Source organism: Teleopsis dalmanni, chromosome 2 (genome assembly GCF_002237135.1).
Source record: "Teleopsis dalmanni isolate 2A chromosome 2, ASM223713v2, whole genome shotgun sequence".
Classification (NCBI taxonomy): domain Eukaryota; kingdom Metazoa; phylum Arthropoda; class Insecta; order Diptera; family Diopsidae; genus Teleopsis; species Teleopsis dalmanni.
The window spans coordinates 77,044,932-77,104,990 of NC_051847.1; the positions used below are offsets into that span (position 1 = coordinate 77,044,932).

Below are 60,059 nucleotides of genomic sequence, written 5' to 3' on the forward strand. Positions count from 1 at the left end.
ATATCACCTTCATAAACTACAATTATCTGCTAACTCGGAATGCAGATTATGCCTCGAAGATGAGGAAACGACCATGCATATTCTTTGGGACTGTCCAGCTTTAATAACGTACAGAAGAAACCTGTTTCATAAAGAATTTCTGTCACCAGAGCAGATTAAGAACTCTTCTCTAGATTTAGTTCTAGACTTTATTCAAAAAGCTTTAAGGGTCTTTGTTTAATCAATAGTGAAACTGGTACAATAGGACTCTTTTGGTCGCAGTACCGGCTGTTGGACAATTTTCACGTCTACTTTTTTTTTTTTTTTGAATTAAAAAAAAAATTTTTGGTAACATTCCAAGGTATGACATTTTCAGCCAGTAAAAAAATGTTGTCAACCTGTTTACTTAATTTTTACTTACTTGTACGCATCCAGTAGCTCTCTCCAGCCAGCTAGTTCAGTGGTTTGCTGACGCTAATAGGTAATAGTGAGCGCCAACATATCGTTGATCACCAGGTCCTTCCACTCAAAGATACGGACATCTTCTACCGCGCTTTCTACGTGCAAGTACTGAATCAAACACCTTTCTAGTTGGATCATTTTTCTTCCATTCGCACGACATGAACTAGCCAGCGGAGATGTTAAATTTTTAAAAGCTAAACTATATCAATGTCGCGGTATAGGTCATATAGCTCATCGTCCTCTCTAAATCAATAGTCGTCGCTAAAGCATAAGGGACCATATACCTTCTAAAGAATTTTTCTCTTGAGTGCTCTTAATGCGTTCTCATCATTTTCATTTAACTTACAAGGAAAACTAATTATTAAAACAACAATCATACATACTTACATCGTATAATAGTTATAATAATATTAAAAATTTAGTCAAGATAATATAGTAGTGTTCTGAACATAAACACATTTATAGGACATGTTGTCGTAGTAGTAGCCCGCAGTGATTTATATGGCAAAAGAAAGAAATTCTAATCACGAATACATAAATTCGGAAGGTTTTGATAAAGGGAGTATGAAGGATGAGGATGAGGTTTGGAAATCATATTGGATTATAAATGTAAAGGATTTTAATTGAAGCTTACACGTGTCAAGTTGAAAAAATCTAACCGTTTTAATGGGTTTATAGAATAATTTATTAACTCGGAAGGCATTGGACGTTTTAATTCCTTTTAGAATGTTGTTTCTTTGAGTAAAGGGAGTGTATAGAAGTAGTTGGTCTACTTCATTATTTGTATGCGAACATGATCCCATAGTATGTTTTGCACTGTATTTACTTAATACTTCTCCCATACTATCGTCCATTGTTGAATCTTTACGTAAGTCGCAGTTGGAAATATACTATATTCTACATATTATTTTATAATTTTTTTGTCAACATATATTCCAAGCGAAAAATGATCCTCAACACTGAGAAAAATTCAATTCGAAGTGTACCTATTAGAGGATCTTTATTTCTGTAGCAAGTTTTCAGTGGTAGTTAAACGATTCAAATTGTACAACGACAAAGCTTAAACTAAATACAAGAGTGCTAGTTCTGTTTAACAAACATATGTCAGGACAGATCTGCCAAAACAGAATATCGAAATGGATAATCGTTTATTATAATAGTAAAATAATGGTTAGCTTAGGTATTACGCGCTTCAACGGAACCGCTCAAGACTAGAGAGTTAAAATTTATGATTTGAGAGTTCGTTTATGATTTGATAAAACCCAGAACTTTTGAGGAGAATGTCATGTAACTGACTACGTCACTTAGTATGCTTAAGTAAGGTCTTAGTATGCTTAATCTACATTCTTAACCTACATTGAAACTAATACCAGAACACATATAGTATATCACAACAATAAAGCTAATTATAAAGAAGCACAAATTATATCTTTAAGATAGTTTGTAATAACATGTTTCGTATATTAATTATATAGTAGATCTCTAAGTAAATATCTACTAATAAGCTACTATTAATAGTAGGTAACAAACTATAAGCTATATTATTGTAATAATTCAATTAATAAGCTGCTTCGCATAATCTTAATGAATAGTTTAAACGTTCGTTAATATTTTAAACGATGAGTAAAGATATTAATAAGAAATGTGCTTATATAGTAATATTGATTGAAGGCTTACGTGATGAAACACCAAAAAAGACGCCGTTAAAATTATTATATGTATGCTGTTACGCAAATCTATTATTTAACTAATATCTATGTCCACAGAGTTAAACTATATATACAATATTAGAGGTGATATATGATACCCAACAAACTTTACAATGTCTTATATTGATGGTAATACTGGATCTTGCGTGAACTTATGACTAAGGATTTTACGTATAGTCTATGGTGTTCCTGCATTTAGTAACTGACTTTTAAGGAAATATAATGTATCTAATTTGATTAAATTAGTAATCAGAATTGTAAGGTCCAGTTCCAGATTAACGTTCTTTCTACTTAACTCATCTGTCAGTTTATTTGGAAACTCTTATATTTTAGTAAGATAGCCAAAGTTTGCTCTGCACTGTTAAGGTTAATCACTTGTATAATAAAAGATAAAGTATTCATAGCTGTTTGATTGAAAATATGAATACATTTATATTAAATGTAGGGTTACCTTTCTTAATATTTGAAGTTTCTTTGATATATAATAGTTTTACTTGATCAGTGACCATAAGTAGTTTTGATATGCTGAAATCGCATGAATAAATAATTGCCCTAACTTCAAAGCACTTTTTTGAACCATATGCAATAGGCAGCCAAAATTGGTAGATTCTAGGCCTAACCTTTCAATCCAATCGTTTGTGAAATGTTACCTATCCATGACGATGTCCATATTACCTTTGTTAGTGCGTTTACAATACATAATAGATTAAGAATAAATAGACATATGTAACCACATAGTTATTGATTTCATTAGGAAGAGGTTTAAGATGCGTGTGCTGTTTAACTATTATACTTTATTTATATTTGTTAATAAATTTATTTGTACTTCACAATATAAGTAATTAAGTAATAAAAAAGTAATTATTAATTGTGCAAAAACCACACTTCTTCTTGTATATAGTTATTAATATTTAATTAATTAATAGGTGTTTTGATAATAACCGAGCTTATAAAATTAAAATTTCAAATTATAACATTAATTAATTGTTATTACGATCAATTTGCAATAAGTTTTTGATTATTTTGTTTATTTAATTTTTATAAAAACTTACTCTTGTTAATTCGTGTTAAATATTTTAGTTTTTTTTTACAAATTATCTGTAATTTAAATATTTTGTATAAAAATTAAAATAAAATTATAATATTTAACGCAAATAATTGTAATGTTTATAAATTTTTTGTTTTAATTTTATGTGTTAAATAAAAGACCTAAGCACGGTAATAATAAAATAATTTATTGTAAATTTGTCGTAATAACAATTAATTTAATTAATTAATGCTATAATTTAATATATTGAATTAATAACAATATTTAATATTTAATATTTAAATAATTAATTATTTAAATGCAAAATAAAAAACTTTTTGTGATTTAATTAATTAATGCCATAATTTAATACTTTTATTGTATGACAATTTTTAATTTTTATTTTTTTAAATGTAAAATTTAAAAAAAATTATTGTGATTAAACAAGGTGACTACACTCTAGACAAATATTTTCTGCAAATTAAATTTTTGTTGTTAGATGGCGCTTTTTCGAAATCTATGCAAACGCAACTAACTTAATATGCTTACGTTGGCTATGAATCGCTTAAGAGAAGAGAGTATTTATCATTTAACACTTGGAAGTCGGGTTAGTCGCATATCCGTGTGCATTTATATATTTAAAATATATTAAATTTAAAAGTATTTAAAATTGTTTTAAAATTAGTTTTTAAATAAATAATAGTTTTTAAACAAATATATATAAACTGTATTCATATATAAAAAAGTGCATAAATTTACAATTTAATGTATGAACGAAGAGAAATGAGGCCGCCGCATTGTGCAAAGTAGAAAAGAATTATAAAAAAAGCTACGACTACAAATGCGGTGGACGTGGTGGTGCTAGAAAACACGTTTTTCTTTTATGAACAAGTTTTTAACTAAATCTAATTAACAATTCTGAATTTTATTAATAATTTCTTTATAAATTAAGTGTACCATTCAAATAAAGTGCGAACGAATTTTAAATGTTATATGGAAGTCAATTGCATATATTAGTAATTTTCTTTCCTGCAACTCCACATATGTACATACATACATGTGTGCATATTTTTGATAACAGGAAGAGAGTGAAAGGATGATGCTGCGGGTGGTGCGAAGTCGATGCTATTATTTTATACCCGGTTTTTAGCAGCAATATGTTTCATATTTTGACAAATATTTTAACATATATATATATATATATATATATACACGATATATAAGTTAAAATGCATTAATTGAATTTTTTAAAATTTTTAAATAAAATTTGTACTATTTTTATTAATTGTTCAGAGGCTGAATGAAAATTTTTTTTAGTTCATTTAATATTCGTGAATTGGACGTTGACATTTCCCTTCCCACATTGTTGTTGTTGCATGTGGGATGAACTGAGCACTCGAACGTATGTGTTCAAGTGTTCCTGAATAAACCAAAATGGTTTCTTATTCCATTCAATTCAATTCTTTTTATTAAAATGTATAAAATTTAATAACCATATGTACATATAACTATATTTATAAAGTAATAATATATATGTTTATGTATATCTTAATAAATTATTTCTAGACAAATAATTTATGCATTCATCCATGCTTGTAAGTTTAAAAACGCAACTGCTTAAATTTATTTCACATGCCATGAACTCCAAAAAAAAAGAAGACTTTTAGTCTCAAACTATTTCATTAAAAATAAAAAATTCCACTTTCAAATATGCCAAGAAGATAAAAAATAACACAAAAAAAATTTAAAATTTTATTAACTAAAAAAAAAGGTGTTTGAACTCGGGTTTTTCTGGATAACTTAAAAATTTACATTATTAGTTGGCTCAGCAATATATAATAATTAATTAAATATTCCAAACGTGCTGCCTTAATATGCATAAAACTGGCAACCAACAACAATTTAACGTTTAAATTTAAATTTTATTATCACAGTGAAATTAGTACATCAGCTCTTACGAATCTATTTTAAAGTGGACCAATCAAACGTAAAAAAAATCCTACATAAAACCATTCAAGAGGTTTGTTATGCATATCGAAGTCACGTTGGTGCAGTTATTCGCCCTGCATTTTGCTTTGGTAAATCTTCTATTTCCAAAGGTGAAGTGCTCGCTCCTAATCGTCTTAAAAAGCTTAGTGCCATATGGATTTCTGCTCTCAATTCTGTTATCAGGTCTACAAGCCAACTAGTGTTTATTAATTGTTTTCTCTTTCTTTATTTTCGCCCTATTTAAAATATATGTATTTACTTGAAATATGTAATGACAAAATTTGAACAATTTGCTACTTAATCGCATTTCCTTAAAACATTTTAAAAATATTAAATAATAATGTATTCATGTTTAAAACTAAATATTTATAAATATAACATAAATTTCTATGGTTTAGTTATGCAAACAGTCAGTGTACAGCTTAGCTAAAACTGTATAGAAATCATATCAATTGTAAAGCAAATTCCTTTGGTCTAGTCATGCAAATAGTTAGTGCTCAACTTAACCTATTTACTAAAGCTTACTTAATTGAAAATATCGTACTACATATAAATTGTCATACTAAATAAAATTCATATCAACTGTAAAGTAGAGTAGATTCAGCTAATTGAGCAATAGTTGAATCTAACTAACTAAAGTAATTACATCTTGAATTGAAAATATTACACAATATACGAATTCCTCTATTAAATTGATTCCACTTTTAATTGTGATATAAACTTCTTTAACTACTTATGCATACAGTCAGTGCTTAACTTGGCTAATTTACTAAAGTAATTTTGTCGTTAATTGAAAACGTCATACTGTGTCTGAATTATTGTCCTATTCATTGAATTCATATCAGTTGTCATGTGAATCACTTTAGACTCTTCATCCAAACCTGTTGCTATAGGCTACATCAAATGCAAACTTGAATTAACAGCCCTCAACACAGCAAGCGCAGTCTCTTCATCCAAATCCGCTGCTAAAGGTGACGTCGAATGCAAATGTGAATTAACAGCCCTCAACACATATGCAATATCCTGTTTGAGTTCACGATTGCATAACAATATAGTTCTCAACATACCTCTGCCTAATGCCTCCCGGAGAAAACAACGATATCCGCGTGCAGCAAGTACTCTGTATGCTCAATTGAGCTCAGGATATACCCATATGCTTAACAATTACTTGTCACGCATAAATGCATCAATTTCCAACGTGTACCCTAAATACAGCCTTATCACCCATAATGTCGCCCATCTCATCTCATATTCTAATGCATAAGCCAACTTGAGTTCGTATACGTATTTATTTTTGTTATTATTGTGTTTGTTTTATGGTAGTAGATTGAGCGAATGTTATTTGAATTGTTGAGTTAAAATATCGCTGAAATATATTCACTATACTAAAAATGATCATTGTTGGATAGCATGAAATATAAAATTATTTGTGAGTATGTCATTTGTTAATTTATTTTCTCCTTGACTTTACTAATGCTATGTTCAGACAGCCAAATTTCCTTAATTTCTTAAAAATGAAATTAAGTTAATTTCGTAAGTGTTTATACTGTCACAAATTAAGGAAATCATATGTTTTTTGTTTACAAATCGAATGTTAAGAATTACATGCTCCAAACACCATTTTTATCTGGGAAATTTTTAATATTGATTATTATTACCATAAAGGGTGGCATGCAGTAGATTTATTAGCTTTAGTGGATTTCATGTAGGTGAATTATTATTATTATTCACTCTATTTTAAATTAATAACAGTTGCAGTTTTTTTTCTCTATGTTCAAATTTAAAAATCTCCCGGTTTTATTAAAGTCAACTGTCACTGATATTTATTTAAAAAAAAGGTAACTTTTTCGTTATCTCAACTTATCTTTTGCTGAAAATTTATTTTACGCATAGTTGTATTTGAAATGTCCCTTAATTTCACCCTCGTTTCAACGAAATTAAAGCAATTTTCCTTAATTTCGTTCTAACCTTAAAACTTAATTTCACAGAAACGAAGTTGTAATTAAGATTTTTGCAAAATTAAGGTGTGTCTGACTATATAAAAGATTTGTATATTTTTCTTAACATTAAACATCTTCAGAATTTTTAAACAATAATTTTTGTTTTTAATGCAGTTAGCTAGCACTTTCTTCTAATTTTCATTATCCCGTATTTTTAGTGCACATTTAGATGACACTTTTAGTTTTAATTATATTTCATTGAAACATAAAAATATCTACTAGTTAGCATCCTTTAAAATGAGTACAGTCAATGTGCAATGTAAGTACTTAAGTGTATGATGTTAAGGGGTTTCATTTGAATTACAATCTAGCAGCCTACTTTGTTTGTGGCTGTATTAGGTCTAGAGTTTGTGCTAGGGATTCTTAAAACGCAGACTCGTATTTCTCATTATCAGTAAATTTGTGTATTTATTAAAGATGCACTGATTATTAGCATAAAGTGTGAATATGTTTAAAATATGTTGCTTTTTAATATAGTGCAGTTAGCTAGCACTTTTTTCTAATTTCTTTTACTACAGATTTTAAATTTTTATTATTTTTTATTCATCTTAAATGGTATGTATTTAATTAAAACATTAAAATATCTACAAATAAATGACAACAGTGATTTTGGAATGAAGTTACCTATTGTTGTGTCTATTCTGATAATTTTGTTCTATAAATATACCAATGATAATAATAATTTTCTGTTCTATAAATATTCCGAAGAAAATTAAGCTCTTATCTTAGAGACTCTTAATAAAGAATTTAGAAGTCGATGCAGGTTTATGTAATGTACATTTAGAAGTATATTGTTTAATATTTTGTAACAATAGAACAGGTCTGGGATCTAAGCGAGTCCCATGATTTCTTTGTGATGGACGGTCATATTAAGAATACTAATGGCGTTTTCGATTGGTAAGTCTGGAATAATTTTTACATTCCAGATTCATTTTTAGTGCAATTTTAATCTTAGATTGGTAAATCTGGGGAAAAATGTATACCATACGAAAATAATTTATAACACTATAGCATTTTTATCAGAGAAGCAATATTACACTGAAATTAATAATTGTTTCCTCTATATGTTTTGTTCTTCGTAAGTCTTTTTTAATTCTTGTAATATGTTATTAAATCAATTAAAGCTAATGTTTTACATTAAAATTATTTGGGCCTAATTTTTAATAATACAATATAGAAGACAATCAGATCGCTTAAAAACTAATATCAGTTTTTTATATTTATAATTTTGTAATAAATATTTTATCATAAATTATTTGTTTGTCATAATCTTCGTATTATATAAATTAATACACAATTAATAAAAAAAACTTTCAATGCACTTAATTTAATATAAGCCCATTTTTGACTTCGGTGTCAATACATAAAAAATTGTGGGGAATACTCGTAGCACACATATCGTCCAAGGCCTACTGACTTTACGTCAAAAAAAAAAACAAATGAGAGAAACAATTTTTGAATCGATTTCAGTCCAGTGTCAACTGCAAGTAATGTGGGATAGTGTGCTTCTAAAGCATTAAATGTCATGAAAATAGAGTAACAATTATTAATTATTAATAAAACAAGTCATCAGAATTATTGACATTTTTATTTTATTTATCTCATTCCTTTTGTTTTATGATAAATGTATCCAGATGTATGTATACCCAGCTTTTTTACTTAATTCATAGCTACAGAATATACATATATTGACGATAAAATTATTTACTCAGTATTAAATAATTAAATTTTTTTTAAACATTTAGTAGTTTTGCTTTTAATTACAATAAATTATTTATTTTAAAAATACATATTTAACAGTCTTCAGTCTATGTATTATAAAACAGTAGATTAAGCTTATCATGGTATTTGTTGTGTTTTATGATAAATATTGAAGATCACGATCGCAGTTAATTCTATTCCAATCACTGTGTAACACGTTTTTCTGGAAACAAAAATAAATTATTCTATATAAGTTAGAAAATTGTTTTGTTTACGTGTTGAGGGTTGTAATTCTCAAATAATACAAATTTTGACTTTATAAAGTTTTATACAATTACTACTTCTAATGCAGTTTTATTTCATATTATTTACCCTTTGTATTGTCCACTGTATAAGCTCCTCTTGACATTGTAGTGTAATGGTACGTGTATGTGAGTACACAGAGTTCCTGGAATCAGATGATGTTGTAATACAGGGCTGTCCAGACCAGATGCGATCACGGGTCAATGCAAATCATTGTACAGATTGGAGGGCCGCAGAAACAGATACATACGTTCATAGTTGTTCTCGACAAAAATAAAAATCGGTTATAATGTTAAATTTGGTTTAATTAATTTATTAATTGAACTTCTTTTGTTTGGTATATCATAAAAATAAAACAATGTAGTTTTACCAGTCACCAAAAGAAAGTTTGAGTCATGCCGCGGGCCGCGCTTTGGACAGCCCTGTTGTAATATATTATATAAATACGAGTACAGATATTCTATATGCGTACATGTCAAATAGATTTGTTATCTATTTATTTATAATAGTTACTTATAAAATAATTTTTAGTACTAGCTATTAGTCCTTTTAGCTTTGTTTGTGATTCAATTCTATTTATAGGTAAATAACCTAAAAATATAGCACACAGTGCTATAGTGAACTTTAGAGCGCCTTATTTTACTTTTAATAATTTATGTAAAATTTAACTTTTCATTGAAAACGCAAAATTTCAAACCGATTTCTTGAAATAGGAATTAATTTGTTTAGAATTAAATTCTGTTTTTATAATAACTATATTACATTAATGTGTTCTAGAAACCAGTTGCACTGCATACTACCAATTTTTTCTAATAAAAATGGAAAGAATTTTTCCCTAGGGTAACAAAATATACTTAACCTATGTCTCCAGTCTTATTTTCCAATAACAATTCCATGTTTTTAAGTAAATGTAATCTCAGTTACATTTTTGATGTCTAAAACATGGTTTGAATTGATTGCTTCAGAGTACCAATAGTACAGAAAGATATGTTATGTTTCTGCCAATGTTCTGAATTCTACAAACCATTAACACAACTAATTACCACAACATTTAATATTATTCTTGTTAAACGTAAAATTTATATGGTAATCTAATTGTGAGAAGTACAAAATTTAATATGAAATATACCCTGGGTACCAATACGATATTTGTATTACTCGAAACGTTTCGTAGTGGTGTGTATTTTCATGGAAATCTGTTACATATATTTTTGTGTCAAAAGATGTTTAGGATAGTGTCAATAGACATTTATTCTGTTAACTTTGGTATGTAGCTGTTAATAAGTTATTTAGTTTAGGTTTTGTTTTTCAAGGACTCCAAAGCATAAAAAGGTTAAGTCACTGCGGGACTTTAACCCGCTAAAACATGTCCTTATCTACGGACGAAGAAGTGCCTGTTGGAATTACTGCAAAGTATTAACTCAAAAGGCATCCTAAGCATCAGCTCAAATCGTTATAGCACAGTTCAAACTAATTGTTTCTTTAAATTTAAAATAAAATAATTTATGTTTATTATACTAAACTGTCGCTTTAATGTTTTTTCCTATCATGATATAACCGAGCATTTAACAAACTTTAAAAATTTATGTATACAAATAAATAAAGTAAATGAGAATTATAAAGTAGACAAGTATTTGCAATGGGTATAATATTTATTATAATTCTTATTTACTTGTACTTTTATTGTCTATATAAAAGTAATTATTCATGTCGGAACTGCAATTTGAATAATACACTAGTATTTGAACGTTGAGTTTATATTACAAACGTTTAGGATTTGATTTATTACACAGTATGTCTTGCGTTTTCATGTGTGGTTTTTGCATGATATATATTTTTTTAAACGATGGTTAGGCTGATATTAATCGCTATATATGATGTTAGCTTTTCAATATTGATTCAGTAATTTAAGTAATTCTAAATAAATTATGGCTATAAAAATTTATTTCTAGTAAGTTAGATGCCAGAGTTTGTAGTCCTTATAACAGTACCATAACTTTTCAATTAAAAAAAAAAAGACGATTTCGTAGTGATAGAACCAAGTCTACAAGTGTTATGTGTTTGATATATATAATATTGTACCTAATATGATCGGCATCGTTAATCAAGCGCCGTTCATTATTTCTTCGTTAGAAACGTGAATTGAAAGCATTTATGCCAAAACCTGGAGAAGTACATGAGCTACAGTAATAATTCAAAAAATTATTTCAAACACATATTTATTATTACAATCTAAGAGTTTGGATATAACTTATATCATAATTGTGGTCTACAAGATCACGAGTAACTAACTTGGTAACATAGATAGAGATGCAAGTGCCAACTACAAAATATATTTATTCCCCAAGCAGAACACAGCTGCGATATGTTGGTAATGGTAATGGTTTAGGCTAAGGTCTTTATGCACTGGGACTAGCTTGATCTGTTGTGCACCGCTTTGTATTTAAACATTAAGTACGAGGTACCTTGAGGAATCGAACCAGCATATACGGAGGGAGTTTTTAAAGGTCTAGTTGGTATGCACTTAAAATGTTGTGTGTTCTGTGATCTAGTGCATCACAGTTGGTGATCAGATGTTCCATAACACTTATTGCGATATGTTACATTGGCATGTTCAAATCTATAGAATATCACTATTACTAGTGATATGTTATGTTATGTTACTAGTGATATGTTGCACTATTACTAGCTTGGTTATTCAGCTTGTTATATCAGGTAACTGGATATAATTAGTGAATTTTGCGATCCAATCAGTGTCCAATCAGAGTTACAATTTTAATATTATATAAAAAACATTTATGGCAACATTTCATAACATTTAGAGTTTTTTTTTGTTCAGTTGGAATATTTAACAAATTTTGAATTTTCCTATTGTGAAAAGTATCTGTGAACAACCGTTTGTGTAAATTTCCGAAATATTCACTTCTTAAATAGATCAATAAATATCTTCAAACTACGTGCTGTTGAAAGTTGCTTACTTACTTGTTTTTATAAATAATCCATTGTGATCTTAATGTCATGTCAAATATATTTATATAAATAAGTATTGTATATATGCAAAAACAAGTACTTATTCCATAAAACCTTGAAATACTCCACTTATCGATTCGAAACAGTTAACTCATTTTTGAAGTACGAGTGCGAGTATTCAAAATTTGAATTGATTTTCACTTGTGCCGAACCGCAAATGCACAACACAAAATTCGTGTTTATTTAATGTAAAACAAATGTACATAACTATAGATAAATAAATTTTTCTATTTAAACCTTTCACCTGATACATATATATAAATATATATATATAACTTTATATTTCTTAGAAAACAAACAAAAACAATGGACGGCCACATAAAGACCAAAGTAAAATTCTCTACTTCTTTCACTGTCTGTCTGTCTGCGCCCATACGACGAATTTCTTGATTTTTTTGTTTTTACATATTTTATGTAGTTTATTTTAGTTGTTTGTTCAGGTAACATGCCTCAGTATCTATGTGTCGCTTTATGTGTGTTTGTGTGTCAATATTCATTTAGATACATTTCCGAATATTTTAACTTTTTATATGATATGTATAACTAGTCCAGTTGAAAGTAATAACAAAAAAACAAACTGTTACCAAGAAGCCACCGGTTTTTTTTTCATAATTGTAATATTTGTTAATTATATTAATTTTATTATTTTTTTCTATCAATTGTATTATTTTTTTTCTATCAATTTAATTTTTTTTTTCTATCAATTTTATTTTTTTTTTATCAATTTTATTTTATTTTTTTCTACTTAACTTTAAATTTGTTTTTCGGCCTGTATTCTATAATGATTTTATTGTTTATTTATTAGCTGGCTATAGGTCACTTCTATTTAAATAAAATTAAAAATCCTTTATTACTGTTTTATTAAAAAATTCTATATTTCGACTCTCTTTGGGATTCAGCATCAGGAGTATTACACAGTGCAATATGGACAATAGACAACTATAATAGATGTTAATAATTTTTATTATTTTTTATTAGACCATACTCCTGATGATTACTCATCATACAGAAAAGAAACTCATTATAGTCGAAATATAGAATTTTTTAATAAAACAGCAATAAAGGATTTTTAATTTTTTGTTTTTCTATTAATTTTTGTTATTTTTTCTATTAATTTTTTTTTGTTTTTTCTCTTAATTTTTTTTTACTTTTTCTATTAATTTCTTTTTATTTTTTCTATTAATTTCTTTTTATTTTTTTTATTAATTTTTTTTTCTATTAATTTTCTTTTATTTTTTCTATTAATTTTTTTTTATTTTTTCTATTAATTTTTTTTTTATTTTTGCTATTAATTTTTTTTTATTTTTTCTATTAATTTTTTTTTATTTCTTCTAATAATTTTTTTTATTTCTTCTAATTTTTTTTATTTCTTCTAATTTTTTTTATTTCTTCTATTAATTTTTTTTTCCTTTTTTTCCTTTTTTTCTCCTTTTTTTCCTTTTTTTCTCCTTTTTTTTCTCCTTTTTTTTTTCCTTTTTTTCCTTTTTTTTCAATATTTTTCTATTTTAGGTTTTATTTATTTGTTTCTATAATTTATGTATTTTGTCCAATTTTTTTTTTTTTTATATTTTCTATTTTTCTATTTTTGTATTTAATTTTATCCATTTTTTTTTTATTTATTTTTTTCTATTTATTTTTTTCTATTTATTTTTTTCTATTTATTTTTTTCTATTCTTTTTTCTATTTAAGTATTATTTCTATCAATTTGTTATGAAATGAAAAATTTAGTTTCAAGTTGAATAATTTTAATACCTAAAGCATGGCAATTAATTGTTTTTTATAATTAGAATAAAAATTTAAAAAACTAAAACTAAAATATCTTTGGATAATATTTCCTTATGATTTTACTTTTAAATATTTAATGGAAATTAATATTTATTCATATATTTGTTTGTAAATATTTCGAGTTCTTCAAACAGTGTCTGCTCTTCAGTGTAGCGTGCTTAAACACATTTTATAAATTGATACATAAAAAATTATGTCAATTGAGTAAGGGAGTGTTAATGAAGCAGAAAGATATTCAAAGTTAGTTGTACACAAATTTCTAGTTTTGTTTACACTTCATTTATTTTTACCTATTTTAAATATCTCCAGAACAAATTTTTTTCTTTTAAATTAAATGTCTTAACTGAATTTTGTTTTTATTTCAATAGTGATACGAAAATATTGTAGTATTCGATAAATTCTTAGAATATTTAATTAAATTCTAAAAGACTTCGAAGAATTGAAATTGGAAAAAATGTCTCTATTAGAATGATTGATAATTTTAAAAATCAAATTAAAAACTAATAGCATGTTCAGACAGAAGTTCATTGTCATTACTGCACGTAAGTAAATTTGAAGTGTCAAAAAAAAATGAGAATTGCATTTATCACTTGCTTCATATATTGTAAATGAAGTTAACTCTGTAAAAAGTAAATTTCTGATTAGAATTGTTGTAAGATAAAGAAAATGTGACATTTATTTTTTAAAACATATACATTCGGGAATTGATAGTTTCAACAATTATAAACCACTGTCTTTTTCCACTATAGAAACGTTCCCACTTTCATGTTATTATAATAATATACACATAATCATTGTTTATCTGATGTTAATATAATTTATGATTGCTTTTCTTCAATATTTATAAATGTTTAGTGTCTCTGAACTCTAAACGTCAATTCTTTTAAAAATAAAACATCATTTTTTTTATTAAAATATTCCAAACATTAAATCAATTTTTTCCAAATCTAAGCAAACAAAGGGATTTACTTCATTTAGAGCGGTGTGAACAGCTACGAAAGATTTTAATTAAATTTATTTCTTCATAAAGTTTATTTGTCTTTCGGATTTGATTGTAGTATTAAACTGTAGTAAATAACTATATTACATTTTTTAAATTCTAGTTATATATTAAAATCAAAAAGTTATTAAAGCAATAGATAGATTCAATATCTATAAGTTAATTTTTTAGTTGATTTTGTGTCTATTTCTGTTGGAAGTATAATAATTTAATTTTTATTACATCAGTGATTATACTTTCATAGTATTTATGCAAAATGATTTCTTATAAAAACAATGTAAAATAATTCATTTGTACAGACCTCTGATAATGTATATTAGAATATATATTAAATCTTAATATTTATTCAAGTATATATTAAGATTTTTAAACCTTACAGTCTTTTTATTTAATTGCTTGCTGTACTGCACAAAGTGTTGAAAATAGAAATCAAATGAAAACCCTCAGTATTCTTGTTATTAGTATTGACTTTATCATCGTTTCTTCTGATTTTTGTAAGATCTATAGTGTTTTTAAAAAAAATAGTATGAACTTGACTCACTTTTCATAGTTTTCATTGAATTTATTTCATTTCCAAAGCAATTCCTATATGGAAATGTTTTATATTTTTTATTCTCTAGACTAGAGATGTTTAAAAAAGGAATTAATTTTTTTTAAATCCATTTTCATCAAATGATTTAAAACAGTATTGCATAAATTCTTTAGGGACTTAGTGATGTTGAGATTATTGTGATTTTGTCCAAAGTAATAAACAGGATACCAGCTCCCAACAGAGCGGAGCACTACGCCTGAATTGTCCATAATTTAATGCACTTTTTCGGTGATTCAGTGAACTGAAAAGGAGCGTGTCTTCCCATCCAAATTTTCATAATGAAAGTAAACGAACCATATCTTTGAATAAGTATCGTCCCTTTAAACTCTAATATTTTTACTTAACTTTTAATATTGTTTGCTTAACACAATACAATCTTAAATATAATAACTGATTTAGACAATTATTCTCTTTGAAAGAGATTCGTCAATTTTTTTGAAATTGCTTTTCTACTTAGAATTATAATATTCTCAATGTTCGGTTGACGATTTGAGGTTTATAATATATAAATTATATCGTACCAGTAGAATGATGATTACAATAAATTGAAAGATAAGATAGAGTGATAAGGTTTTTTGCATTTAAATTTTTAAAATGTTAATATAATATGAGTATGGCTGATAAGAATTATAAATTAAAATTGTGATCGACAATTTAATTGAACATATTCAAAAGCTATTAAATTATTAGGTCAAAGTGTATTATGACCTTGATTTTATATATTCGAGTTAAGTATAATAAAGTCTTTTTAAAAATCAAGAACCAATTTTTTTAAGTGTGTTCTATTTAGTTTACCAAGTACAGAGACAAAGTGTTTTTTTGGAATATCTTTCGAAGCGTATTAACTGAAAAAAAAAAAAACAATTACATAGAGAAAAAAAGCTTTTAAATATTTTGAAAGACTTTAGACCGCAGTAAACTTTTAAATTATTTACAAAAATAAGCGACAAATGACGATTTGTGCTATTTATATTAAAATTTGCGCCGCTCAAATTCGATATCTTTAGAATTATGCTATGTTAGCAAAGTATGTTATATACTCAGAAGAGTCGATTTTACTTAAAGTCGTCAAAAAATCGCGTTACTCTAGAAACCATTATAGTGCTGTCAAACTCAAGAATACTGTTAACTTGCTTCGGTATTATATTTATAGACGTATATCTTACCAAAATGTTATGGTGCATAAATGCTTTGTCGATTGAAGATTTAAAAACCATAAGTGGAATAACTTAGAATAAATTTGTAACCAGGATTACTTCACTACTACTAAAGTAGTATAGATATAAATGAACTGAATGCCAGATGGCGCTATTAATTAATGGAAATGCTAACAATGGTGGAACCAATAAAAACAATTTTTAATCGTTTCAATATAAAATCATTTAATACGTATTGTTTAGTATAAAAATGAAACTAACAACATTAAACAATTTTTTCCATTGGTCTTTATGCCGATTTAGCTTACTTTGTGAGATATCGAGGTTTAAAGTTTTTAACATTTTACATTGATTGGAGATAGTTTGTTCTAGTCGGTAATTTTCCATCATTACAATCCGTTATCTTATAACTAAGCTATATTCAGAAATCCATTAGTGAAAAAAATTTTTCAAAATAGATAATTGCATTAAGACTTATTGCTAAATAGTCATTTCTGAAAAATATATATATTAATGTATTATGTATTTATTTCAGTGTGCTCCTTTTAATAATAATTTAACGTCTCGACAGTGATTTCTATTTTGAAAATTCGGTTCCTTTTTTATCAGTATATCTTTTGATATAATTTTTAAAATATAAAATACAATATTTTACAGTTACATTGTCACGATTTGATATAGAATTTTTTTAAATATAAATGAGAAGTCTTTCTATCAATGATACTAAGGTTTATTCAAACGTTGTTCTGTTATGAGCTAATGAAAATTAAAAAGTAATATTGCTTTCAAATAATTAAAAATTATATTTAAAAATTATTTTGAGCTCTTATGATGAAAAATTAATAATTGTAAATTTATGCACAATATTAAAAAAAAATGATAAAATTTATTTTAATATAAATTAAATTATAAGAATATAAAAAACAAATCAATAACATAAAAATATATACAGATATGTCATATATATATTAATTTTATTATAATTTCCTTCTACCCAGTTTGTGATATCGACCAATGATTTATTAGTTACGTAAATCGGTCCAATATAGAATTCAAGGAATTCAATTTATAATCTTAGTAGTTTTTTTTGTAAAACTAAAATTTTATTTAATATATTTGGTATATTATGTTTATTATTATCTGTTTCATTTTGTTTTTTTATTTATTTTTTATATTTATTTTTTTAATTTATTTTTTTTTATATTTTTATTAAGTTTTATTTTGTTATTTTATCTATATATTTTTAGTATTTTTATTTTTTATTTTATTGTTTATTTTTTATTTCATTATTTATATTTTTTATTTTATTATATTCATTTTTTATTTTATTATTTTTATTTTTTATTTCATAATTTCTTTTTTTATAAATTTTTTTATTTTTTTATTTTTATTTTTTTATTCTTTTTATTATTTAAAGATTTCTTTTTATGTTTTATATTATTTTTTTTATTTTAAGTACTATTTCTTTTTTTAATACGATTTTTTTATTTTTATTATATATAATTCACAAAAATGATAATTTTTTATAAATTTTTAAAATTCTTTTTATTTTTTTTATTAAAATTATTTTATTTATTTTATTATATAGAAGTATAGTTTTATATACTCATTTATATATGCATATAAATTAAATGTAATTTAATATTAATTAATAATTTATAAATTTATTGTTAAAACTATTCTATATATCATTACAATGTAAATATGTTAGTATTAAAAAAAAGTAATGTGTGTTTAATAAAAAAATTAATTTCTTTTTTTCTGTCTCGTTTTTTTTTTCAGAAACAGACACGCCAAGTTATCAAACTGGATTTTATCACAGTAAAAACTAAATAGGCCGGACTTTTTTGGATTTTACAGTACAGTAAGTTTTAAGTTGCTTTAAAATTTAAAATATTTTATAAAAATTTATTGTACTTTTTATTAATTTTTTATTGCACATAAAATCAGGTTTTAATTTTAGAACTTAATTTTTATTTTTATTTTTTAAACTTTAATAATTAAATTAAATTAGATTTTTAAAAATATTTTATTGTTGAGATGATATACAAGTAGCTTTAGTCTTTTTATTAAATTTTTTCAGGGTTTAGTTAATAACGTTAGTATTTTTGCTCGACCTTCATAACTATTTAGGACATAACTGCAATACTTGGATATGTATATATATTTTTTATAAAGCAATTTATTATGATATAGTTGTTAACTTTAAATAAAAAAGAAAAGAGTTTGACCTAGTTTTCACCCTAACGAAATAAAAATTATATAAATCTGGAATTTAATTGAGATTAGTTGCTGTTATTTATTTATATTCTTCAGTAAATAAATAAATAGTATGAAACATATTTTTACATATATCACAAGCCACTATTTGAATTCTATAATAGAAAAAAAAGTTATTTTTGTTTACATAAGATTTTGGCAGATTTTTTACATATATTAAAACAACAATAAGAACAAAGCTACTATTTGAATTCTGTAATCAAATAATAGATTGTTTTTGTTTATATAATAATAATATTATATAGTAATTTATAAGGTAAGGTGTTGGTGAAGGTAACTTTCAAGTAAAGAAAAAAAAGGAAAAAGGAAAAAAGGAAAAATTGGATTTCAAAAAGAATCCATAATTATTTCTTGCTGTGTAGACATTTAGATTATATCCATATCCTCAAAGGTAGAAAGAAAAATTGTCTTCATAATGTAGCTTAGCAGATATACAGGATTAGGCAATTAAAGTGTTACCTATACAAGCGATCATATCTTTTTTGTCTGGAATTATTATTATAATTATAATTTATTGATTCAAATTAAAAAATTTTTGAAATTTGAAAAGTCTGATCAATAGCAGATCTCCGAAAACAACTTTTAGTCTTTCAAACGAAAATAGAGAGATCTTTCACATGATCTTTCGCAAGATTTTTGAGTGTGGTAAGCCGATAGATCTTAGCCAGAATTGCGCTGTGAATGGTAGATTGTCCTTAGTAAGGATTCTAGTTTTCTATGCAGTTCATTCTGATTGCTGTTGCTTTAGCTTTACAGTCGAAAACTCTTTTATTAATTGGATTAGTAATGTAACTAAGATCGCTGAAAGATCGTTGGCAGAATTGCCCTGTGAATGGTAGATTGTCCTTAGTATGGTTCTAGTTTTCTATGCAGTTCATTGCTGCTTTAGCTTTACTGTCGAAAGCTAGAATTGTGTGTAGGGTACAGTAGTGTCGTTAAAGTCTAAGAAATGTTACTTTTTACTTGTTTCTTTATTAGTTATACGTTATTCTCTCAATGTACATATGAAGTTTGTTTTGAAGAAAGCATGTGGTTCAGATATCAAGTGCATTTCTTATTGTGTTCAACAAGCTTGGTTATTATTTCGAATAGTATGAAATAGTATGAACTCTCTACAAAACTAGTAGTGCTTTTAGCCTTAGGTAAGCAAAAAGTTCAATATTTTCTATATAGATTTGATTGTTTTTTCCTTTTTTTGTGCCAAAAACTTGTTTTTTGGAATTTTTGAATTGTGCTTTAGTTTTTTAATTAATTTTATATATTATAAATTTATTATCATAATAAAATTCTACTTTTTTTGTACCAAAACGCTGATTATGGCTTATAATTTTGCATATTGTTAATAAATTTCTCGTTTTATATTTTCTTGGCATTTTACTGATTCGTTTATCAATATTTGCAAAACTATGCGACGTCAACAGGTTGAATTTTATCTGCAGTTTTCATTGTGAAAACATTTCTTTATAATAACAAGAAATGATATAGAAAAAAAAATTTAAAAAATTAACAAAAAATATTTAATTTTTGTGACACGTCTACGAATTGTGTTTATTTGTTGTTTTATTTGTTGTTTTATTTCTTAATTCAACCTGAAAAACAGAAACGTTTTATTTAAATAAGTCAAGACTGTTTCACAGTGTGTGTGTGTGTTTTTTTATTAAAGGTTTTTAATTCTTGATTTACATTTTTATAACTGCGTTTTATGTTATATACTTTACTTATTTTCTTTATAACATTTTTTTTTTATATATAGACTTATATGTATGTATATTTTTTTGTTTGCGTCATGCCAAAGAAAATATGGTTAACGAAAAAAAGAGTTCAATAAGCTACGAAACTATTTGGATTCAATAAACGCAAACGAAAACGTACCACACTTGTCCATTGTACCGGCTCCTATCCGGTTTTAGATACTTTATATTTTAACATTCTTTTGACACATTTTCGTGCTACTTTACAGAAAAAAAAACAAAAAAACAAAAAAACTAAATAAAGCTAAGATATAAAAAGAAAGCGTTTGCCATTACAATCGGTCGGTTTGGTTTCTCGTCTACATTAATAAAATATTACATTATATATATAATACATTTCCCTAGTTGGAGAATTTTGATTTAATTATTCGAGAATAAATTGCAATTAAAATTAATAATTTACATATTTTGAAATTTTCTTGCAAATAGCGAGCGAACCATTATTACGGATATCAGTTCCCATAGTGCTGATATAATGTCAAGTTCGTATCTGCTACTTTATCTGCTACTAGCGATACTAGCGATACTTCGTTCATGCAATGTGTAATGTGTGTGCTCAATTGTATCTGTATCTTTATATTGCAGAAATGTGGGCTAGGTAACATGTTCGCATACTTGTAAAACTTCAATAGAAGAAACTTTGTGTTTGTCATGGAATGATTTGTTGAACAAAAGCGTTAGAGAGTTAGAGGAGCGCAGTATAGAAGTGGTATAAAATTTGAGTGATCTTGCAACAAATTTATAAACATTTTCTTAATTTTATCTTTATATCGCTTTTTTTTTTATTTAACTTACCTCTAAAGCGAAATATAATAAATAAATTCGTAAAAATAGATAAATATTCAGGTTATAAGAAAAAAACCAAAAGTATAATAAAAAAATATTATTTTGGTAGTGAAAGCATGCTGACTGAAACTTGATTTTCTATATTGTATTTGCAGTGTAGTGAGCTCTTTTAAAATATTTTTAAAATAAGTTAAGAATCCGAAAAATCTTTATAGAGTATGAGTTTTATTGAAGGAACATTCTCAAAAAAAAGGGTTTCTGTTTTATTCATGTTATTTTAAAAGTTTCCAGTTTTAATTTTTACAAAGTATATTGTTTTAAACGGAAAATTATTATATAAAAAAAAAACCAATTTAAATATTGAAAATTGTTTTAAAATGAGTTCAGAATTCTATAAGTTTTGTTACAAGAAAACATCTATTAAAAGACGTTTTCAGAAAAGGCTATCTCGTCTAACCATGCAAATTTAAAAGTTCCCAGTTTTCAGTTTTTATACAAACTAAGTTCCTTTATACTATGCTATGTATATATTAGGGTGCCATTAATTTTCGAAAGTCGGAAAATTGCCCGTGGCACCCCCAGATCGGTTCATTTTACTAAAAAAATAATCTGTGTGAAATTTTAGTTCAATTGGATAAGTGGAAATGTTGCACCAAGAGCCTCAAAGATTGGAAAATAACGATTTTTTCCATAAAATTCATCTTTGATTGCTTATATCTCCGACCTATTTAATTTTACATAAAAACTGTCTTCCTAAAAGTTATAGATCTATTAAAAATAAAAAAATTCACTCATACAAAGCTTTTCTGTATTTCTAATAGTTATTGAATATATATATTGTATTTATAGTGCAGGAAGCTCTTTTTAAATCTTTAAAATTAAGTTAAGAATTTAAAAAATATTTATACAGTGTAAGCACTGCTAAAAGGACATCTGTTTTAACTGTGCAATTTTAAAACTCCCTAATTTTCACACAAAGTATATTATTATCTCAAGTGGTCATTTATTATTATATATAAATTGTTTTTGTAGTGAAGAAAACTCTTTTTAAATGTTTAAAAGAAGGTTAAGAATTCTAGAAATCTATATATAGGAAAAGCTCTGTGAAAATAATGCTTTTGTAAAAGTATATCTCGTTTAACCATGCAACTTTAAAAGTCTACATTTTTCATTTTTCATATAAAGTATGATATTTAGAACGTACCTTATTTTATCCTTGCAATATTAGACAGCATTGGTCAGAAAGTGGATGGTATCCTATTTTTTTCTCATATTTTACAGGGCGCAGTCACTGTTGTTGTTTGTAATGTATTGTAGTTCAATATCAGTACTTCGGTTCTTACTTGTCATTTAAGCGGTATTGAGTCGTTATCCAGCGTGTTCTCGAAATAATTCCGCTTATTTAAACTATAAGTTAACAACCGAGTCCTCTCAAATTGGGCCCCTGCGCTTAGTTTTATCAACAGCACAATCATGCGATATTATTCGATCGCCTGATTGCACCCAAATGGGACATCAACTTGTTTGACTAGAAAATTCGAAGTTTTATTTGCATTAAGATCTATATAAAATTTCTAATTATATCATTTTCTATTAATCTTATTCTTCTTTCTATCTATTTATCTTTTTTCTCGTTTCTTTATTTCCATTCTATCTCAATATTGTTATGTGTCTCTATATTTTTTTTTTTATTTAAGAATTTTTAGATAATTTTGTTACTTGCAATATTTTGTCTAATAGTCGTAATTTATACTACTATTGTATAGATTATTAAAACTATAATATATAGTAAAATGCCCTAAAAATAAATGTGGTTTCCACGTTATTCTGTATTGTTTCTGTGCTAATCAAAGCAACTGATAACAAAAATATCTGCAAGTTTTTGATATCAGTTTCCTGTAAAAATGAATAGGTATGTGATTAATTTAGGTTCACCAATTTATTTTGTAATAAAATTGTTTAAATTTATTTTAAATTTAATTATCTTTTAATTTATATATACTCATAAATTAATATATTGCATAAATATATAAATGAAAAATCTTTTTTCTATTTAAAAATCTTCTAACCACGTGTTTTAAATATATTATTTCATAATAAGCATGAGGCTTGAAATTACCATAAATAATAAAATATATAATAAATTTATATAGATAATTTTTATATGAGACCTAAGCCGGCATCTTTGCTTATATATAGATAAGATTGAAATATGACATGTTCGAGTGTGTCGCGCCAAACTGAAAATATGCTGATTAATTTATTTTATATATTAAATCTAGAAACTTAGTTTAAATTTAAAATGAAGGACACACTAAAGAAACTAGAAGTAGAGGTATTAGATTAATCTATAAATATGCAATTTCTATTGACTTATATTCATTTCAGTAATATGGAATTCAAATTATTGAAGAAAATATGTTTTAGTTTACTCTGTTGTTAGCTTTATTAAGAAATAAACTGAATTAAATTGGTAATAATATAGTCTCTAAACTATAGTAAATAAAGTGTATTTTAAGTTATTTGCAATCTGTCAAGAGAGTACCGAGATACAATGAATCGATTAAACGCATTTTGACTATTAACCTTAGACATAGTCTCTACAGGTGTAGATTTATTTGTATATTCAAGGAAATTTAAAATTGCAATTTTATTGTCATTAAAATTTAATGACAATAAATTCAGTTATCTTGGGATTTATGATAACAGGGGTCAATATGATAATAAATTCTGGAAGTATGATAAAAAACCTGCTGCTATCAGTAGTCATTTTCTTTGTTTAAAAATATCGTAAGAATATCGTAATTTTTTTTATAAGTAGTTTTATGTATTTTTTCTTGCAAAATGAATGGATCAACACAAAATATGGACCTAAATATAATTTTTTGATTTCAAATAACTATTCTTCTTAAGAAATGTCGATGTGTAAGGCAGGGGCTAGTGAATTTTTATGTCATGTAGTGAATTGTCTATATTGATTGTCTGTATTTTTCAGAAATACATTTTTGACTATAAGCTTTCTATTCGTTCTAAAAGTATAGATCTGTTAATTTTTCTGTAAGAAGTGGTTCTTCAGTATGCCGCTCATTGTCTATATTCTTAAGAAACACATTTTTGACTATAAGTTTTCTAGTCGTTTTAAAAGTTTGCAAATAAAACGAAGAACGATTCCAACAGAATCAAAAGAAAGACTTTATTTTTTTATTTGCTTCTCTTTTCTTAACATTGATTACTGTTTTCACTGTTTATATGTTCTAAACTAACTAAACTATTTATATATCATGTTTCATATATATATGTATATATATATATATCATGTTCATGTTTCAACTATTCATATGTTCTAATTTGTTAAGTGTATGTATCCACTACAAAAGTATCAATCTGTTGTTTTTCCTGTAAAAAGTGATTAGATTTTTTTTTGATACCCGGCGATATAGTTTCTTCAGTATGCCGTTTCGCAGACAATCGTTATATCGATTGTCTATATCCCTAAGAAACACATTTTTGACTATAAGTTTTCTAGTCGTTCTAAAAGTATTAATCTATTGTTTTACCTGTAAGAAGTGGTTCGGTTATATTTTAAGTAGATTGCGATATAGTTTCTTTACTATGCACTAACAGGTAAATAACACAATTAGCTTTAGAGATTTGTATCAATAGAGGACTGATTTTCGATTTAAAGCTATTGGATTTAACGCTTTAATAGCTGTCTGGATGTCATGTTGTGTTGTGATTCGCCTGCTTACAGAAGAGAAAGAATTTCTGCTCAGAAAACATTAGAAATTCGGAACTTAGAAATGTAAAGTAATTTCGTTTGCATAGATTCTACAATATACATTTTGATATATCTCTGAAGTGGTTGGATAGATCCTCTTATGAATGAACTGGTTGCATTACCGGTTTATTGTGCTTCTTTTTCTTTATGTCTGGTAGATTTGCTGTTAAACAATAATACATATTTTTCTTATTGGGTTACTTTTGAATATGTATGCATAGTCAAAATATTTTGAATATTTATAAATCTTTTTATAAATCATACCACATTTTTAATTTTGAACTATTACTACTATTTGTATTATATTAATTTATACTATTTATTAGGAAAAAGTATGTGTTTAAAAATTGTATTCAAATAAATGATTGATGTTAGCAAATAAGTTTTTTTTTAAATTGTTCTATCACGCTTATTACACATATAATTAGTTACGAACTTATTTATAATGGTACACTTCACAAAATATAGTTGTATGTTCAAATTAAAAACTTCATTTGTACCATTTTATGAATGATAATAAATGACACCAACGAATCGTGTTATAAACAAAGTTGTTTCAGTTTTGTTTTTTCATCTCTATTATTTTTAAAATGTTAATTTTTTTTTTATTAAGTTCTATTGCCTTCACTGACATAGTCTTATCACTTCCGACTTATCTCTGAACGCAGCAATTTTTATCAATGTGGACATAGCATGAACGCGGTTTCTGAAAAAATAATAAATAAAATGGAGTGTATTGTGAGCTCACTAAAAACATGTGCAATCGAATTATTACATTAATTATTATTATTGCTATTAAAATTAACATTGATATGTGGTAAATTTTTTATAATGTGATTTAAACTACTAATTGATTACGGCGTTCATAGGAACAGAACGGGGATAATGTTTTAGTTGCAAGAAAAATTGTATTTATAGTGATGTTTAATGCTTTAAGTAATTGTTGTTATATTTTTTAGAAATTTATCGAAGCTTCGCATTGGACAAAGTCCAGATTATACTTATTTAAGATATTTATTTATCATTTACTTATAATAAGTTGGTTTAGCTTAATCTGGGTGCTCGCCAGTCACGTAGAGACCTGTTGATCCGTGCTGATATCGTATAAAGTTAATCCTCTATAAAGATTTTCTAATCGAATTTTTTGTGAATTGGATAAGGGCTTGAAATTTTATTTCTAAGACAGAGTTAGACAACACTTAAAATACTTCTACGCGAAGTTTTTTGGAAACCAGACTTTGGTGGAATTTAATTCCAATCCAGTAGTTCTTATATACACATACCCTGCTTTCAAAGGGTTGTTGATACCTATATAATACATAAATCTTTTGAGCAACATTGTATTAATTTTGGAGATATTTTCGCTGAAATATCGATTAATTTAAACACTGGATAGATTAGATCTGCTGTTAGAAAAGTAGATATTTATGAGAGCATCGGATATCTTTATTGGGAAAGCATTACAGTTAGACTAAATTATTCATTGTAGTACTACTAAATACTATTAGGACACCTAAAAAAATGATTAATTTTCGTTGAACTATTTTGTTAATATCACAAGTTGTAGTAACAACAATAACATGATGTTGTTATATAACAGTTGATAGTACCCTAATATTATTATTATTTAGGAAGATAAAGTACCTTAAGATCTTCATGATATTCGTATGATTCTGTTAGTTCTATTTATTTATTAGCTAGAAGTACTTGTAATATTTTTCGGAGCTTTAGTTTATCATCGGCTGAAATATATTATTCCAGCACTTTCTTTAATATAGTCCTTAGTCTTGTGATTTCTTCTTCTTCATTTTCATCACAGTTTCTATGGTAGTCTTTCTTCGATACAGCACTCATTTTTGAGGTGTGTTGACGAGTAAGATAATCCAGTGTTTATACCTGTTATCATTGGCCTTGTGTATGTATTATGTTTCGATTTGCCATTCTCCTTATATAGTCTATTTTAAAAAGAAAGATCTCTGAACAACAACAAATTATACAGCTGAACCCGATTTTTGTTGCGCCACCGTTCTTTTTTATTAAAATGATCAAAATCACTCATAAACAAATTAAAGAAACATTAATATTAATTTTTTTAATGGGAGTATTTTTAAAAGGAAAATCTATAATATTTCATGTTGCAACAATGGATTAAATAGCCTAACTTTTAATCTTATACCTTTTAATACGAGATGTTATATATTTTTGAAGCTTCAATATGTTCTGAGCAATATTATTGAGTTTGTTTCACCAGTTCTGCTATTGTAAATTCTTCATAGATTTTTTTTTATATTAATCCCTTTGAACATATGCTTGTAAAGTTTTGTCTGGAGAGAATCAGCCAGTGAGATTAGTGATAATATTTTTTACACAATTTGAAGACCTTTACTTATGGTCTTTAACGAAGATAATAATAGAAAAGTTATTAATTGTTTCCAAGAATAAATGTTTATGGAATTTTGAAATGTTGAGTTTTAATAAATAATGCCAACCAAATAATTTTTAAAATTATTTCCAAAAAAATGCAGACTTTCTGCAATGACGTCCATAAATTTTTTCGTATGTATATACGAGTATATGCACAACAAGATAATTCAATAGCATTTTAAAAATTAAGTAATTAAAGAAATAAATCAAATTGCAAACACCTTATCACAATTTTAGTTCTTTAATTTTCAAATATATATTCACGTAATTTCATATCAAGTCCTACAGTACTATCAAAAAACTGTATATAAATTACGTTTAATATACTGTACCCACATCTTTAAGAAATCAATTCATTTTGAGCGTTATCTCTCTAAAGCTTCAAAGTCTACATTTAAAATTGAAAATGAATTTTTCTGTACATATACACCACAATTGCCTAAGTTATTTTATCACTAGCTGTTGGTTAGATGTCGAGACCCCCCTCTTATCGGTGTCATAACGATAATGACTGGAAAGAAAAAAACGCGTGAAGAAAGAAAATTTATAAATGAAGATATGAAGAATTTCCTTATCAATAAACATTTTGAAGATAATAGTTTTTAGTAAAAATGAAAATATTTTATTTTCTTTCCATTTATAAATATTTTCGTATGCTTTGTAAAAATAATACTTAGTACAATAGAAATGATTGCTTATTAATTTTTTTAACATATTTTTTTGCAGTGTACTGTAACGACTTGGAACGAAAAAGGACTCCTCTTTTTTTAAGTAATGCAAGCAGCAATGATGGAAGAATCAAACGGTATTTGCACTCTTATATTATAAGTTTTCACTTTTAACAACTCTAATGTATGATCTTCATTTTTAGCTAATATTGACAACCAACAACCAACTAATGTTCTTAATGAAGATCAAGTTCATGTTGACCAACCATCTTCACCAACACCAATAGCAACCCCAACAAGCACCAATAGCTATGATGACCTATTCCCGGCTTTGCCAGCTAACAATGCACCATTAAATAGTAATGTTGCTCCAGCTTGTGTACGCGTTACTAGCTCTCAAAAAACTCAGGTTAGTTCTACATAAACATTTCATCTTAAAATATATCAAAATTTAAAAAGAACACATATTTCTAACTATAAATATAATTATTAATAGGTATTGCACGTACCTGGGAAGGAACGTAAATCAACCGATTCTGAAAAATTTGGTGAGGGCGAATCGAAGCGTATATGTCAGCAAATTACTAAGGAAACTGGCGCTCAAATTGAAATAGCCAGTGACAAAAACCAATCGCTTACTTTTTTGATTAAGGGCAAGCAAAGCGAGTTGTTGGATGCACGTAGAAAAATTCTGATGTATTTTTCAACTCAAGCAAATACGCAGGTTGTTATACCCAAAGAACATCATCGCGTTATTTTGGGAAAACGTGGTGAACGTTTGCGTGAATTGGAACGTATTACAGCCACACGCATTAATATGCCTCATCAAATCGATGAGAGCGATGTTATAACTATTTCTGGTACTAAAGAAGGTATTGAAAAGGCCGAACAGGAATTACGGAACTTATCTGCTGAACAATATAAGAAGTCATCGGATCGTACTTCTGTACCTAAAATTTATCATCCATTTATTTTGGGTCCAAACAATGAAAATGTTAATAAAATTATGGAGGAAACTGGCGCTAAAGTTAATGTACCACCACAATCCGTACAAAAAGAAGAAATAGTTATTTCTGGTGAAAAAGATGCTGTAGCTGCTGCAAAGCTGAAGGTTGAAAATATCTATAAAGAAATGAAAAATAAATGTAGCACTGTTAGCGTTGAAGTTGCGAAGTCTCAACATCGTTACGTTATTGGTCCAAAGGGTTCAACTATTGCTGAAATTCTTCAACTCACTGGAGTCTCTGTTGAGATGCCACCACTTGACTCACCACTAGAGACAATTACTTTACGCGGTCTTCCGGGCGCACTGGGTCCTGCTCTTACTGCCGTTTATGAGAAAGCCAACTCTGTTAAATCTATTGAAATTGATGCACCACACTGGATACATAAATATGTGATTGGTCGCAAAGGCGCCAATATAAAGCAATTAGAAGAAGATTGTCCTAATGTTAATGTGTATTGTATAGACGACAAAATCAAACTAGAGGGTGATCCAGAAAATGTAGATAAAGCAACTGCCTATGTGAATAGTATTGTACAAAACTATTTGGACAACTATACATTTTTCGTTATGACCGTTAATCCTTCGTATTATAAGCACATCATTGGTAAAGCCGGTGCTAATGTTAACCGTCTTAAAGATGAACTTAAGGTGAATATTAATATTGAGGAAAGAGATGGTCAAAACAATATACGCATCGAAGGACCTAAAGAGGGCGTGAAACAGGCTCAGCTTGAATTACAAGAAAAAATCGACAAACTGGAAAACGAAAAATCAAAAGATGTTATTATCGATCGTCGTTTACACCGTTCAATTATTGGGGCTAAAGGTGAAAGAATTCGCGAAATTAAAGATCGTTATCGTCAGGTTACCATAACTATTCCAACGCCACAAGAAAATACTGATATAGTTAAATTACGTGGACCTAAAGAAGACGTTGATAAGTGTCACAAGGATTTGTTGAAACTCGTAAAAGAAATTCAAGATTCATCGCACATAATTGAGGTACCAATTTTCAAACAATTCCACAAGTTCGTCATTGGTAAGGGTGGAGCTAATATTAAAAAAATTCGCGATGAAACTCAAACGAAAATTGACTTGCCTGCGGAAGGTGATAAAAATGAGGTGATCGTTATAACTGGCAAAAAAGAAAATGTTTTAGAAGCAAAAGAACGTATTCAAAAGATTCAAAATGAATTATCTGATATTGTAACCGAAGAGGTTCAAATTCCGCCAAAATATTACAATTCGATAATTGGTACAGGAGGTAAATTAATATCAGCTATTATGGAAGAATGTGGCGGAGTATCAATTAAATTTCCCACTAGCGAATCGAAGAGTGATAAGGTAACAAGTATTTTTTATTAAAATTTATGTAATTTAGTTTGATGCAAGCATAATTATTTAATAGGTAACGATTCGTGGTCCAAAAGATGATGTTGAAAAAGCTAAAGCACAATTACTGGAGCTTGCTAATGAGCGTCAACTTGCTTCATTTTCTGCTGAAGTACGTGCTAAGCAGCAGCACCATAAGTTTCTTATTGGTAAAAACGGTGCTTCCATTCGTAAGATACGTGACGCAACAGGTGCACGTATAATATTCCCTACAAACGAAGACGAGGACAAAGAAGTTATAACAATAATTGGCAAGGAGGATAATGTTAAAGCAGCAAAAGAACAACTTGAAGCTATTATTAAAGATATAGATCAAGTAACTGAAGGTGAAATTGCTGTGGATCCTAAACATCATAAACATTTTGTGGCAAAACGTGGCGAAATCTTACATCGCATTTCAGAGGAAAATGGTGGTGTGATGATTTCTTTTCCACGTCCAGGTGTTGATTCCGATAAAGTAACACTTAAAGGTCCCAAGGACTGTATCGAGGCAGCAAAGCAACGTATTGCTGAAATCGTTGGTGACCTTGAAGCTCAAGTAACTATTGAAGTTGTCATTCCACAACGACTACATCGTACTATAATGGGTGCACGTGGCTTAAATGTACAACAAGTAACTTCCGAATATGATGTACAAATCAAATTCCCTGATCGTGATGCAACGGAACCCGCTGAAGGTATTGTAAATGGTACCAATGGCATTGATAATAATGATGAACCTATACGGCTATGCGATATTATTCGTATAACGGGACGTTTAGAAAAATGTGAACGTGCTAAGCAAGCACTTATAAATCTTGTACCTATCACTGAAGAGATAAGTGTTCCATATGATTTACATCGTACTATTATAGGACCGAAAGGTGTAAATGTTCGTCAATTTATGTCAAAACATGATGTACATATTGAATTGCCACCTAGCGAAACAAAATCAGATGTTATTAAGGTAACTGGTACACCGGCACATGTTGCCGATGCTAAGGACGCCTTACAACAAATGATTGAAGAATATGAAGCTGATCGTGCCGATCGTGAACTTCGTTCGTTTGTGCTTGAAATCGATGTAGATCAGATGTATCATTCAAAACTAATTGGTCGTCGTGGTGCCACAATTAATAAATTACGTGCTGATCATGATGTTAACATCTCGCTGCCAAAACGTGATGATGAAAATCAACGTATTATAACTATTACTGGCTATCAAGCTAATGCAGAGGCTGCGAGGGATGCCATTATGGAAATCGTTGGAGATTTGCAAGATTTATATCGTGAAGTTATTGAAGTTGATTCTCGCATACACTCACATATTATTGGGCATCGCGGACGTACTATTCGCAAAATTATAGAGGATTATAAGGTGAGCTGATTGGATTTATGCAACAATATAAAGAAAGAATATATACACAATATAAAGAAATGATATAAGGATTATGAATATAGGTTTAAGCTAAGGCAGGTATATGTAATTGAAATATGTCAGACAGTTATGAAACTTTTATTAGCTTGGTCATTTTTAAATTTAAAGTTCTCATTAGAATACTTGGATAATTGGATTGTAAATAGCATGAAAATCAGAATTAAGTTATTAGTATTTTAATCGAAGATACAGGGATAACAATTGAAACGAGTACCAGTGTTTTTTAAACTTTTGCATAAAATAGGTAATTAATACGTTTTGAATCGCATATTCTATAGTTATACTGGATAGAAGATCAAATATATAAATAGGTTTTAAGAAAAAGTAAATAATTAATGTTAAACACGACGTGAATGTCATTTAAAAGCAAAAAAATATATTTGCTGAGATATTCATTCTTCTTCTAGTCCCTTGCTCTTATCAGAACATATTATAAATGCCTCTTATTTGTTGTGTTTGTAATATGCTCATAATTTTTCCAAATAAATATTGCAATTGATTCACTCATCGATATACGATCTACCGGTTATGCTATGCAAATGCTTCGATGGTTTGCTAATATAATTTTTTGATAGTTTACTTTAACGTAAGCAGCTTTTTGGAGTACAAATGCATTATTCAAAACTTTGTAGACTTATTGACGGTGTAGCAAAAAACATTTATTTTCTTCGGAATTTCTGTTTCTATTACTGGAGGAGCCTAACTAATCAAATTAGTCAACTACATCGTAGATTTTATTTTTGGATTTATTGATGTTGAAAGCATTATGTCAAATGTTGGATAATAGTTTTTTCATTAAACTATGCTCCTCTTTTTTAAATCGTATAATTAATGTGACGTCTATGTATTATAAATTGTAAATTTTTAATTAAACCTGTTTGATAAAGTTATGTACACAGTCTTTTGTCTCTCACTACATATGGGAGGGTCATTTCTACATAGGTCCTCTTTTCGCACTGCTTTAGACTTTTAGAGGCACTTCAGTTCAAAATGTCCTCCCCTGCCGACACACAAGATAGATTTAGATATATGAATTTGTCAACAATATAGTGATTATCAACACACTAGTTTACTTAAAATAAAATTGTATTAAACAATTTAATTTCGGAATGCTATGCTTCATCAGACATCTTTTTTTGAATAGAGAAAGTGATTATAGTTTCTTATAGCCGCTTTATATTTATCAGGAGTGCTTTTTAGTAACATCTTTCGAACAGTAGTGAATTACAATAACATAATTTTTATTAATTTCAATTAATTGAATTTCTGGCTGACTATGCAGCTGTTCTCAGTGTTGCCAAATACCCATCTTCAGTAATCTTATTTTTGGAAACATTTCTTATATTTAATAATTCGAAACCTTTTTTTAGATTGCAAATTTTTAAATAATTTTTTGAGATTGCAAATTTCCAAATAATTTTTTAAGACCTGTAAATGCCAAGGTTCAAAACTTATGCTCTGTTTGATTTATTTGTCCATATATAATTTGCATATAATAATCAATAATGTGAATAAATAATATACAATAAATTAAAAGAAAATACAATAAATTTATATTAAATTTTTTGAATTTGTTTATAGGTCGATATTAAATTTCCTTCTGCCGATGATGCTCAAAATAATCCTGATGCTGTTACAATTATTGGCAAGGAAGAAGATGTCGAAAATGCAAAGGATGTTATACTTAATATGGCCGAGGATTATATACGTGACTATTTGGAGAATGCTCCGCCATCACCGCAACTACAAACAGTTGCCGCATTCTTGCCTGGTGCAGGTGGAACTGAAAATGGTTTTATCATAAAGGATGCTCCATGGGAAAAGGCAAACGAAAAATCTAAAAATGCACCTAATACTCAGTCACAAGAAGATTTCCCAGACTTTGCAGTTGGCGGTGCTCCAGTTGCTACTCCAATAACATCAGCTTGGGGACCTAAAAACTAAAAAACAAAATAAAGAAAACAAAAAAAAAACGAAAAACTAATGTTATGAAAATAACTAAATAAATAGAATATAAAAAGCAGGCTAAAAACGTCGATGCTAGTGTCAAACTGAAGGTTGTCTATATAGTTTATTATTGCTTTATAGAAGCAAAATTAACAATAAAAAAAAAATTAAATAAAAATTCAAGACATATAAATAGTTCACAGTGTGAACTCATATATCTGAACGCATTTAAATTAAAACAAAAACAATTATTTTTTTAAACATTATTTTGACACTTGTTTTGTGCGTTTCTATCCTGCTCCTTTAGTTAAAAATATTACCACAAAATGCCAACTTAATATTTAATTTAATTAGTTTTTTTTTCATTTTTTAATATTTAATTTCTTTTATATAAACTCTTTAAATAGTTAAAGTAATAATTATGTTCTTTTACTTTAACTGAAAAAGACAAAACTGTTTACATCTTTAATGTTTGTGGCTTTAAAGGTAAATGATTTTTTTTTTATAAATATTTACAAAGTTATATACAATATATATTCTAAACGAAATCGCCTTTAAAAAAGTCGTTGTAATTCTGTTAAAAATTCCTGAAAAAATTAATTTATGTTGCATGTTTTATTTGAGAAATAAAAGGAGAATAAATTTTTGACGTTATTTCAAAATTACATATAAGAATGTGTGTATGCAAGTATGTATATAAACATGAGCATCTTATTTTGATATATAATATGATGGTATATGTTTATAATACGTTCGCAATATTTATTTAAAATAACTAATAATGTAAAAATTCATTGTACTCCCGTTTTGAATTCTTTTAGTTATTGTGCAATTTTTCATTAAATATTTTTTTTAATAATTTATTCAATTGTTTACACTTATAAAAATTTATATGTAATTGAATTAATTATACAAAAATTTTATAAACAATTTAATTTCATTTAATACGAGTTTAATCCCAACTAAGGCAAATAAAATTTATACGATTTTAAAATTAAATAAAAATATAAAAAAATTATAAAAATTAAAAAATTTTTAGTTGTTATTTTTTGTGTTTTTTTTTCTGTTAGTACTTTATATATATATATATTTTCTGCATCCTTTTTTGTTGGAATTTTTTTAATTCATTTTTTTTTAAATACTTAAAAACACCAATGGTATAAGAAAACCTGTTGTATATTTTTAAACACGTAAATATTTATATATATTCATATATATATATATATATATAGATCTATATATATATATATATATGTATAAATATATATAAACAAAAATGCAAATAAAAAACAATATAAATACGTTAGATTTTGTATAAATAGAAAGTATATATATTTTCCTATATTCAAATTAAAAAAAACTGACTTGAAATTATATAAAACGAAAGTAACTGTAGATGAACAGCGAAATAATTTTAGACTTAAAACGTTTTATTTACAATTTTAAAATTTCTTTCTTATTTTTATAAAAAGTAAACAAAAATAAAAACAAAAGCAAAAAAATATTAATAATAATAATGAAACTGACTGCAGTAGAAAAAAAAGACAAAAAATCGCAAAAAGATTCTTTGTGTATTTGATGCAAAAACAAAACACAATTTTTTAACATATTTATTGTTTTTTAATTTTACATTTATCGAGGAATTTTAAATTCAGATAAATTTTATATAATAAAATGAGTGAAACTATAAAAATAAGTATATTTTGTTTAATTCCAATATATGATGCAATGAAAATAATGCCACATTTCAGCAAACAATATATCAGAACAATAAACACATGAAACAATAACAATGAGATGAAAGAGATATAGAATCGGGTCACATTCTAATTTAATATACATGTGTTACTAACAAAAGAGGGAAAATATTAAACTTTTTATATTATTAGAATAGATTAGGTTATACCACTTAGGCTTTGGACACACACCATTAAAATGGCCAGGTTTCTCAAATCTACAATTTAAATACCACCCACTCAAATCTACCCCTTCTCCCTATTCTCGCTCCCCCAATTTCAACCACTATCCATCTACATCCCTACCCATGCAATCGTCTTCTAAATCCTTTCATATTATTTGCTTACAGGTCCTAGCGGGCTACAACAACAACATCCTCTTATGCCCATTGGACTTGTATTAAGTATATAAGGGAAAACTCAGAGGTTTAAAAACCACATTGAACCTATGTCAAACCTTAAAATGCTAGTTAATGGGAGATCTTAAAGTTGGTCAAGATCCTCAAAAAATGAGGCATGTAAAATGGTAAAGCGGCCCCGTGTATGTGCTGGGTTGTAGCAAAGTAGATTTGATCGTTTTCATCGTCCTCTCCACAGCTGCGATAAGCATGATTGAAAGGGAGTTGCAATCTTCAACCATGGTTTCCTATCTGTAAGAAACAAGTAACAATTAAAAATAAGTAATAATGAATAAAAATGTAGAACAACATTTTGTAAACAAATAAAAAGCTAAAAAATATGAGCTTAAAAGTCGTTATCGATGATAAAGTAGTGATCACAATTTCCGTTTTAAATTCAATTCTTATGATTTTAAGACCATAGGAGTTAAACTTAAAGGCACATAATAACAACAAAAACTATGCTCGGGATGACAGTGTCCATTTTCAGCTTTTTATTCAAAAAGCTCATAATATATGAAACTATAATTCTAGGTGTCGTTCTTTACAGTCGGTTGAACTATCGTAAAAATATGTAGAATGTTGTCGCAGTTTGTCCTTGGGAAAGGGATGCAAATACTTTACTGGACACATACTGGACAATATACAATATACTATTACGGTCTATATTGCATGGATCCCATATCATTACATTATGTCAAAATTAAGCTTAGTATGCTTAGTATGTTTTAACTGGCTGCCATTGCATTTCACATGCTAACCATTTTCATAATGAGTTCAAAGCTTTCTATTGCTGGGCATTAGATGGGCATTTTAATGACATCAGGATTAATACTACATAAGTCTATTCCTATCTTCATATCATGAATACGTCGATCTTTACTGCGGCAGATATTAAGGACGAATATCGACGAGGTGTAACCGTACAATATACCATAGCAGTGTCTTGTTCGGTTTAACTTTTGTTTGTCGATTTAAAGTTTTCAATAGGTCTCCAATACGAAATCTTTATGGATGCAGGATGCATACCTCGTGCAACGTAATTGTCAGTGTTTAGTTGAAGTCAGAAAAGACACATGTACCAAACATTTACTTGCTCTTACACTTTATTAAGTGCTTATCTGTTTATACGCCCCAACTTATATACTAATTCGGGTCGTATATACTAATTTGGGATATTTTATTGCAGCTATTCTCTGTTCGATATGTTTGATATCTGCTTTTGGCACGGGAGCATGTTAGGGATGTGGAAGTAGGTACACCAAATACACCTTGTTGTTTGTAATAAAACATTTTCCGGAAATAAATCCCCTATCAACACTATTATCTTTGTTGACAACTCTTTGCCATCTGTTAACGCTGTGTGGCGAATAGATGTATTTATTTTCGAAACTTTTAATAATTATGAGGTTTTCGGGATTCTCAATGTTAGTCTCTGGATTCTGGATAAAGGATATTCATCACAGTTCAAAAATGAAAAAGAAATAATTTGGTTTGTTTTGTATATATTGTAGTTCATTTTATTTTACTTCAGTATATTTTCTTTTATGTCTTTAAAATATTTCATCTGAATAGACAAATATTATTCATTTTCACTAATAGTTTTCAAATGAAATTTTATACATACAAAGCTATTTAGTATCTTTTAGTGTCTGTCGATCCTTCCGTTGGGATGGAAATCTGTTGCACAAAAGATCAACACCTTTTCACTTTATTAATTGAAGGTTGAATATTTGAATAGAGATACATATATTCTCTGTTTTCTCTGTTTTTGAATATCAAGTTAGTAATACAGATAATAATTAGATAATATAACAAGATAATAAAACGTAAATAATGCTTTGATAATTTGGCAATTTTGTTTATGATCCCGTATTGTCCACTTTGACTAATCTCAGGACTTTTAGAATTTTAGCCTTGTATCATCTAACTTTGGTTCAGTATCAGGCAAACATTCATTACTGAAGAGGTACTGATTCATGGAGTGTGATTTGGTGACATTATGTGTTGATCAGCAGAAGATATTAATAATAAAATGTTTGATTATAAACTCCAAAGCAGTAGAAGATTGGGCGTCTAAGCAATACATGAAAGAGGATAATTGAAATTGAGTTATGACTTTATGAGAAGAGCAAAAATGAAGATAAGCGACTGTCATCTAAAAGACTAATGTAAATTATTTGTTTTAAAGCTTTGATATATATATATATAAACGTATAATGTACTTGCTTGAATTGGAATTACGAATATACAATGTTGATGATTTTCTGAACCATTTTCAAAGTAGGGTTTTGAAAATGATTCAAAAATTTTATTATTATTCAAATTATTAAGTTTCATTCTAATGACCTCTCAATTGGATTCTGCAGATACTATTTGATAATCGATTGGTGTTGCAATGCATAGAGCAAAATGTAGTTACATCCAACTCCATATCCTTAAGAGCAAAAGTTCATTTTCGAAAACATATTATATTTAAACTAATACTATTGAACGTTAGCCAATGTAATTTTCCAAGCATTTCAATTATATTAGATATGAAGACTTAATGAGTAACTTTGTATTGTACATTCCACAAATTTTTCGCATATCTAAATGCTTTCCTTATTTTGGTTATCAGCAAGTTTCGTTGCTTATTTATAATTGAAATTCTGTTGTTTGAAGTCTGGTGATGTGCATTCCAGCGAAACAAACACATTTCACTTTGGAAGTCAATTTCAATATTGAAATCACATAAATTACACAAACTCAACCAAGGACCGCAATTCAATGAGCAATCGAACTGCTTAAATAAGCATTAAAGATGCCGAACACGTTTGGACACAGAAGAACAATCAGTTCGGTTTAGTTTAGCGGGGAGGAAATGTAACCTTTTTTAATAATTTTCAAAAACCACGTCCATGAGATATTGGCTAATCGAAGTATTGTAGGTGTATGGCATTTTATTCGTCTTATTTATATTTATTTTAGTGAATGAAGGGCATTTGTTGCCGTGGAAGGTGGAAGGTATGAATTCCAATTTGTGTTTAATATAAAAATAGACATTTGGGAACCAAAAATATATAAACTCAAATTGAAATTGTTTTGCCACTTATTTTTCTCATTATTACACCCACAGGAATCGTTTAAGTGTTGGAAAACGCTTTGACGCTTCTGTTCACAGCACATTTAAAACCGCATTTTCCTTTCATTCTTCAAAGTTTCGTAAGCATTTGTACTGAGGTTAAGCCAGAAATTGCAAAAGTAAACCAAAATGAGATTGATGGGAAAAATAAATATTTATATGCTTTTTGTTTGGATATGGATACTTTGTGACAACACTAAATAATTGACTTATATTCGGTAAGGCACAGTTGATTTACGTATAAGAAACAAATGTGTTCTAGTACTTTTTAAAGTAACGGTTTTTATTTTAATTTTGCTTTATCCTATGTTTTAAAACTCCAATCCTAATATCAGGAGAGCAGACATATTTTAATATAAATCTTTTATTAATTTCTTTTTATGCAAAATATAGTACTAATGAATACTTAAAATGGAATAAACACTATCGATTTGTACTTTAATTTTCTGCAGCTGGTAGGCTTGATATTTTTATATATTCATTATGGAAGTTATTGAATTCAGTACCACCTTGTGTTTCACATACCTTACTTTGCTCTTAAAAGTAACATCGCCTTTATTGCAACTGATTGGGATTAAACAATTTTTTCTTTCATTTCTAAATCTATTTTATCATCTTCGAAATATTTTGCTCCAGATGCAACGGATTAATGTAAACTTTTCTGTCAATCCTAAAAATAATCAAAGCCTATAGCTATCCGGTTTTTATCTCCTGGATTGTATTGAAACGGAGTCCCTGGAATGGTCATTTGAATTTAGGAAATAACCAGAGCTCATACGCTGCTAAAAAACCATTTACACAGTGTGAATAGTTGTGAAACGATATACGTTGAATTTCTGCCGAAAAGGTCTCGAAGAATTAATACAGTATGAGTAGGTGCATTACTGTGGTTCAAAAAGAGGCCAGCTCATAAATCTGGGTTTTTTGTGAATAGCTTTCTGTGAATATTGTATATCACTTAAAATAGATTCCATTAACTCGATAGACTGAATTCATAATATATCACACCACGATAATCAAAGAAAACTGTTAATTGACTTTGATTTTTGAAGGGCTTTGGAGCGATCTTTATAGTTGTGTTACACCTTTTTCACGGTATTTGCTTGATTAGTGGATTGTTTCCATATTTTATAATCTCAAGTTACATTTCAATCTATCCTGTTAGTTAAAAACCAAACTATAACGCGGCGCAATTTTTCCAATTGATTTCTAAAAATTGAATGTTTTTGCCATTAAACAAGATTTCAACATTTTCAGACTTAAAATATTGACCAAAATGGGTCATATTGATTCAAATGAAATGATAACAATATTAACAATTCCAAGAATGGCCTGGTCAACGTACTGGAGCCACTTGTTAATCTCGATGACTAAAGGGACTTTACAAGGAGATCCCAATGGACTACAACAAACAACAACATAATAATATCAAAAAACTTGCTTACTGTTACTTGACAATTTTTAGGCATGGAATCTTGAATTTTTTTGACGTATTGGTTGGTCATTAACGCTTTCTCTGTCGTCTTTGAGGTTCTTGAAACCACTTGTAGACATTTTTTTGTGACCTAACCTGGTCATCAAAGATCTTTTGCAATTTTTTTAACATTTCTGCTAAAATACAATATTAATAACCCCCCCAAAAAAAAACTGCCAGTACTTGAAACAATTGGTATTCATCCGAAATTGGCATGTTCCAGACATCCAATTTGGCATGTCTAGAATATTGTTGAAACGTTTAAGATAAAATCATTTTTTTATCGCGTTATTAGTGATGAACAAAAATTTATGTACTACACTAATTCTAAGAGCAAAAAATTGTACATCAAACTTGACTAAATAGCCCATCGTCGGAAACCTATGTAGTAGTTTTTTTCAGTAGTTCTTTTTTTGAATGTACTTAAACACAACAAAAAAAATATTACTTCTGATACTATTTAATATAAAACAGTTTCTCTACATTTTTTTTAGAATGTATTAAATTAAATAAATTCAATGATTGCATAGAACAAACAAAGAATAACCTAAGAATTATTACCAGGTTATTAACCGGTCACTGTAGATTTTAAAATCAACTAACAAAGTTAGGAATCCAATCAAACTCAAGTGCAGATACTGTAGAGAAAAGAGAGAAACCGCATACCATGCGCTAGGAGGGTATTTCATGGATCATAAGGATCTAAGACTAGGAATGATAAGCTCTATTTCTCCATGGAGAAATACTCCAATCCGACTAAGGGGCATAATAGATCTTTTAGGTCGCAGTGTATTATCCCTTATTCCTTTCAGTTAATTATTTTTGTTTAATCCTGCAGATTTCAACATATTTATGCAATACAGACAAATCTTTAATTAATAATATAGAATTTGGTTTTAAATAGAGTTCATTTTCAATTAAGACCAAAATTTCAATTCCCGTTGCTATGTTTATATTGCATTCCAAGTTGCTTTCTATATTTTTTATAAAACCACATATCCATATGTTCTTCTCCATGAGCATCAGTGATTCTTTTAATTACGCTCCTTCTGCTTGTTAGTTTGAACGACAAGCTCTTCAGATATTTGCCTTCATTCATTCTGAAGTTGGTTATTCGAAAACTGCTCTCGAGGATATTTTTGTAAAAATATTTGAGAATTTTCATCGTTTCATCCTGAGTTGACATACGAGTACCAAAAAAAAAAATATAAATTCATAGCCTTCACTTGCTTTGCTCTGAATTTATTCAGTTAATCATTGGCATCAAATTTATTTTTTTATCTTTTTCTTTGCATAAAATTGTCACGCACGGTTGGCACTTCTACCTTTTGTAATGTTCGGCAATGCTCTGCCCCTACATCCTTTAGCTCTGCCTGTACTTCCTCTGTCTGTACCTGATGTTGTAAATTATATTGTCAATTCATTAAATGAATGCAATGAAGCACACGGCATAATTTTGGAGCACAGAACGAGGACACAGTGTAAAGGATTGAAATTTATGAGTTCGACTTTCGGAATCGAAAGAGAAAATTTTATTAAAAATAATATTACTTAGAATTATTGCTACTAGTGGTAATTAAATTTATTAGTTAGCTTATATATATTTATTTAAAACTTATATTTATTTTATATTTATTATATTTATACTATATTCTTATAGAGTATGGTTTTGCCACTCTTGACAAACTCTTGTCGACACAACGCCTTTGTGGCAGTCCGTTGAACTCTGTGGAAGGGTATAAAGTGCATCACTTTTATGTGACATATGATGTTAGTAGTTCAAATAATTTGCTCCCTGTTTAGTGCTTTTGAGCTCCTTAAGGAATAAACATATTTGCTTTAAATGATGCCAACGACATGAAGTTGTAATGTTTGGTTGAGTCTTCCATGCGTTTGTTGAAATATTGTTTCATATTTTTGTATTCAAGTAGTCTCAAACTGGGATCATATAAGTTTTTAGTTATATTTTCTCTATTCAGCATATTATTCAGCTCAAGTTATGACTTTGCGTCTCTATAAAATATGTTTTAATATTTATTTTTTTTTTATATTTATGATTCCCATAAGAAACACGGAAGTAAATGTCCTTTTATGTGACATTTTCCATCTTTTTAGTGAATGCATAAAATTTATTCACAAAATTTACTAACTTTAATAAATGTATGCACAAACCTTCTGTGTTCTTTTCAGTTTTCAAGTTTTTTTTATTAATCTAAGGAGCGTTTGGAATTATATACGAGTAAGATTTTTGAAATATCGTGATTTGTAGTAGGACCACTAATTGGTAATTATATGGAATTGTCAGTTCAAAACAAACTGTGAAACTACTTTTACCGATGACAGTGGAGAACTTTATGGTATATCGGAAAACTTAGTATCGGCATCATTAATGACATCCGGGCCAACGATCTAACACACTCACTTACTTATTTATTCAGTTGACCTAAAATCACTTTGTCAATTTAATGATACACGCAAAATGTTTTTATTATTTCTGATACAGTATTGGGCAGTAACAATGTAGATAAGTAACATTTTCTTTTTTATCCTCCAAACGATAGACAAGCCAGTAGTTTTGAAAGAGCTCCTAATCAGACGGTTAGGACAGGATTTTTAGATCCTTAATTTTTTTTTATTGTGATATATAAAGAAAGAAGGTTCTATCTTTTCATCCTCTAAATAATAGATAGGATAATAGTTATTTGGTGAGGCAATGGCAATGGCGATATTGTAACATTTGAGGAAAGAAGTTTACTGATAAGTGCTTGGCAATAAAGTAGATAAGCGAAGTTTTTTTCTTTTTCCTCTGACATACAGATACGACAGTACTACAGGAGAAAACTACTAATTAGTCGACATGTTCGCTTATAACAAAGTATCCAGCCAGTGCAGTGATTGTATAGAACATATAAGATCGTTGTTAGTTGAGTTCCCATTTTACAGATTTCTTGTTTAGTTTAAAACAAAAAATTCATTCGCACGCGATTTATTAAAAAATAACTCAGGAATTATAAACATGTTATACATTTTTTTTAATGTTTATTTAACTCTGATTACATTTTCATGAATATAATATTAAGACATAATACTTAGTTATTTCCTATTCATTTGTAGCTTTAAATACATTTTTTGGAATTTTATTTTAGAAAACAATAATTAATTATTTCCTATCCATTTGTAAAATATTGCAATAAAAGAAAATTTCTTCAATTCTAACATAAAATTAATTTTCAAGATTAAACGAAGTAAACTGCTTTTCTCAAAATGGCTGCCGTTGATGTTTTTATTGTTCACTTCAGCATTTCCGGCCTGTCACCTTTTGCAGAAACAAAAACTAATGCACAAGAATAAGCTGAAGTACATAAAAAGGAACTCTTATAAGCATTTAAAACAATAACGAGGACATGAACAATGCGTGAGAAACTACGGTAACAAACGAATAAAACGGCATAACAATAATCATATGATGAGTGGTTAGTACATGAGAACAATGCTCGTCTAAGTACATACAAGTTTATGAATATAAAATAATTTTAAAATGGCGCCAATGTGAATGCACAGAATGGAGCGAGCAAAGGGCAAATTACTTTGAAATTTCGCTTTTGTTTCACGAATTTTTTTCCCGTTTTTTTTTGTGTATTAGGTGTTCAGTCTTTGACTTTCTGTTCCTTTTACCATTTTAATTGTAATAATATTTGCTTTTTAAACACACTGAACTGTTTTCCTACTAGTTCAGCGTCTGTATCAGCGTTTATTATTAGCCAATTGACGCAAAGCCATACTTTATTTCGGAATTTATTTCTATTAAATATGATAGTCAATTCCGTCATAACTGATGTTTATTACTTATTATTATATAAAATTAGTAATTAAATATATGATTTTAATAATTGCAATAATTTATAACAAAATAGTTGAAACTGGTATACTGTCCAACGTAACAAGTGTAGAGTGTTTTTCTGTTATATTTTATATGTTAGGTAAATGCTATATTACAACTGTTATTATTTATTAGCTGTTCTGTTAACGTTACGTTAAAGTTTTGAATTTACAATGTTATTTTCATAACGACAATGTTAGTATATTCATAAAATGTCCTTATACATCTTTATATCTATAAATAAAATTTTTATCGAATAAATATTATTTTGATTTTAATGTTCATAAAAATACAATAGTCATCTATAATATTAATAACATAAAATATTATATTTTATTATACAAAATATATTACATATATATGTTTATTATTTAATTGTAAATATTCACAATTTTTATAAAAAAGTTTTCTGTAAAAATTTGAAAATACGACATTTTTATTCTATTTTTAAAAAAGTTTGCAAAATTTTAATTTAACTTAAACAATAAAAAATATAAAGTAAGCACAAAACTAAAAATATTAAAAATGAAAATGTCACTTACGTTGGGATGGATGGGATCTTGGGGCTAAAGTTTTTCGCGCTTGACTGTTATTTGACTTAAAAGGTTGCTCTGCTTTGAGTCTCTTCGATTAATTCAGGATTTTTTGTTATAAAGCAATTTTAGAAAACTTATTTTCTAAATAAATTTTTAATTATAGTAATCCTTATGTAAGAAAAATCTTCAAGATGGAATTTTTGTCTACTTGCATGAAGGGTGTGGATGATTCAATAAAGATAAATTTAATTTTTGTTTATTTTTAAATTTATTTAAAAGAAATTTTGGATTTAATTTAAATGTGTTAATTTTTCTTATCTTAAAGCAGCATATATTTTCTTCTTCTATCTTTTGTTTGTCATGTAAATTGTACTTACTTTTATTCAAGATCATTTTATTAAAATTTTTATATAAGAGAACATATTGAAATATATTACACACCTTAAAAATATAAGTTAAATTTTCTTCTTCATTATATATGAGATTTTTCTTTATTACACTAATATTTCAAGCATTCACGCTTTATAACTGAATACTAATTAGTATTTAAAGTAATCATAGAGTTTATAACAGAATACTAGTTAGTATTTAAACTAATCATAGAGTAACAAGCATCTTGAGATCACTTATATTATTGGTAATTAATGTTAAATAACATAATAATATCCTCTAACCTGTAATAATAATACAGCTTAACGAGTGAGAACAGATTTCTTTGCTTTCATTTGACGTTAGTGTACATATTCGCTTTAAATCAGTTGTGAACGGTAGCCGTGACGATCAGCGCCATTTCGTCAGTTGTGTTACGTAATTTTGGTTTTTTGCATATTTCTTAGTGCAATAAAGTTAAATACATATATCTCTATAGAAATACTTGAGAAATATTGTTAAATAATTTAACGAAATTAATAATTTTTCAAGAAAAAAGTGTATTAATATTTATTGTTAAAATTGCATATTTTGGCTGGAGGCTTACGGAACAATGGCTTGCATTAACACATACATGTGTATATGTGAATCTATGTATTAACACAAATAACAAAATGGAATCCTACGTAAAAATGATTAACTAAATTAAATTTATTGTTTAATACATAAAAGTTTTAAATCTATTTTTATTATGATTATTAAATTGAAAAAACATGCTCACACATGCTTCGCAAAAACGTTGTTTTTATAGTTACAGTTATTCTTTGCTTTATTTTTTGTTATATTTTCCTACATTGATAATAAAAAATGTAAAGACGTACAGAGACACAGAAGTAAAAACGCAGTGAAAATGATTAAGGAGCGTGAAATAAAAAAAAAAAACAAATTGTGTTTGTTTTTTCTATGATTAAAAGACACTTATGAAATAATGTTGCCACATTTTTTGTTGTTTTTGGCCGTGTTAAAGTACACATCTTTTCGTTAAAATTGCTATTACCATAAGAAAAACACAAATTAATAAAAAAATAAGTGAAAAGTTGATCTTTTTATGACAGTCGTAAGTGAAAAATATAAGTGATTAAAATTTTTAGTGTTATTTGAAAGAATATTATAAATAATATTTTTTAATAATTATATAATTATTTTTACTTGTGTTTTATATATATTATAAAAAATTTAATGAATAAGTTTTTAAGTTTATAATGTTTTAAAAATAAATTAAGAAGATTTGAAATTGCACAAAGTAATCAAAATAATTTAATAAAATAATTACTATCTGCAACAAAAATACAAAATCAGGTAAGTTTTATTAAAATTTTTTTTTTATTTATTACATATGGAGTTAAGTCGATATTTAGCTTCAAGCAAATTTAACATATATTTAAAAAAATTGATATCATTATAATTTCTTTTATGAAGAAAATACGAAAATAAAAATGGTGTTAAAACACCAAATTATAAAATAATTAAGAATTAAAATATATATTTTTTATATATAAATTCAGAAATATTAACCTACATATATGATTATTTATTGTTAACATTAATTATGAATTAAAAAAAAAAATTATTTAAGACCCAAATTAATTAATTAATATTAATTAATAACAAAATGAAATGAAATTTTGAAATGAATCTAAGAAATATTGATATTAATTAATAACAAAATAATTTTCTTTGCTATTATCAAATATATCTAAAAAATATTAATATTTATTAATAACAAAATTATTCTTTTTTTGTAAAATTTTAATTTATTCATAGTAATTTTCTATACTGATAAGGGGTAAATGAAAAACTAAAAAAAAAATTTTAATTAAAACTACATATGTATACTAATAGGGATTAATAAAAAATAGGGAATAATAAAAAAAAAAAAGTGTAAATTAAAATTATATTTTATTGTATATAAGTAGTTTTTTAGTAATCTCTGATTTTTTATTTGTCATATGCAAATTGAAAAATTAGCTGTAATAAGTAATGCTAACTCCATGGGTTAACGTTTTCTTTTCGGAATCACAAACTGGATAACGGTGAGTTATCTGTATGTTTTAAAAGGCATTCACTTATGCGTAGAATTATAGGTTGAATGAAAACAATAGGAAAAACTTGTATTACTGTTGCTACGATTATTAGTTTTGATTTTGGTAGAAAAAAGTTATTCATGCTCTCTCATTCAAAGTTCATTCATTTTACATCTCTTTTACATCTCTGTTTACATCTCTTTTACTATGTTTTCATACATTATACAAACAGTAGTAAAATTGATGCGATTATTAACTAAATGAATGGATTTCAAATGAGTGAATGAATATGTGTAATGCAATATATTAATGTATAAGATATTTGCTATTTTGAACAAATTTTTTGGATTTTCTGTATATTTCTAAATACATAGGTTCCATAACAAAAATTTCATTGAACCTTAAAACTCAGTTATCCAGTAATATGAATATTGTAATATTGAATAGGTATTAGATCTTCTGGCCTTAACTCTAGGAGTACGTCAACTCTTTCTGTATTGTATACCTTTGCCATACTTCATTTGCAGTTACCATAGTTTCATACATAATGTATTACACATTCAGATAATTTATTTAAATAATTGATTTAATACATCAAAACTTTTTTTATAATTTGGTTTTTTCATTTAACTTACTTGAGTGAAAAGTTTACTGTCCATATTGCGTTTATTACGAAAATAGCCATCTTGTTTTTTGGGGTTATTTGAAGGATTACCGTAGAAATAACAACAGAAGAAAAAAGAAAATATTGATATACGACTGAAAAACGAAAATAATAAAAATCAATCAGTTTTTTCCACATATTCACGATATTCACGTGGCGTTTTGCCAAAAGGATTAGCTTTTCAGCTGGTTTACATGACAAGGCCCGCATATGGCGCATTTATATGAACAAGGCATTTGAAGGTTTACAAATTCTGTTGTAAACTTATTTGAAACCCAAACGTTGAAACTTTCCAAAGTGACATAGAAAAAGGCGTACAAAATAATCCACGATTTGATAAAATAGAAAAATAAACTTTGGGCGCCAAATTTATACGATTGTAAGTACCGAAAGTGCTTAAAATGGCGAAAGGATTTCGAAGCCTTATTTTTATTTTTACTTTACGACAGTTTGAGTTTTCTTGAAATATTTTGTTAAACTACAAGTATTGTTGTTGCTACTGTTGGGCTTCGGGAACTTATGTAGTTTAACTTTTTATTACAATATTTTTTAGGGAAGAATATCGAGAGGTTAAAACTTGACAAAGCTTTTGTAACATTTGTTGACTCCAAAGACAGAATCTTGTTACAAGAATGCATAAATTTATTGGATTTCGTGTAACTTTTGAGTAATGGCAAAACTATTGACTACGTTAAATAATTTCTTTTTAATTCTGCGACAGTTAATGTTCCTTTTAATATTAAAGTTTTAGTTTAAACATATTTTTATGGAACAAATTAACAAAGTATTATTATTATTACTATATTTTTGGTTTATTGGCATTAAATGTTATATTTAATTACAAGAATTTATAAATCTCGTACAGACGTTTGATAAAGGCTATAAAATTCTAATTAATATTGTCTGTGACATGAACAACAACAATAGCATTCGAATAAAAACAAAAATTACATAGAACTGAAACACCCAACTTTTTACTTGTATTAATTGGAATAATGCAAGTCAATAGTTTGTTCTGAATCCTCTTTAAACTAGTACCGGACGACAAATAAATACTATAATATTCGTAGACGATGTATACCTGATATGTAAAAATTATAAGGGCATTTAAGGACTTCTCTGAATAGTTTGGTATATTCTATAAAAGAAATTTCTCTAATATCCTTCATAATATTAGCAGAAACTATATAAGTGCTTATCTATTAAGCCATAAAAGTGGAACGTAGAGCACTAATCAGTATTTACATACCTAGAAGTAAGAAGATTACAACAAGATTGTAATAACAGTAAATTTGCACGAGTGTACGGATGAATCAGAGAGGTGGTATGGAGAAATAAATGCATAATAACTACAATAAATACTCTTTTACAAGAGGATATTCATTGCAGATATAAGTTTCAATATAGAGACAGATATTGATTTAGTTCGTAAAATCTCAGTCTTTAAATAAAAATTTGAAATTGTTTGGAAAAATTACTTTTTTTGTTTTGTATTTTGATTCTTATCAGCTTACAGACCCGAACAATTAAACGCATTTATTTAAAAATGTTGGCAAATATTTCGTTCTTTATTAAGAACTTCATCAGTGCTATATAATAACAAACATTAATTTCAAGATAAAATACTAATGTTTGTTATTATATAGCACTGATAAAGTTCTTAATAAAGAACGAAATATTTGCCAACATTTTTAAATAAATGCGTTTAATTGTTCGGGTCTGTAAGCTGATAAGAATCAAAATACAAAACAAAAAAATTTAAACAGACGATAAACAACATCATATCAATATGGAAAAATTACTACCAATAAGAAAGCTTTTTTTTATGCTAAATTAGTGTAATATTTTGAGAGCGAATAAAAAGTACTGAAAATGAAGTCCAGAAGAATAATAAAGTTAATTATACTTAAATTAAACTCTCTATAGTAAGTTATGTTTCTATAACCTTTGATTGGCACTTGGATTATTCAACAAATTAATTAAGTTGAAGAGGGAATGCATAAACAAGATGACAATGATTAATATATTTTCTGCTGTAGCAAAGTAAAGATAAAGTAAAATTAGTGCAAAAATTCTTCATGGCAGTGCCAATATAACGCATCGGCTAATAAGTCAATAAGACATGTAGCGGCCCCTGGCCATCCTACGGATTTACCAGCTGATGTTTTACAAGGTATTTCAGAAGTTTAGATTACCTGCAGAGAAGTCGTTTCACCATTGTGTACTTAATACTTGTATTAAGATAATGTGGAGATGAAGGTTAGATTGGAAGCATTTTGAAGTTACTAGTTAAAGTGATTGCTTTGGGTTATAGCACTCAGGTGTTGAATGTTATTTTGCATCTAATAAGTGTAAATGAATACTGTGACACCCGTGCACATTTGGGTCGTAGCCACAGACATCATCATATTCCCTTTAAAGACCTAGTCTTATTGAATATATTAAAAGATAGGTAAGAAGATGGCAGCAGCTATCAAGCTTTTCCTGTGGCCCTTTTTGTAGTAAAGTCCTAAAGCATGTAATAACCTCTTTATTGATTCCAATGATTTATTGATTGAACAGGCAACCATATAGAAAATTTTTTTAAAATAGTCTTTAATCTTTGAGGTGGAATACTATATTGCACTCAGAAAAATATGTCCTAACAACATACTAGTGAAATAGACCTGATCATTTTGTTAGACAAATTTTAATCATGTGGTACAGAAGATACGAAAACAAACATGTGGTATGGTTGAATCAACATGATGCGTAGAGTAAGAATATTTTGACCTGAGATTTAATTAAAATTAAATTATTATTAAAATTATTATTAATCTGAGTGTGCATATTTAACACTATTTTTTCTGATTTCGATAACAGAGGTTTAAATAGAGAAATTGATAAATAACAAAAATTTATTAAATTTTTATTTGAATTTTTTTATAATAGTAATTTATTGAAAGATGTTTAAGTAATATAACTGATAAATAATAAAAAAAAATAGTAGTCTGAGTTTTAATCTACCAAGAAAAATTCGCAAAGAACTAAAGCCAGGTTCATACCGCTCTTTAACCTTGGTTTGATTCAGGTTTATGTTTCATGATCTTTTCCTATTAAAGATTATTTATTATTTATTCTTATTAAACTATGTTGACAAACGCATTCGAATGTTTTTTATTGTAATTTTAGGGCATGTAGAATAAACATTTTATACAGCGTTTTAAAATTCTAAACATCACTCACTCGTTTCATCAAATATCTAGAGCATCTAATAAATCTCTCTCGTGGAATCGATCTATTCCCAAAACTATTTTTTAAGCGGTTCTAGGATTTCCGTTATGTGGGCTTGTAGCTTCATTTTTAAACCAACCAGCCAACTTTACAAAACATTGTTCAGGAGCACATTACATAATATATATACAATTTTAGTATAGGTTATTATGAGATGTCAAAATTCATCTGGCAATATTTGGTATTGCTTAGGAGTAAGATTTAAAAGGCCTACGTTTGAAGTTTTTATTGCATAAAATTAAATCATTGAACGATGTTGAACTTATTCTATTGTTAAAGAACTCAACAGGATGTCAATTTTGAAATGTATATATATTATAAAATTTTTTAAAAAAATGAACATTTAAGTTAAATATTTAAATTATATTATATAAATTTTATCTTTAAAAAATTAATACATTAAATTGTCAAATTCTTACCTACAGACTCCGAGTTTTTTTTTCGATATATAAGAAAACATGTCGAACATGTAAGCATCTGGTGAAAATAAAATAAACTCTGATATAAATATACATAGTGTTTCTTCTATATAAACTCATACGTTTATATATTTCATATAAAGGAATGTATTTTGTTAAAAATAAGTGAAACACGTGGAAAACTCTTTGCTGCTTCAGTTATTTTATGTATGAAGACGGAACGCGTTTTCCAATTCACCTGACAAATTATTTTGCGAAATCCACGCATTTGTGATGTCAATGATGGCAAAGACGTGACACAAATCACAAATGACTCTGCAGGTTGCTCAGGCGCAACCTCCAACAATATTGGTAATATGATAATAAAACAGCAACTAGAAAAACACAATTGCAAAGATATTCAAAAGGAAAAAAAATTGTATTCGTTAAGCGTTAAGAGGTTCAGCATTTCAGAATTTCAGCATTTCGGTATTTCAGCAGCACAAGGACAATTTCACAAAGATAACTGCTATTGTATCGGTTGCGTTAGCGTGAACTTTTTGAAAATTCACAGCCTTGTCAATTTTGAGTGCGCTTTGGTAATGGTAATTGGATTCACCGATGTCGTTAAACAACAACTAATCTGAAACTAACATTCCGGTTACAGTTAAACCATTCAAAAAGCAACTACATATGCAAATATAAGTATCCTTTCGAGATGTGCCTCAACCATGCGAACATTTACCTTAATTTTTATGCAAAATGGTTAAACGAAAATTTTGATTTTAATGTCATTTTGACCTTTTATGGTACGATAGTCTATATGGTTCAATGATTTGATTTCTACTGATAAATGACTGAAGAATTTGAGCACGCAGCATATAAATCAGTATGCAGACGAAAATGTAGAAGTTCGTGACTTTTGTGTTGCTATTTACTTCAATTGTAAAAGATATAACATCATTTTATAACCATTTTAGACAGTTTTGATTATTGTCCATTTTATGTTACATCCAAAGGGTATCATGACAGTGTAAGTCAATTTAATTAATAGTTGTGAAACTCTCTACCAATGTCAAACTTTCATTATAAATGTAATTGTTGAATATACATATTAGGCCACTGACAGGAGCGTATATGGAGACTCATTTGAAGGGGGGTTTTTGAAAACTTTTTAAAGTTTATAACAAAAAAATTATTTAGGCTACTGGCAGGGATACTTACAGGGCCTCATTTAAGGGTGGATTTTTAAAAACGATTTCAAAGTACATATGAAAATAATTTATTTGGAAAATTCTTTATATTAAGTGTAAAAATTTATACTAAGGGGGTTTAGAACCCAAAAATACTTACTTATGTACGCGATTAGTTACTGGCATTAAAAACATGTTTAGTTTTGATAGTTTCTTTAGAATATAAGCATTTAAAATATAATATTACAATATTGTGGCACGAAAGTAAGTTATCACATGTCTTCTTTATCCATTTCATGATTTGATCATGTATTCATGTATATGTTATTCATGTATAATAATATTTAGTAAAAATTGTTTTGATATCAATACATTTATTATCTACGATCCTAATATGATAGTTAAATGATAGAAATATTATTTAATTTTCACCATATATTACCGGCATCTTTTTTAAATCAACTATAATCTAAATAATCTATTTGTTGAATGACTATTTTGGATTTATTTTTTATACAATGCCTTATGCTAATATGAGTTAATTTTGGATAAATCGAGCTTTATGATTCCAAAATTTGGTCACATTGTCGTTTGAATAATTAATTTAGAAGACAGTTGTAAAGTGATTCTTATCTCTATTTAATTTAATAAAAATAAGTAATAAAAACATAAACCCAGACTGTGTATTAATCGATAATTCCACTCACTGAAAAACGCAAAGTTTTATGTAATAATATGAAACTTATAAAACTTAGGTAAAAGTTTATAGAGAAATTTTACAAAAAACTTTAATAATTTTTAAACTTTTTATACTGGTATCATCTTTTGATTATTTTGTACGACTAGTTAATAGGAATTACTTAAATTTAAATACAACAGCCAGGTCCAACGCTTCGGATTTACCTGTTGTCCACGTACTTATAATCTAGAACTTGAGATATATTCCAAAAAATCGAAATGGATATCTATATTTTATTTATTTGTAGGTTTGAATATATTTTCTAAGTGAGTTAGACTAATTCGTGACTTGGTTCTGGACAGTCTGATCTTTTTAGGCAAGAGTGTTTTACTGTAAATTCTGGTTAATGGTTTCGTATACTCATATAGCCTTATTTTGTTCTAAGTATTTCGAACTTAGGTTTTCCGTTGTTACCTGTTACACATGAGCACAGATCTCTTCAATTCGTTTAACGATATCTCTAATTTTCAAATCAAAGGAAAGCTTGTATGTTTTCGAAAAAGGCCTTCAAGATAATTAAGAGGGGCAGATTACATAGTCTTTCACTTGTTTTACCTACCAACTATAACACTATTTAAAAACTTGAACTACTATAACGTGACATTAATTGTTAGAGTAATGACAAATAAAGAATTCCTTTCATACAACTTGCAGTCTAACAAAGAACACAGAATGTTCTCATAAGTTCTCATAATTCATAATAATACCTATATGTCTCTTTTCAAAGTCATTGTTAGAGGTGCAGAAAAAGTTGTTTATTTTCTTATCTAGAACTAATTCAACTATGTTCAAGACGGGTTATTTTTTTACTGAACCTTTTTCTCTATTTGAATCAACTTAACTTCTCTATAAACTTTAAACTTGTCTTTATTTTAACAGATCGGAAAGACTATACTGTTATCGTTGTTGAAAAATTGGTTTTTTCTCTACTTGAATCAATATATCTCTGCTGTTATCTCTATATTTTTCCTTATTTGGACAGGTCTGAAAATCTATCTTAAATCTAAATCTTTAACAGAAAATTTATAATAAGTAATTAATTATTTAAAAACAAATGAAACAGGAAACTGATATATAACCAAATAATTTGTCCGTCACTTCTATATGGTTGTGTAGCGTTTAGCAAAGCTTCAAACACTACTATTCACCAATTAGAAATTGCACAACGTCAGGCTCTAAGAAGACTTTTCAAAGTTCCTTGGTATATTAGGACGAATGACATCCTTAGGGACCTCAAGATTGATCCCATCAAAAAATACATAAAAGATAGAGCCTTGAAATTATTTGCGAAATCTGACAGACTTACTAACACCGCGTTATCAAATCTCAGAATTGTTACAGGCTCCTCGGGGAGGTATGCAGATCTGAGATCAATTATTACTTAGTCTGATGATGAGATAAATAATAATCCAGTCAAGGCACAAAGAGGGGTTTTGAAGAAACCTCGCAGTTAATATAGAGTAAAAGTGCTCAGGTGCACTAACTCAACTTTCCTCAACATAATAATAATAATAAAATTTATTATAAAAATAATCAGAATATATAAAATATTATTATATATTAAATTATAAAATTAAAAATTACATTGTGTTAAAAATAATAATGTCATTTATTAGTTATAATATGTCATTTCTTCGATGAGGTTTAAGCAAGATGGTTAATTTGTTTCTAAAAGAAACGAGAACGATAATGCATACTAGCAATTATTTTGCGATGAGAATAGAAGGGACAATGACATTGACGTGGTACAATACGGTGAGGTGCAATATTATATGAGATTCGGTAACGGTCTAAGCAAGGCAACATAAATAAAAATTCTGCGGTACCTTAGAGTTTTGTAATTTCACTGCTTGAATCAATTTAGAAAATATTTATATTTTATGTCTCAAATAATAACATAGTTCCATAAAAAAGTATTTAATATAAGACAGCCGTTTTTGCTTCAATTTATATAGTATATAATATAGTATATAAAATTATTATACACTTTAAAAAGTTTCACTTCTTCTCCTAACTGTTCTACAATATTCTTCTCAATATTTTTTTTTAAATCTTTATAATCTGCGCCTTTTCAATTGCTTACTCTCTACGCTTGAGTTTTTCTATGTGAAATAGTTTTTTCAAGTTGATCATTGAATTTTATACTGGCAGCTCTTTTTATAAAACTGGTTCCTTTATACCGCTCGGTTAATTGTTACAAATGCAGTATTTTTGGAATACAATTTAATATCCTAAACAAATGCGGTACTATACCGGATCGATTTATTTTTTTTCATATACCGTAATTGTAATAAGTACTGTATATTGTAAATAGTGTACCCTACCGTGCCGCTTCTGTTTGGGCATAACTTAGGCTATAAATATAACTCATTCCCCTTTATTAGGGCCGGCACTACGTATGAGTAATTGTATTTTACTTGATGCGTAGTAGGTAATATGTAATGTTGTTTTTGTTTTTATTCTCTATGAAATATACAATACATATATTTTTTAGACACTTTCATTTTGTGGCTGTTAATTTTCTAAATTGATTTAAGATTCTCGTTAAAATTTTCCAAAGAAATATGCATGATAGACTTGTGTTTGTGGGTAATCAATCACATAAAATCAATTTGCATCTCAGTTAAAAGAAAATATATTTCTTATTTCCAAATTACATATATTTTTTGAAGGCTGTACAAACTTGAAGGTCAAAGCAACTTATCAAATTTTTTCCTAAAAAGGAGCATAATAGCCTTGAGTTATTAGATTTTTTATTATTATGCATAACATTCAAGGGTATACGTTTATATATTTTGTAAACACAAAAAAAAAATTTTTTATATTTATATTTAAAATTTTAAATTTCCGGCTCAATTTTTCTTAGATTAATTGCTAATGTAAAATTTAAATAAACATTTTCGTCCTTCTCTCAAATAAATTTCAATAAGAAAAGTCAATAGCGTGAACGCATGGCGGGAGACTTTTCCGTCTGCGTTAGGTTTTCACAAGCATGCATGACTCATACGCTGTGTACAACATAATTACATGAAGTCATTAAAAACGTTATAACGTACCAGAGGCGTTGCCTGAAGTATTTGTATATTCCTTGTTAATATTGTGATTAAAATGTCAGTTCCATGAACATGACTCAAATTAACCAACATAATCATGATGTGTGCAAATATTATTAGACTTTATTATTTTTCTTAATTCTGTATTTAAGTTTGTTCAATTTTGTACATGTTTGTGGCTTTCAATGGGGTTGAGAGCTTGTTGAGCAACCTAAACCCTTAATTTCTTTCTACTTCATTTTATGTTGAAGCATCCTTTGACATGAATTAACCAAAATTCTACAACGTACTTTATACAAGTTCTACTCCATTTGCGTTTTGCTTGTAAGTAAGGTCTTTTATGTTTTGAGATATTTTTCATATATATATTCGTAAACGATTTTTTTATTATTTCCTAATTGGATGTTTTGTTAAATTTTTTCAAATCAAATAAACTCTGTTTAAACTTCAATAAAACAAATAATTATACAATAAAAATATAAAAGAAATAAAAGAACACTGCAAGGCAAAGAAACGGCGCATTCCTCATAATCCTCACTGCAAACACGTAAATATTTTTGCGTACAAAAGAAATAGGTTTTTAGGAACATAATTCTTTGACAGTTTATTAGACTGCTCATCGATAAAGACGAAAGATCTAAAAATTATCTAAATTCGACGAGATAGATTCAGGCTATACTCTTTTAAATTATATAAATCGCTAATTGAGATTCATAGAATTCATCGGATGGTCTGCTATTGCAACCAACCAACAATGTGTAAGAGAAGATGATAATTTAGGGTATGTGCAAATATATATTTCGTAAAATATTTGTTAATCATAAACATTTCTATGTTCTTTAAACCATTGTAAATAAATGATATATGAAGTTTGTTGAGGTGTTTGCTGGCCACTATATATTATATAGTTTACTTATCCAACCTATGCTTCTTCAAGGTACATAAATCTTATCAAAGAGAGATGAAGCAGGACTGGGAATGTTTGAGAAAAAAATTATTCGCAATATCCTTGGTGCTCTGTGAGTACGCTATGACTGCTACTACATATTAAACTATTAGGTGTACTATATTACGATAGTAAAATCGTTCAGTGAATTATCATCCAGCATAATATTGTAAACCGGTGCCGAAAGATGTTTAGTTTGCAAACATAATGGTTTGCTAATGTGCAACCTAGCGCCAGTGTTTAAAATTAACGCAAAAAAACAATTGGTGCAATTTAAAGAGACACAGAGTGTGAAAAAAGAGTCTACACCAATGCAACTTTAACTTAAAAAGTGCTTAATATCATTAATATACGGTTAATGTCAGTATCTTATTTTCCGAAAAATAGGAGTTTAAAATAGGAGTATATTCTGTTTTTCAGATATTAAACCCTTTTTGCTAAAGCTGTTTTTATGACTTAACCGATAAAGTGTGATTCGATCTAAATTGATTCCAGATTTATCAATTGAAAAACCTATAAGATCTTTGTTGAAAAAAGAAGGTAATTTATTATCAATAGAGCCAATATAATACAAACATCAAAACTTATACATTGTCAAAGTTAATTTTAACTTTTGTTTAGTTTTACAAATGATTAAAATGTATATTTATACGAAAAATGAAATTTTTAATATCAATTTCTCAATTCCTTAAAATTAAACCAAACATTAACACAAACGCGCAATTTTTGTTTTACAAACCAGGATGTCTTAAAAAGATATTCACCAGAGAGTATCGGTAGTGGGAGCCTGTCATGTCGTGCATAAAATTTTTCCAATTGAATGTAATCCTAAAAAGGTTTTAATTATATATGGAGAGAAAAGAAGTTACATATTTTAAATTACCTTAAATGGACATGAGTGATTGAGGTTTATATAATTGTTCATTAGATCAAAAAATATAGTCACAAACTTTTCATTTTTGCGATTGGTAAAATATTTGCATATATTTAAAGTATAATTTATGCCAATTGGTGAATATCGATTAAACTTTTGTAAAAGTTCATAATTCGCCTTAAAAAAATAAAATATTTTACTGTTTATGGAAACAAAAAAGTATTATAATTTAGAATATACAGTCAAGTCATTAATGGTATCATGAAGCTTTAGTTTGAAAGAGAATTCTGATACATTCCGATTTATGGGTTTCAAGCGACAATACTCAAATTCACTTAAATTTTTATCCACACTCAAGCATTCAATTTTGGACATTCTGAAGAAAGAATATGACTAAAAGAAATAAATATATTTATTTATACAAATAAATACATATTATGAATATTTCTTACTTACCTTTCCTGCTAAAAGAAAAAGTAGCAGCAAAACTCTAACGAGTTGTATATAATTATTTCCATTGTCCCAGGAAGTCAACTTATTATGTTTGGTCTAAATTTACAATTTTTGAAATGATTGATTATACTTAAAAAAGTGTTATTTCTGTTTTTAAAAAGGGCTTAAATTTTTAAATCAAAAACTAATAAAGTGGGTTTTATTTTTTATTATTATAAAAATTATATATTAAAAATATTTTATTTAATATAGATAGTTATCTATATGTATATTATCCACGTTTTTACGTTTATTTAACTCTTTTCTCAGGGAGGAGTTGTAATAACAATAAGTCTTTTTTAAACACAGAAATAATAGATTCTAATAGAAATTCTTATTCTAATAGAAATGATAATAAAATAGTTTTTTTGAATAATTTTATTCTGGCTGTAGGTCCCTTCTTGTTAAATAATAAAACGTTTATTATTTGTTTATTAAACTCTATATTTCGACTGTCGTTGAGAGTCATCATCAGGATTACGATACGTCCTCCTCTTTGTTCTGTCGTCTATATTGTATAATATAGCACAATATAGACAATATTGTACAATATAGACGATAGACGAAAGAGGAGATCCCATGGTACTATAAAGATAAAATAATGCAAAATAAATTGTAGTCGTTAGATAAAAATATCAAACTC

General features: G+C 27.4%; 2 protein-coding genes across 2 annotated transcripts; one reads left to right on the forward strand and one right to left on the reverse strand.

The window, feature by feature from the left end:
- Positions 1-3,726: 3,726 nt before the first annotated feature.
- Positions 3,727-34,363, forward strand: LOC119684852 (vigilin-like). The gene is made up of 7 exons (XM_038098983.1): positions 3,727-3,784; positions 18,517-18,598; positions 28,480-28,558; positions 28,625-28,830; positions 28,918-30,771; positions 30,836-32,176; positions 33,818-34,363. The coding sequence occupies exons 3-7, from the start codon at positions 28,528-28,530 to the stop codon at positions 34,178-34,180; spliced, it is 3,795 nt and encodes a 1,264-aa protein (XP_037954911.1). The 5' UTR covers positions 3,727-3,784; positions 18,517-18,598; positions 28,480-28,527; the 3' UTR covers positions 34,181-34,363.
- Positions 34,364-51,498: 17,135 nt separating this feature from the next.
- LOC119674885 lies at positions 51,499-59,429 on the reverse strand. The gene is made up of 7 exons (XM_038086040.1): positions 59,381-59,429; positions 59,165-59,317; positions 58,934-59,101; positions 58,768-58,878; positions 53,473-53,525; positions 52,379-52,514; positions 51,499-51,540 (listed from the first exon to the last, which is right to left on the reverse strand). Exons 2-7 carry the CDS (start codon positions 59,297-59,299, stop codon positions 51,499-51,501), a joined length of 645 nt encoding a protein of 214 aa, XP_037941968.1. The 5' UTR covers positions 59,300-59,317; positions 59,381-59,429.
- Between the last annotated feature and the right edge of the window lie 630 nt (positions 59,430-60,059).

What these genes read in the sequence shown, in the direction of transcription:
- LOC119684852 (XM_038098983.1), top strand. Translation starts at nt 28,528, where the DNA reads ATGCAAGCAGCAATGATGGAAGAATCAAACG. An exon ending in CTAGCTCTCAAAAAACTCAG is followed by an intron (nt 28,831 to 28,917) that starts GTTAGTTCTACA and finishes AATTATTAATAG; the next exon opens with GTATTGCACGTACCTGGGAA. An exon ending in GCGAATCGAAGAGTGATAAG is followed by an intron (nt 30,772 to 30,835) that starts GTAACAAGTATT and finishes ATTATTTAATAG; the next exon opens with GTAACGATTCGTGGTCCAAA.
- LOC119674885 (XM_038086040.1), bottom strand. Translation starts at nt 59,299, where the DNA reads ATGTCCAAAATTGAATGCTTGAGTGTGGATAAAAATTTAAGTGAATTT. An exon ending in TTGTAAAACAAAAATTGCGC is followed by an intron (nt 53,526 to 58,767) that starts GTTTGTGTTAAT and finishes TATATTCTAAAG; the next exon opens with AAACTATCAAAACTAAACAT. An exon ending in TTCGCAAAATAATTTGTCAG is followed by an intron (nt 51,541 to 52,378) that starts GTGAATTGGAAA and finishes AATCTTTAATAG; the next exon opens with GAAAAGATCATGAAACATAA.